The 66,609-nt window shown below is 46.8% G+C and overlaps 3 protein-coding genes across 4 annotated transcripts; 2 read left to right on the top strand and 1 right to left on the bottom strand.

Moving 5' to 3' along the window:
• Positions 1-7,754: 7,754 nt before the first annotated feature.
• On the bottom strand, positions 7,755-9,209 carry MC3R (melanocortin 3 receptor). Its single transcript, XM_063402211.1, has one exon. It carries the CDS (start codon positions 8,730-8,732, stop codon positions 7,755-7,757), a length of 978 nt encoding a protein of 325 aa, XP_063258281.1. The 5' UTR covers positions 8,733-9,209.
• Positions 9,210-33,929: 24,720 nt separating this feature from the next.
• LOC134552982 (uncharacterized) lies at positions 33,930-47,876 on the top strand. The gene is made up of 11 exons (XM_063402210.1): positions 33,930-34,019; positions 34,202-34,364; positions 36,616-36,727; positions 40,201-40,291; positions 40,840-40,926; positions 43,091-43,243; positions 43,770-43,899; positions 44,028-44,060; positions 45,355-45,458; positions 46,320-46,403; positions 47,123-47,876. Exons 4-11 carry the CDS (start codon positions 40,283-40,285, stop codon positions 47,225-47,227), a joined length of 705 nt encoding a protein of 234 aa, XP_063258280.1. The 5' UTR covers positions 33,930-34,019; positions 34,202-34,364; positions 36,616-36,727; positions 40,201-40,282; the 3' UTR covers positions 47,228-47,876.
• A 238-nt stretch (positions 47,877-48,114) lies between these two features.
• CBLN4 (cerebellin 4 precursor) lies at positions 48,115-61,146 on the top strand. Of its 2 annotated transcripts, XM_063402208.1 has the most exons (4): positions 48,115-49,687; positions 56,665-56,899; positions 58,408-58,524; positions 60,764-61,146. In XM_063402208.1, the coding sequence occupies exons 1-4, from the start codon at positions 49,647-49,649 to the stop codon at positions 60,959-60,961; spliced, it is 591 nt and encodes a 196-aa protein (XP_063258278.1). In that variant the 5' UTR covers positions 48,115-49,646; the 3' UTR covers positions 60,962-61,146. The 2 variants fall into 2 exon arrangements, with proteins under 2 accessions (XP_063258278.1, XP_063258279.1); XM_063402209.1 differs by lacking the exon at positions 48,115-49,687 and having other exon boundaries at positions 56,375-56,899.
• Positions 61,147-66,609: the final 5,463 nt, after the last annotated feature.

The following is a 66,609-nucleotide window of genomic DNA, read 5'->3' as shown; positions in this document are numbered from 1 at the left end:
ATGAATCAGTGATGGAAACAATGCCTGCACTGTTATTACACCCACAAATCCACTTGTACCTGTTCTCAGCTGGATGTAATTTCAGTTTCACCTTCTCTTGCTTAGTTAAAAACAAAACCCCTCTGGGTTTTGGGTTTTTTTTAATCTAAATGCAGGTAGCAGAAGAGAACAATTGCTCATTAGTGAAAGCTTTTCACCACTGAAATATGCAACTGTCCCTTTTTCTACAAATGCACACAACTCCTCATTTAACATTCTCAGTGCACATTTTTCTGCTGCTTTTCATTTTATTCAAAGGGAGCTTCTTTGATTTCACAAATTATCCTGTGTGGAGTTCTACTGGCTGACTGCATTTACCTGAGTTGATTTTAAATGTTTATTTTGGACTCCCCCAAGTGGATTTGCCAAGAGGAAGTTGCTCGGGCTCCTCCTGGGCACAAATCTGTGTTTTTTGGGAATAGGAATGACACCCCAGCAACTGGAGCCACACAGTTGTAAGTTTATTTATGGAATAAAATAAACAGGTTTGTGCCAAGTGTGCACACGGATTATTGATTTGGATTTTTTATTTTTTAGACTTCTTCCAGCATTAAGCAGGGAAGCACTGCCAAATTGTAATTAGGGAATGGGGGAATTATTTATCTGTTGAGTTTCATTTGAGTAACAACAGAGGGGGGCAGAGGAGAAGGGTGAGAGCTGAGGCTGCCCAAAGCTGGCAGGGGGCACAGAGGGGCAGCCAAGGAGCCAAAGCTGCATCTCCCAGCCCCTTGTGGTGGTGCTGCCTGCTGTTGTTCTGTCTCCAGAACAAACAAACCTGTCTGCTCTTAAACAAACCCAAGAGGAAAACTGATTTTACAGAACTTTAAAAAAAAGGATCTGTTTTAGCAGTGTTTTGGTGTTCACTGATGGGCGTTCTGTCCATTTTTGCTGTTCCCTTCCCCTGGAGCTGAATGTGCAGGTCACAGAGAATGCAGAATTCAGTATTGTCCCTCGATTTGTGCTTTTAAAGAGCCCCTGCTTTCCCTGAGGCAGTTGTCCTTCAGGAGAAATAGATGGCCTGTTACATAAACACCAAGGATAATGCAGGTCACTTCATGGAGACAGTGGTGAAGTGTTTGGTTTAATTTTTGTACATCATGTTGGATATGCAAACGCATTAATTACTTTCTGAAAGATAAATTTACTGCATGCCTCATGTTTGGCCCTGCCTCCTTTCTGATTTGTTTTGCCCAAAGTTTTGGATACCCCAAGCCCACCTCAGTTCCTTTCATGCAGAGAAATTTGAAAATGAATGACGACATTTATTTACTGTCCCTGTACCATTCCAAACCCTGAAATTACGAGTCCTTGATTTGGATTTAGACCTTTCCAAGTACACGCTGTACAATTTTAAGATCACTAAAGGCCAATCTCTTCACAAGTAGCACATAATTGACTGTACATGGAGGCAATAAAAGGCTGCAAGTACAAGGTCTGGTGGTTTGCCCGAGTGAAGAATGAGCTCAGACTCACTGTGAGAAACAAGTGTTTGTGAAGAGGTTCTTAGGTCTGGAAGGCTGAAGACAGGAGAAACGTGGAGGCTTTGTGAAATCAGACAGGAGCAAGGATGAAGTCTCTCCTAATTAGCTGCAGACTCTCATTTCCCACTTCTTGTCTCCTGATTGGCACCAGAGATATTCACCCTCAGACCTGGCCCTCACCCACATCTCAAAATCACCAGGCACACCCAGGGCTGCTCAGACCCTGCCTCCCATCCTGCCTTCTCCTGACTCTCTTTTTGTACCTGGGGTTCTCTCAGAGGCTCACCCTGGTGTGAGGAAAATCTGCATTGCCCTGGCAGAACGAGCTGCTGCTGTGACATTCCTTGCTGAGGCAGGGCTGTGGGGTCAGGGAGTGGTTTGGGTTGGGAGGGACCCTAAATCCCATCCAGTGTCACCCCCTTTTAAACTTTAACCGTCAGACCTGAGCAGAAGGGAACATCTGGGAGCTCTTCACAGAGATATTTATGGACGGGAATTTTTATCAGTCTTTGCAGTGCTCTTTCAAAGCGGTTTCTCTGCTCTGGGAGTGGATTGATGGGGGGCTCTGTGCTACAGCTGGGATTAAAACCTTGGGTTTGTGCCTGTGCTTGGAGCTGTTCTGAGCAGGGAACACCAGGGAGCCCTGTGGGACACAGTAACACCACGGGCAGTGGGATGTGGGGCTGATTTGGGGTTGTTCTCCCAAACTGGGGGAGCCCCTGCCCTGGATCCTGCAGCTGAGGGCTGTCCAAACCCTGTGCCTTCTTTAGCAGGGATAGAATGGAATGGTTTAGGTTGGAAGGAGTCTTAAAGATCATCTCATCCCACCCCTGCCATGGCAGGGACACCTCCCACTGCCCCAGGCTGCTCCAACCCTGTCCAGCCTGGCCTTGGCACTGCCAGGGATCCAGGGGCAGCCACAGCTGCTCTGGGCACCCTGTGCCAGGGCCTGCCCACCCTCCCAGGGAAGAATTCCTGATTCCCAAGATCCCATTTAACCCTCCTCTGTTTCAGTCTGAAGACTTGAATCATCCCATATGAGTGGAAATCAATCCCATACGAGTGGAAAACAATCCCATGTGAGTGGATTTTGCACTTGGATGGGGGCAGCAGTGGAGCAGTGCTGAGCCCTGCTGGGTCTCAGGTGCCCTGGTGTCCCTGGGGCTGTCCCAGGGCTGTGGAGCTGGGACTGGGCTGCAGACAGCAGAGGGATTTGCAGTGTCTCTGCCAATTCCTCTGTGGGTTCCTCCCAAATCACCCCAGTGGTTTTGGGGCAGCCACCAAACAGCAAATCCTGGTTCCTGTTGGAACTCTGGAGGCTGAAAGCTCCAAGCTCTCTGAATTGAAGGTGCCAGCCCTCAAATAAACACCTCCTTTGACCTGAGGCCTCCAAAATTGAGTGACAGCACAGTAGCAGTGGATGTGTAGTTTGGATAGTACTGTGTGATCTCACAGGGTGACAAACGTAGATTTGGGATTTTAGTGTATGGTGATGTATGGGAGCCAAGATGGAGAACTTTGGGTGTGGATTCGTTGTCTTTTTGCACCTTCTTCTTCACCAGTTAGGGTGGTTTTCTGTGAAAAACTCTTTTCCTTTTCACTGGGTTAAAGAGGGTTTTGGGTGACCACAATTGGATTAAAAGCATAAATAATATAGATGTCAACTGTTTAATGGATAATTGACACTTAAATAGCCTTGAGTAGACACCGTTTTAGCTCAGTTCCTCGACCTGTTAGAGAGAGCTCACATCTCGTGAGTTTGTAATACAGAAGGATAATAAATTTCAGAGTCAGACTTCAAAAACAACATCTGAGTTTTATTCACCCTGACCTCGGAGCAGGAAAGAGCCAGGAATTCCAACACCCACCTAGGCCTCAACAGCCAGGAACATCTTATTTCAGTGGGAATGGAATGAGGGTGTTTGTACTGATGGCCAGAATAATGATCTTGTTTGACTGCAGAGTTCTGTGCCTGGACTCCGTTGTTTGCCCATTAATACAAATGCTGTCAATTATAAAATATTTAGACATTTATTGATGGGAAAATTGCCTGCACAGTGGTGAATTTAATGTGAAAGAAACAGATCTGTCTGTAATTTGCAGAATGTGCTGTGTTGACTTAGCAGGATAACTCATGTTCCTGTGAATTCAAATATTTGTCTTAAATATATGAGGATTTCCTAACACATCTTTGAGCAAATGGTAATCCTACAGTGTCTGTGAACTTCTTGATTTTCCTGCAGAAAACCTGACTCAATAAATCCATAATAATGACACCATTAGGTGCAAAAGGTGTAATTTCAGCCTGCCATTTCTCAGAGCAGCTGGGAGATACTGCACACGTTTTGTTCAGCCCAGCGCTCTCCTCAGGGAAGAAACATTTCCTATTATGAGCGGATTATATGTTGGTTTACAAGTGACAGCCCTGAAAGTGGCAGCATTTCCCTGCAGTGAAATCGGGGGCAGATTCCCAGCTGGAAATGTTGCTGTGGTTGGCAGCAGGGGAGGGGGCTCTGCCCTGCCCCTGCCTTCCTTTCCCTTTCCTTCCCCTTCCTTTTCCCTTCTTTTCCTCTTCCTTTCCCTTTCCCTTTCCCTTTCCCTTTCCCTTTCCCTTTCCCTTTCCCTTTCCCTTTCCCTTTCCCTTTCCCTTTCCCTTTCCCTTTCCCTTTCCCTTTCCCTTTCCCTTTCCCTTTCCCTTTCCCTTTCCCTTTCCCTTTCCCTCCCCCTTCTCCTTCCCCTTCCCCTTCCCCTTTTCCCTTCCCCTTTTCCCTTTTCCCTTTTCCCTTTTCCCTTTTCCCTTCCCTTTCCCTTTCCCTTTTCCCTTTTCCCTTTTCCCTTTTCCCTTTTCCCTTTTCTTTTTCCCTTTCCCTTTTCCCTTTTCCCTTTTCCCTTTTCCCTTCCCTTTCCCTTTCCCTTTTCCCTTTTCCCTTTTCCCTTTTCCCTTTTCCCTTTTCTTTTTCCCTTTCCCTTTTCCCTTTTCCTTTTTCCTTTTCCCCTTTTCCCTTTTCCCTTTCCCCTTTTCCCTTTTCCCTTTTCCATTTTCCCTTTTCCCTTTTCCCTTTCCCTTCCCCCTGGCTCTGGAGCTGTCAGTATTCCCTCACTGTCTCCTGCTGTGGGCTCAGCCCCACGGATTCCCTCTCTCCCACCAGGGCCAGGCTCCCTGTGATCCTGCAGCCCTGGATCCGAGCACAGGATTCCAGAGCAGGGCTGGAGCTGGGAATGTGGCCCCGGGGCTGAACAAAGCCACCCCCACCCCCTGGACAACCTGCGGGGAGCCTGGTGTCAGAAGGGGTGGGAGATCGTGGGGGATTTCATGGATTCTGTCATGTTTGCACACAGGACTGAAAATCTGGCTTTCCCCCCTCCTTTTTTAGTGGAGCTCTGTGGGCAGAGTGTTGAATTCCAGGCAGGAACCCCCTGGGACAGAGGGAGGTGTCCCTGCCCGTGGCAGGGGTGGCACTGGCTGAGGAAGGTCCCTCCCAACCCAAACCATCCATCCCTCTCTGAATTTAGAGGCTTTTGCCCGTTGTTGGACTCTATTTCTAGTTCTGTGAGCCCCAGACTGGTTTGATGTGATGTGATTCACTGACAGAAGCAAACGTGATTCTGAGGGATCTCTCCAGATTTTATTCAGCAGAAAATGTTTTGCTTAAAGGCAAAGCACTGTATGAATCAGTCCTGTTGAAATTGCTTTTAAAAGGGATAAAAGTAGGACAGCAGAGAAACAAGTGGGACATCAGGTGCAACAAGAGCCAAACACAATAACCTGAGGCAGAAAATCGTGGCACACCATGCTCCAGAGTGCAGAGACACAGAACACTGGAAAAAAGCAGATTTTACACCAGGCAGGCACAGCTTTGCACAGCAGCAGAGTTCTGTGCTCCTGTGCTGACTCCATCTCCACACCAGCTCTGCAGGGTGTGACAGGCTGGGCAAACAGAGCACGGCTGGGGCTGCTGGGCTGGGGCTGGGGCACACAGAGAAGGCTGAAAGCGTTTGGGAAATCGGTGGGATTGTCTTTGGTCTCTTCTTGAAACAGGGAGAATTTTCATTTGTGCCTGTTCTGCTCCACAGCGACCTTGGCTTTGCTTTTTTTTTTTTTTTTTTTTTTTTTTTTTTTTTTTTTTTTTTTTTTTTTTTTGTAACTTTAGCCTTTCTACAATGGAGGATTAGGGAAGAGTTGGGACAGAGGGAGTGTTGGAAAGAGGGAAATCTGGAGGATGTGATTCTGGGGGGGAGTGAGGACTCAATTAGGGATTTTTGGGAGTGATGAGAGGGCAGGGAATGTGAGGTTGGTTTGTGGTGGGGCAGAGTGGGCTGGAGCACAGGGAGAGGTGGTTCTTACCCCCAGGAAAAAGACACAGCCCATAGGATTGGGAAATGGGGCTGTTCCCTGTGGGGTGGGGAGGATCAAACACGGGCTGGGTGTGCAGAGTGTGAAATGTGGAAACTCCCCAGAGGCAGCAGGGCTGGGAGTGGGGACACTGGCACTGAAACACCAGCGTGGGGCAGAGCTGGGCACAGGAGCTGGGGAAGCTCTGGGTGCATGAACATTTCTCACCTGGCACATGGGAGGGCCAGAAAAAACAACAATAATACCAACCCAGCAACTCCACCCAAAATAAAAGTGTGTGGGGAATAAAGGAGAGAGTTTAAAATCAAATGAGGTCTTTGAAAGCATCTGATGGTTTGGGGATCCTGCCCCCCCGAAAGCAAGGTAGCAGAAAGGTGCTCCAGAGCCTTTGGGGTGGCTCAGAGTGTCCCAGCTGGCACTGGAGGTGCCCCTGCCCCTGCCCGTGCCCGTGTCCTGCACACGCTGCAGCAGCCCCTGCTCAGGAGCTGTTTGGAGGCCGCCTGCAGGGCTGTTCCTGCAGAGAGCAGAGGCACAGACTGCACTGCTGCAGCTGCAGGGGCTGGCTTGGCACACCTGGCACACACGGGGATGGGACAGGGTGGCACACACAGGGATGGGACAGGGTGGCACACACGGGGCTGGGACAGGGTGGCACACACGGGGATGGGACAGGGTGGCACACACAGGGATGGGACAGGGTGGCACACACAGGATTGGGACAGGGTGGCACACACAGGGATGGGACAGGGTGGCACACATGGGGCTGGGACAGGGTGGCACACACGGGGTTGGGACAGGGTGGCACACAGGTCTGGGACAGGGTGGCACACACAGGGCTGGGACAGGGTGGCACCCAGCCCTGTGCCCTCCTGGAGCCAGCCCCTGCGGGCAGGGCAGGGCTGGAGGGAGGACACACTGCCCCAGCACATTTATTTCTCGATGGATAAACTCCTCTCTGCCACACACATCTGATTTCCTCCAGCTGCTGAATTTACAAGTGGATATTTCTAAGGACTGCCTGCAGCTTTTACACAAAGCTGAAGTCAAAGTGTTTTGCATTTTAGCTCTCTCTGACATTCAGATCCATGGATCTCACTAGTGAGGATTTATCAAAAGGAGACTTCTATGAGTTTTTACAAATATAGCAATTACTACATTGATCAGGGCATTCCAGCTTTAAAAAATAATTATAAATTCAAGGACATAATACTCTTATATCACAATGAATAATGTAAGAGCCTTCACATGAGTCAGTCCTCTCAGGCAGCTGTTGAAGCCACACTAACACTGATTCTGTAGTGATAAGTGATTTCAGTGCAAGAGAAATATTTGCTTTCACCCTGGGAAAATTGTACTCAGGCTGTTTTATGGAAAGCAGCAGAAATGTCAATCTATTCTTTCATTAAAAGGTGGAGGCATGGGTGTAGAACAATGCTGTTACCTGTTTGGAAAACAGCTTTCCACAGAGGTTACTAATGAAATCTTTTAGAAAACACCGACTTGTTGGCAGTGGCACAGAGACAAAGCAACAGGCACAAACGAATGCTAGAGGGAAAATTATCTCAGTCTCTAGAAGGCGGCATTCCCTGTCAGGATTCATTTTTCCCAGTAAGTTTCTGAAGCTGCTTTGTAAGCCACTCTGGATTTCCTTCCATTACAACCATTTAAAAAATTTCAAATAATTCAGTTGAAGCTGGTTTTCACTCTAAAAAGTAGGAAACAAGGCATCACGTAGGAGGCTTTTTGTCCTTCCTGCACCCTTCCTTCAGGCACTGCGTTTAAAGTGAGCTGCTCTGCATCTCAACATATACATAAATATATTTATATTTATTTATATTTACACCCCTATGGGGCGTTTTTTTCCACCCAAAGCCAGGTGTCTACAGCATGCACTGTCCCACACTCATGTCATAGCAGCAACACACGATTTCTTTGAAGGTCTTCCTCATCTCCAGGCTCCTGAAGGCGTAGATGAGCGGGTCGATGACCGAGTTGCACATGATCAGCACCAGGTAGGTGTTGAAGTGCGCGGTGTAGCAGACGCAGTAGGGGTTCATGGGGCAGGAGATGATGAGGATGAGGTGGAGGAAGAAAGGCGCCCAGCAGACGATGAAGACGCCCAGGAGGATGGTGATGGTGACGGCCCCCTTCATGCAGGTGCGCTGGGGGGGCACGCCCTCGACGGGCAGCGCCGCGATGCGTTTGACGTGCAGGCGGGCGAAGAGGAACATGTGCACGTACAGCGAGGCCATCAGCAGCAGCATGGTGAAGAACATGGCGATGAGGCACACGATGACGGTCTTGCTCTCCGAGTAGGCGATGAAGATGATGCCACAGATGATGCAAGCCACCCAGATGAGCACAATGAGGGTCAGGGCTTTCTTCACCGTCATGATGCTGTGGTAACGGAGGGCATAGAAAATAGTGATGTACCTGTCGATGGCTATGACCAAGAGGTTGCAGATGGAGGCTACCAGGGAGATGCAGATCATGGAGTCGAAAACGTTGTCCATGTGCTGGATGAAGTGGTCGTCGATGACCAGGTAGCCACTGCTGAGGATGGCGATCATGACGGTCTCCAGGGCGTTGGACATGCTCACCAGCATATCTGCCACGGCCAGGCTGCAGAGGAAGAAGTACATGGGCGAGTGCAGGTTCCCGTTCTTCAGCACTGCCAGGATGACCAGGATGTTCTCCAGCAGGCTGATGATCCCCAGGCTGAGGAAGACCTCGGCTTTGATGAAGACCTGCTCGCAGAATCCCTCGGCGCTCCTGTTGCTGGGGACGGAGTCGTTGAAGAGCTCGGTGGCGTTGAGCAGCACGGGCTGGAATGAGAGTGCAAAGCGTGTGGTGTTCATTGTCAGCAGAGGAGCTGAGTTCACCAGGGACTGTGGACCTGAGAGAGCACAGCTTAAAAAGAGGAAAAAATAAAAAAATAAGGAAAACGAGGAAAACAAGTCCTTCCAAGCTGATGCTGTGCATATGGGGTGGAACCAAGCAGGACTTTGGTCAGTTTTACAAGTGCAAGCATCAACCAATCTGCATTTACAGTGGATTTTATGCCAGGCTGATGTTTCCTTCAGAAGAAAAGCAGCTCCGAAGGCTGCGGGCAGCAGTTTTCTGTGCAGGGAGGGATCGGCAGCAGGACATGGCCAGCTCAGCCCTGCCGGTGCGAGCACGGAGCTCTCCCGGCTGCCGGGGCACACTCGGTGCCAGCACGCTGCAGCTCAGCCAAGCATCTGTTGCTATTCCAGTGGGAAGGAGGGAGACGAGAACGAAGGGATTTATACATGCAAGAAAGAAAAACCAACTCCTACTCCATGCTGCGAGCAGGGCATTGGCCACTGCAGAGCGGCACCTGTGTGAGTGACAGCCCGAGCACCTGGAGCGCGTCCCGGCGCATCCCAAACTGTCTGGCGCCCTCTGCAGATGCCGAGCAGGCTGGGTTTGGTGTAAAATTCCTCCGGAAAACGGGATTTTTCTCCCGGTGAAACTTTCTGCCTGCTCCGGGCAGCCCGGTCCTGCCCGTGGGAGGGTTTGGGGCGGGCGGGATGCTCGCACACCCCCCGCGCACCCTGGAGTAGCCACTAGGACTGGTTTTAACTGGGATTGCAGCCATTTAAACCTCCGCAGGACTGAGGAGATTTTCACTTATCACAGATAAGCAGACAATCATAAGGCAGATTTTCCTTGTGCTTCATTCCTTCTGTATTTCTGCGGTGCAATTTTCTTGGTTTGATTTTTTTAAAAGCACTTGCTGATGTCTAAACTCTTCCCACCTCGTGTTTTTGCAGAAATACTTTGGAATCAAGTGCTGTGTCCTTTGTATTAATGTTTGGGGCTTCTCTTGCAGGTTTGTTAGCTTAAAAAATTCACAAATCTCTCCCAGTTTCATTCTGAGCAGAATTCTTGTCTTGCACCCACAGTTCAGTACCAAGAGGCAACACTTCTCCAATTTAACCTCCAGGGGACAGTTTTACAAGGACAGATTTCAGTGCAGTAGTTTTAAGTGAATAAATAGCTGGAGATTTGCCCACCAAATTGCACAGGTAATGTTTTAAAGATCTCAGTCTCTCCCTAAATTTGCCGTGATTAATAAGAGCAGATACCTTAAACTGTCCCTCCCGTGCCTGTAATCCCATGGGGACAGACATTCCCTGCACCCTGTGGCAGCTCTGGATGCCAGCCTGGAGCAGCAGCCTCTGCTCTGTGCAGGAGCCCCAGGGCTCCTGACAGCCTTTGGGGGCCCGTGGAGGGGACCCAGGTGGGGATTTCTGGGCTGTTAACGCCCTTGGAAATGTTGTTTTTCCAGGTGAACAGGAGCCCATCCTGCAGGGCTCCCTGCCAGCTCTGCCCTCTCTTTTGGAGTGGCAGTGGAGCTGTGTCCCCCAGGGTGAGGACAGGACCCAAAGGCGCAGCTCACCCTGGGGAGCAGCACCCTGGGCTGGGCTCTGCGTTTCTGCTGCTGGAGGGGCAATTCTGTTTGGGGCACCCAAAATTGGGGCTGTCCCCAGGAGAGCTGGGCCCTGCAGGTGCCAGTCCTGCCGTGGGCACTCTCAGCAGTGCCAGGGTCATTCCTGGAATGCTGCCTCTGGAATGCTCCATCCCTCGTGCCACACTGCTTCCAAATCCTCTGCACCTTTCCCCAGCTCTCAGCTGGGACAGGAGCTCATTAATGTCCTGCACCGTGAGTTTCTGAACTCGTGTGGCAGCAGGACAGGCTGCCATTAGCACCGAGGTGCAATCTGGAGTGGAAATTGGATGTTGTACACCCAAGTGGATTAATGGCACCATCAGCTTTGCCATTAAGGGCTAAAAATAGGGGACTACAGCCTCCTGTGTGAGAGCAAACTCACCCCGGCTCTGAGGCTGTGCCGAGAGGGGAGGAAGCTGTGTCTGCACAGAAGACAGCAACATGGGAGCCCTTGTTTTCCAAAGGATTTCTCTGCTCAGCACTGGAAAACCTCCATGATCTGAAATGTCACAAAATATTTTGTATTCTCCTTGTTTTCCAAAGGATTTCTCTGCTCAGCACTGGAAAACCTCCGTGATCTGAAATGTCACAAAATATTTTGTATTCTCCTTGTTTTCCAAAGGATTTCTCTGCTCAGCACTGGAAAATAGAGAGAGAAGATGAGAGTCCCTGAGCACTCAGCTGGATTTGTCAGAGTTTTGCACTGCCAGATTTTCCTTCAGCTGCAGCCTCTGCTCCAGCCCTGCTCTCTCATCTCTGCTCACGCCAGGGCTGCCCTTCACTGTCTGAGGCTTCCAAACTTGAAATTATTATCTAGCCCAAGAATCCCTAATGAAAGTTTTGTGTGCTTCAATCACAGCAGATGGATCCTTTAAAGAATCTTGAGCAGCCCTTAAAAAAAAATGTCAGGACAACCCGTCCTGAGCCCACAAAGATGCAGTGGGTTAAATGTGGAAAATAGATTTATTGTGATGTCTCTTACATTACTTTCATTCATAGTCTTTCCTAAAATAACTCTTTTTCTAAGAAAAATAAGCTGTAAATAAGAGGATGTCAGCACAGTTAATGAAATATTGGCTGTGATGAAGACAGAGCAAAGCTTTGGCTGCTTTAGCTACCACCAGAAATGAAAAATTTTCCCAAGTAAAAACCTTTGCCATGTTTTACAAACCAGTTAAAGCAAGGCTGATTTATTTTTTTTTAATGCTGTTATTGCTCAGTTATTTCTTCACTGGTGAAGCTATTCAATCTTCAGAGAAAGGTAAAGAGAAAATAACATTTACTGCTAAATGTGGATCATGGAGTTTTCCAAGAGAATTCCCCTGTGATGTATCAGAAATCTTGTTTAACTCTCGACATGAGATCAGGCTGATAACGGCTGATAAATGTGCATCACTTTCCTTTATTTTCACTCTTTTTCAACAGTAGTTTCTGCCAGACAAAAGTGGCAATTGTAAAGGAAATTATGGGATAATGAGCAGATGGTTTCTCCCAAGCAGCAGGGAATTATTGTTGTCCTGAAGTTTCAAGCAGCCGAACCAGTGAGTGAAAAAACTCTTGAAGATTTTATCTCCGTGTTATTCTTTACAGAAAAAACACTTAAAAGTTGGAATCTTTTCTCTTAGCAAAGGAGGCTATGCTGGGTTTGAATTCTGTGCCCATTTCTGGAGCGTGCACTCGAGCTTTGGGAATATTTGCAAACAGGGGCTGGAATTCATCACCTGGAGGTTGCTCAGAGCCCTGCTGACCTGCAGAGCTGTTCAGAGCCCTGCCCCAGCAGAGTTGGAGTTTTTGGAAAGGGAATAATTCACAAAATACTTGACAAAATGGATGAAACTTCAGCTCTTATTCAGCACTTGTAGGACATGAGCTGCTCGATTACTGACTTAACTTAAATAAACCTCTTTACCAATTTTCACTGAAACATGGAGAGATCACTCGTTAGAATAAAGAGCAGAAACTCTTCGGGACATTTTCTGTGATTACATAAAATGATTATAAAATACATAAAATTATATAGAATTATTTCTAACTTGTGATTATAAAACTCAAAACTGCCTGGAATTAGGAGCCTCACAAGAACCTGGCATGTGAGGAAACCAAAGACGCAGGGGATAAAGTTCTGTCTACTGAAATGCTGTAATTTTCTTCAGTGTCTTGAGGTAACAGCTTTCCAAGAGCAATTTTTGTTCTGTCAGAGTCACAGGCTCCAGGATCTCTTGCAATATCAGGTATTAGATGTAATAATGGAAAGATTTCTGTGATCTTCTTCCAAGAAGTTTCGTTCCTACAGCTCCCAGCCGTGCCCATAGCTAATAATGTTATTTTCCAGTCTGAGGCAAGGATGGATCTGACATCAGCTGAGGTCGGGGAAGTTAAATTTGTCTGCAGCACTTTGCTGGCAGGGGTTTCAGAGTGGCAGAGTAAATCCTCACCTTTCCCAACAAACTGAATCCCTGCTGAAGCCAAGCACAGGAGTCTGCATCCTTCGGGATATTATCCACTGAATTTCCTTTCAGCCCTGGCTGGAGCACCATCACTGCACGGGGGAGGCAGCCTGCCAAACTGGGACCAGTGAGGAGAGGGAGCACAAAATCCTGATTGCAGTGAGAGGAGTTCTATAATTTCAGCCCGTTAAAAGGTTAATTTAAACAGACTCAACTTTGGGACATTTTGGGCAATTTCCCTTCTCATCCCTGGGTAAAAGGAGACAAAGCAGACCTGATTGCAAAACCCTCAGCAGCACCTGCAGGTGCTTTTCATGTTAAAGGGATTTTAAGTGCTTTAGACTAATAATGCTCAGTGTCAGCTTTGTTCTCTCATTCACGGAGTGAGCGACAAGCAGACGTGATTGAGCCAGCTGCGTTCTGCTCTTCAGCCTCATCAGCCCCCGATATCCCGGGAATATCTTCTTCATCTCCCTGGGAGCTCCATCAGTCTCATTTCCCGGTGGTGCTGGGGCTGAGGGAGGGGTGAGGTTGGGATTTTCAAACCTGGCTGCTGCTGCCTGACCCCATCCCTGGGGCAGAGAGAACTGCAGGAGTTTGGAGGCTGCCAAGGATTAAAGGTGATTTCACTGAGCTGTGGATGGATGGAGGGATGGATGGATGGAGGGATGGAAGGATGGATGGATGGATGGATGGATGGATGATGGAGGGATGGATGGAGGGATGGATGGATGGATGGATGATGGATGGATGGATGGATGGATGGATGGATGGAGGGATGGATGGATGGATGGATGGAGGGAGGGATGGATGGAGGGATGGAGGGATGGACGGATGGATGGATGGATGGAGGGATGGATGATGGATGGATGGATGGATGGATGGATGGATGGATGGATGGATGGATGATGGAGGGATGGATGGATGGATGGATGGATGGATGGATGGATGATGGATGGATGGATGGATGGATGGATGGATGGAGGGATGGATGGATGGATGGATGGAGGGAGGGATGGATGGAGGGATGGAGGGATGGACGGATGGATGGATGGATGGAGGGATGGATGATGGATGGATGGATGGATGGATGGATGGATGGATGGATGGATGGATGATGGATGGATGGATGGAGGGATGGATGGATGGATGGATGGATGGATGGATGGATGGATGGATGGATGATGGATGGATGGATGGAGGGATGGATGGATGGATGGATGGATGGATGGATGGATGATGGATGGATGGATGGATGGATGATGGATGGATGGATGGATGGATGGATGGATGGATGATGGATGGATGGATGGAGGGATGGATGGATGGATGGATGGATGGATGATGGATGGATGGATGGAGGGATGGATGATGGATGGATGGATGGATGGATGGAGGGATGGATGGATGGATACATGGATGGATAGATGGATGGATGGAGGGATGGATGGATGGATGGATGGAGGGATGGATGGATGGATGGATCCATGGATGGATGGATGGATGAATGGATGGATGGATGGATGGATGGAGGGATGGATGGATGGATACATGGATGGATGGATGGATGGATGGATGGATGGATGGATGGATGGATGGAGGGATGGATGATGGATGGATGGATGGATGGATGGATGGATGGATGGATGGATGGATGGAGGGATGGATGGATGGATGGATGGATGGATGGATGGATGGATGGATGGATGGATATTGGGACAAATTGTTCTGCTAATGCTCAAAGCTCCTCAGTGTTTCTTGCAGTCCAGTGTTGCTGCTTTCCAGACAAGGACAGAAAAAAGCCCCACAGCCAGACCCAGTCCTTGAATTTTATTTACCTGTTATTCCTATCTTCTGCCTTTCTAGTTCTGTCCAAGGGTTTCCTGCTCTGTTCTTTCTGTGTGTGGAAGATGGTGTCCTGTGGTTATAAAAATTCCAGCTTCAGTGCTTTTATCTGCTTTATTTTTCCAAATAACTTCTAGATCAGAGAGAGGCTGGATGTTTGTTATGCTTTGGGGATAACAAGGAATTTTCTGCCCTCCAAAATGTTGCTCGTCAACAATAAAATATCATTTAAATGCTCTTCAGGGTTAGAGAGGTCGCCTTTTCCAGCCTCTGCAGTTTGCAGAGTGAGCCAGGTGTTTTGAGCGATGTCAGACTGCAGAGTGTCAACACAGAACATTTTCTGTCAGAAACAGAACTGACTTGATTTAGGAAGCAAAATAGATTTGGAAAGCCAATATGATTCATGTAACCTTGTACGAATTTATTATGGAAAACAGAGGTGACAGTTGGTTATTCCAGTATTTCTTTTCAGCTTTTTCTTTTCAGTTGAAGTCTACAAGGTTATTTACTCATCTTGGAGTCTAATAATAATCTATAGGTAGGTGTTTCTGACTGGCACATTTCCCTGTTTGGCACAAAAGAAGGAGGTTTAAGGTTTAAGGTTTTGTTTGCCCTGAACATTGTCTTGGCGAAGAAAAGGGGTTGTCATGACAAGGTTACATCTGTTACTCATCCTGCACCGCTTCTGATGGCAGAAATAATGGAACTGCAGCCCATTTCACACTTTTGTGGCTGCGTGGAAAGTTCCCAAAATGTTCTGCAGCCTTGCTCTTCCAGGGCAGCACCCTGGGGATGGAGGTGCCAGAGCTCCAAGCAATCAAACCTGACCTGAGGAGCTCCCTGGTTCACAGAGGGTTTGGTGTCACAGCTCCAGAAATGATTGCAGAGGGGCAGAGTGAACCTTCAACCCCTCCCCAATCCCCTCTTTGAATCTGTGCTCCATTTCTTTTGTTGTTCTATTGTTTAATTTTTATTTGCTATTGTCTTCTATTATTAATGATTTTTAGATATGTATGCAGAATAGATGTGTCTAGATACAATATGTAGAGGTAATATCAGTTAGGATTTTCTTTATTTGAGCCATGCCAGAGACTCTGTGCTGGCAGGTGCCCAGAGATCTGTCCCTGCTGTGAATTCACCCCCTGTCCTGTGGGGTTTTGTCCCTTCCCTGGCTAATCAAGTGTCAAAATATAAACTAAACATAAAATAGACTAAACACAAAATACAGCTTTTGGCACTGTGCAGTGCAGAGCTGAGATTTGAAGCCAGGGTGCCTCATTCCTTTATCTTAACCACAAGATAACTTTCTTTTTCCTCCTCAGGGTCATCCTGGGGATTTTGGGAAGTGCTTGGGCTTTGTGTTTGCAACACTCCTGACTGTGGCCAGCCAGAGAATTCCCTGTGCAGGGCACAGATGGAAGACCTGGGACACTGTGGCTGTGTGGGGAACCCTTTGCTTTATTCTCATCTTGCTTTATTCTCATCCTGACTGCAAACAGAGTCAGGGACTGGAGCAGAGCTGTCCCAGCCTGTCAAGACCAGACAAACCAGGAGGAGGTGAGGAGGAAGCTGCAGTTTCCTGTCATCTTTTTAAAAAATGTTTTGTAATTTAAGAAAGTATTTTAATATTTGGTTTGCCAAGACCGGAATATCTGTTTTTAATGCTGAAAGGAATGAAGTTTCAGAAGGAGGCTGCAGGAGAAGGGGCATCCCTTGGCCACAGAGCTCCTTCCAGGAGGAAAAGCCACCCAGGACTGTGGGACACCTGACCCTGTGCTTGGAGGGTGCTGCTGTTTCCCAGCTCTCAGGGGATGATCCAGCTTCCCTCGGGACTGCTTTAGCTCCAGCTGTGACCCCACAGCCAATTCCCTGCTGTTCCAAACCCTCCAGCCCTGCTGTGCCCACCCCAGGATCCATTCCCTGGGCACTGGGGCGCCCCTGGGTGTCTGACTCCCCTCGTTTGAACCCACAAACCCCTCCGAGCTTTTCCTTGTGCTTCACCTTTTATCGCTGAAATTGAGGCAGTTTCTGGTGCCACCTTGTGTCGCAGAGGAGCAGATCTGTGTCGCTGTCACTCCTGTGGGCAGTGCAGAGATGTGGGTTCAACCTCTGGGCTTCAGCATCACAACCAGCAAGGTGACACCACCAGGGAGGCTCAGAGGGCGAGACCTCTGCATGAAATGAGTTTTGAGCAGCTGAAAAATGAATTAAATGATGAATTGGTGCTTTGGCTTTTCCTGGGATTGTTCAAGGCCACGTTGGACAGGGCTTGGAGCAACCTGGGGCAGTGGGAGGTGTCCCTGGGCAGGGGATGGAATGATTTAAATTTCTTTTTGTACCCGGGGGTTTCTGTGATTCCACGATTTCCTTTACTGCTTTTTTTTACATACAGTGAGAAGCTCGAAGGAAACTGCTCAGGGGGATGGAGAATTTTTATTTTTGGGAACAGTGGGCTGCCCCTTTCCTTGGTGCTGACCAGGAACCACTCCCAAAGAAAGCTGCTGGAAACATTTCTGTTCAAAATTCAGCAGCTGAGTCGTTCTTGCATTATCAATCAAGGGAATTACTAATAGCTCCATGGCTAATTACTGATTTGCTTTATTTATGTGTCAGGCTGGCACTGTGCTTTGCAGATTTATTGTACAAAAAAGTGAAGAATAAGAAAAAAAGCCAAAAAAAAGTCACTTCCATCAATCAGACCTCGTGTACCAACTTCTTCATTGTAATGAGCAGATGCCTTTTCTCTACATCCAAGTTCCTACCTGTATTTTTTTTCCTTTTATGAATTCTCTCATTATGAATTCAAAATACTGAATTAATTAAAAAATACCTAGTATTACCCGAAAAAATTTTAAACTGTCATTTTATGGGAAAGTATTTCTTTTATGGTGCATCTGGTGAAACGTGGTAAAAGTTTCAATTTTCTTCCTGAGTGAGGGTGGTGCTAAAAAGGACAGAATTTGTACTGGGCATCACTAGATGTCACCCTCGACCTGAATTTAGTTTCACAGAAGTTTTTAAATTTTAAATTACTCCTCACACTTCCCCCTTCTTTCCTCTCCCCTTGAATTTAATGCCTCTTCCAGTTCACTGTAGCACAAACTGTTAAGCATCGATATTTCCTTTGCTTAAAACCAGAATCAAAATTAAACCAATTGGAAATTGCTGGAATTTGCAATCAATTTCTGTGCTGGACCAGCACTGAGGGAACAGAAAAAGCAAATCCTGCTGGAGCAGGGTTCCTTTCTGATGTGTCTGGATTTTGTTCAGACCTTGCTGGAATCTCCGTGGTGTGAAATGAAGGGGAGTGCTCCACGAGGAGCTCTGGGTTCTTCCCTGTTCCAGCACCAATTCCACAGGAAAAAAAAAAAAAAAAAAAAAAAAAAAAAAAAAAAAAAAAAAAAAAAAAAAGAGAAAAGAAAGAGCCCTTTCATAAAACAGGTTTAGGCAGCAATTTTCAGGTGAGGCCAGTTTTTTGTTTTTCAGCTCTGAAATACTTTGTGAGAGCATTCCAGCCCTGCTGGGACATTCATGCCTGAATGAGAGGCAAAAATGCGTCTGTGAAGTTCATGCTGTATTTATTGGTTTATTTATTTAAAGAATGATTTCATTTAGCTTGCATTTCTTTAACCTGAAATAATTTATTTCATGTTCTTTACTTAGGTATGAAAAGGTTTCAGAAAATTCTTTAATGAAACAAAAAAGAGACTCCTGCCCATTAAACACATATTTGGATTGACTGAAAACACACTGATCGTAGGCTTAGGGTGGTTTTTTCTTTCTTTAACTTCCATAAAAAGCACAAAACAATGAATCCACACGTGGTTATCCACAAGATGATGTTGGAAAACCCTTTGGGGTTTGGAGTTTCAGAGAGCAGGGCAGGGCTCAGAGGGCTCCAGGGCACCTGCTCTGCCCCATCTCCCCAATTTCCTGCTTGTTTCTCTTCAAAAGCTGCTTTGAGAGCAGAGAGGAAGGAGAGCCGCCACCAACCCCAAACGTTTTCAATTCCTGTTGCCTCTCAAAAACTCTGCTTTGCATTGACGTTTCAGAGCTTTTGATTTTCTCATCTGCCTCTGCTGAGAGGAGAAGAAAATTCAAGATGTGAAGAGTTTTCCTCTCCTGCTGTGCCTGCTCAGGACTTTCAGCCTCCAGCCTGATTTTGGCACGGGGTTGTGACGTGCAGGAGTCACCAGGTAAAGCTGGGGAAGCCAAGGGCTGTTTTCTCAGCAATTGCTCGAAAATTGAACAATTTTTGTTGGATTTCAGGAATGCTTTGCTGGCAATTCCCTCTCCTATTCCCCAGCACAGACAGCAAAGAAGAAGTTTAAAATGCTCTTTATCTTTGGAGGAATCCTGTGCGTTCAGCTGGAGGTGCCTTGGTGCTCCCATCCAACGTGCAGATATCCATGCTGGGGTTTGGAGAGGTGTGAAAATTGCTGCTGTGCATAAAAACACCCCTGGGAGCACTGAGCACTGTGTTTGCAGCTCCTCAGGAAAACTTCCTTACATTTAACAAGGAATTTATTTGGGAATTAGCATATATTGTGTGTTCAGACAGATGCAATCTAATAAATCATAATAATCAGTCATAAAACAATAAGAAATAGTAATAAATAATAAATAGTAATAAATAGTAATAAATCAAACTTCCTTACATTTAACAAGGAATTTATTTGGGAATTAGCGTATATTTGTGTTCAAACAGTTGCAGTGTAATAATCATAATAAACAGTAATAAATAATAAATAGTAATGAATTATAATAAATAGTAATAAATAATAAGAAATAGTAATAAATCAAACTTCCTTATATTTAGCATGGAATTTATTTGGGAATTAGCGTATATTGTGTGTTCAGACAGATGCAATGTAATAATCATAATAAACAGTAAAAAATAATAATAAACAGTAAAAAATGATAATAAACAGTAAAAAATAACAATAAATAGTAATAGATCATAATAAATAGTATTAAATAATGATAAATAATAAATAGTAATAAATCATAATAAATATTAATAAATCATAATTTCAGTATTCAGGGCTCAGTGATTTCAGGAAGTCACAGGAACATAAATATCAGTCCAGGAAAAGCAAACAACTTCTACATTATTTTTTTTTGTCTTTCCACAGAGCTGCCATAAGGAAGCAAAGCATCGTTATTGTTTCTTTCAGCTCTCAGCATAAAAGGAAGTAACACTTAATAGAAGCCACTGGCTGCAAGATTTCATAAGAGAGAGAGGCAGAGAGAGGGAAGGAGCAGCTGTGCAGGTGTGACTGGTGAACAAACTGCTCTCTGCCCCCCTGGGACACTGATGAAATAAATAGAATTTCCCCAGCCATGGATAATCCCAGCACAGCAGACGCTTTTTCACAGGTAAAGACACAAAGTGTTACAGCTGGTGTGGGGCTGCTGCGTGTTGTGCTGGTTTATCAGAACCCGGGAAAGGATTTGTGTTTTATTGGGAGGAATTTGCAGCAGGGTTTGATGGAGTGGGCTGTGATGTGATGTGGGCTCAGCCTGGGCTCGTAGATCACAGGGGGTTTGCTGAAGGTGTGCAGGAGACAAGAATTTTCTGTGCTTTATTCTCGAGGAGGTTGAAACGTGTGAAGTTTTCCTGATACAAGGAGAGGAAATCTGTCTTCCTCTTGCCATGCTAGGGAGGATTTATTAACACTTTATATTATCTGTGCTAAAAATTTCCATAAGGTAATTGGAGGGGAGGAAAAGTGCTTTATATTACAGGCAAAAGCAGTCTTTTGATAATCCTGCTGGAATCTGAGGTGATTGATGTGCCAGGATTGAACATAGATCAGCTTGGGGGTTTGTCTGGGTGCCTGCCACACACAGGCTTGGGGATTTCTGCTTATTTCAGAATTTGGGAGTCTGGTACTGAGAAATGAGTGGTGGGGAGCCCCTCTCTGCCTGGGGCATTGGGAGAGGGAAAAGAGGAACCAGGAAAAAGAGGAATCAGGGAAAAAAGCAATCAGGGAAAAGAGCAGTCAGGGAAAAGGGACAGGAAAGGGAAAAGGATTTTGCTGTGTGCAGGGTCTGTGTTCTCCTCCTGGCAAAGGCTGAGGGCTGGGGAGGATCCAGCCCTGCTTGCTCTGCTCCCCTCACTCCTCAAGTGTGAGAGATTTGCCAGGGCAGGCTCTGGAACACCCCAGAGCCATCACACAAACGAGGAGGAAAACCCATTTCTTGCTCTTTCTTTGTCCCAGGGGCAGAAGGGCAGGGGCTGCCCAGGGTTACCTGCACACCCTTGGCCCGAGAAGGGCTTGGGGCAGGGCAGGGACAAGAACTGATCCAAGAACTGATCCAAGAACTGAACTCTTGAGCTTGCAGACATCAGTTGCTCCTCCTGAAGGGTAATAAAGTGCAGCTCCCATCTGGCAGTGCTGGAAGGGGATGCTGAGATCTCTCTGGAGGGGATGGAAAGGCACCAGCCCAGCCCTGGAAATGTTTTCTCTGTCCCTGCTGTCTGTGCTCGGGTGGTTCTGGCCGGGCACAGGTTCAAATCTAATTTAAAATCCTCAGGCCATGGGCTGTGGTGGTGCTGAGGGTGGCTCTGACACCAGCACGGGGTGTATCAGAGATTTCCAGGAAACATCTCTGCCTTGGAAATAAAGGCTCACAGGCTGGATGGAGTTCTGCAAGGTTTTCAAACCTCATCTTCCCTCCTGGGCTGCTGGGGAGGCCGGGGGCAGCACAGATGTGGAAACAGCCGCGGGTGTTTGGTACCAGAGAGGGAACCCCAAACAGGAACCACGGCCAGGTGGGGACACTCCTCACTGACTTTCACCCCCACAGCGAAACACAGAGCTCAGTGCCAGCACCAAACACCCACAAAGAGAAACTCTGAGAAAAACAGCTCTAAACTTCTCGTGAACTCCCTTTAAGAGCTGGATTTGTGTCTTCCCGAGGCTTTTCAGCTGAGAGCTGATCAGATCATGGTGCAGGATCAGACCTTTTGCTTTTCCACCCTGCTTTACTTTAATCAACTGCTTCAAAGTACTTTATCCCCAGGGATTTCCCCTACAATCTTCACTGGACTTTTTCTTAAAGGCCACTTCTCTTAGGTGATTGATTTTTTTCTCTACTTTTTTTTTTATTATTATTATTTCTCTGGTCTTTTCTAAGGTAGCTTAAAGTGGATTTTGGCTGTATACTCACCAAGGGATCAATTGTATTTCAATGAGGCCAAGTGATCCCATATTTTCTGATCTGTGTGCTCATGGAGGTGCCCCCAGCCCTGGCAGCAGCTCTGGGGCCGCAGGGACAGGGCTGAGGCACATCCTGAGGTGTGTCCTCCTCATCACCCCAAAAAAGCTGGGCCCCCCAGTTAAATTTCCTGCCCTTTGGAGCTCCACGTGTCCCTGTTTCATTCTCAGCATTGCCTGAATTCCTGAAACTGGGAGCACAATGAATATTCCCTGGTTTTTTTAAACAGGAATTCTTTTCTGACTTTAAGACTCAGCTTAAATGGATGTCCAGGTAGCTGATCCTGAGGAATGTGTCCTTTTGGAAAAGCTGGTGTATTTCTATGGGCAAGGATCCAGAACAGAACAAAACCATTTATACAGACAAGGATCACATCCTGCTAAATCTGTTGGAGTTTAGGAGGAGATGGACAAGGAGAAATTTACCTCAGAGTTTTGCTGGGATGATTTATTCACAACCCAGGATCCTGGGGAAAGGAAAACTCAGGTCAGAAATGATAATTCATCAGCAGATGGATGCTCGTTGGGTGTTTTTTTTTCTTTTTTTGCAAGCTCTCAGTCCATGTTTTGATTAGAACATAATGAAGGGTTTGTTCATTAAATGTTCCAGCTAATTAACGTGACACTCGTGGAGACCTGGCTCCTCGGTTAAATGTGCATGAAATCAGTGCTGCTCTCTCTCCATTGCACTTCATACCTTTTGCTTAGCAGGTGTTAATGTGATTTAATAAACCTCCAGCAGAATGAAATCTCTTGTTCAGCATTTAAGAGTTTGAGCAGCCCAGTTCTTGCTTGGAATGAATCTTTTTTTACAAGAGGGCACAAGGCTGTGAGCCTGTGAGCAGAAGGATGCATCTTTTTCTCCAAAATAATTAGATGTCACTGTTAAGCAGCCCAGCAATCTTTGTTTCTTCACAAAATTAAATTGCTTCTCACGTTAATAAGCAAATATGATAATCCTTGATACTTCTTATCACTGTGGATTATTTTAATTACCACTGCTAAAGGCACAGAATGTTGTTATTTCAGTTCCTTTTGTAGCAGAGCACTTAAACTGTACCTCAGCACCCCAAGAAAATGCTGGGTAAATTCACACTTAAGCACTCTTTGGAATCAAATCTAATTTAAAATCCTCAGGCCATGGACTGTGGTGATGTTGAGGGTGGCTCTGACACAGCAGCACGAGGTGCCTGGAGGAGATTTCCAGGAAATTCCAGGACATCTCTGCCTTGGAAATAAAAGCTGGATGGAGTTCTCCAAGGTTTTTAAACCTCATCAGCCCCTTTCCCCTGGAAAAGCAGTGGAACCTTCAGTTCTTTGCAGGCTTGGGCTGAATTAAAGTGCAAAACAAGGTTAGATATGGCCCAAAGCGTTTCTTTAATTCTTCTTCAGGATGTGGGAGACTCCATAATTTTCCCTTCATGGCTCAGTGTTATCCTCATATTTCCCAAACATCTCAGCAAATCCCTTTCTGCTGTAATTTCTCTCTGTTTCTCCTTACCCCACTCAGGGAGCCTCCTGCTCCTTCCCTTTTGGCAGCAGCTCCTGCAGCCTGTGCCTGCCCCAGGCTCGGAAATCCCAACCCTTGGAAATCCCATTTTTCCAAAGCTCTGATTGCTCCCGTTACCCCGAGCTGGACTCACCCAGCTCTTTCCTGGAGATGTGGAAATCTTCTCCCCCCACTCCAGCAGATTCCTCTGTCAGTGCTGAGCTCTCCCATTCCAGTGTTCTGCTGCTGTCAGGAGTCTCCCGAGGGAAATTCCCTTTTATTGCAGCAGCACCGTGCTGAGAGCTGCTGTCACTTCGCAAGCTGCTCAAACTTCTGGGCTTTTTCTGCAAAAACAAAAATGCTCTTCAGCCAATGCTGTGAACAGATTTTCCTGTTGTTCCTCTGCGTGCTGAATTATAGATTAGTGCTGCTCTCGTTTGTCGAGGTTGTTCAGAATTCGGATCTCCCCTCGCGGTTCTTTCTGTCAAAATCTGCAAATTTAATAAACAAAACCTGCAGTCCTTCAGCAGATCACTGAGCAGCACACAGCCACATCACTGTCCTGGGCAAGCAGCACCCCTCAGTTTATCCTGAATTTTCACACTGAATTTACTTTCCAAGTGCCATTTCCCAAGGAGTTCTCAGAGCTGACGGAGCTGGAGGATTCACGCTGGGGATTGAGGGAGAATCTGAAGTGTTTGCCTCATTTAGACCTATAAAATATCTTTTTTTATTATTATTTTTATTTTTTTCAGAGGGAATTTTAAGCAATTTTCAGGCTTTGAGAATCCTCAGTATGGTGATATTTTCAATATTGAAAATAGTTACAATTGTTGGTTTGTAACTGTGCTTTGGACACGTCACTGGGCACCAGTTTATATCTTCATACCCCTGAGAACTGTTCTTTGAGATTTTTATGTTGTTGTAATCAATCACTCCAGACCTTTATACCAGCAAGAAATAAATACACCTTACAATTTATAAAATTTAAAAAATATCTTAATATATATTTTGCAATAAAATATCTTTGGGTTCCTGCAGCTCCTTCTGGAAGTGGCAGAATTTCCAATGTTTTCAAGGAAATCAAGCTCCTGTTTGATGAATCCCTTCTTCTTTGAATAAATATTGACAGATACTGTTCAGCCAGATATGGATCTGCAAAAATAATGCAAAACATTATTCCAGATGGAGAATTTATCTGATGAATAGCAGCTCTGTTTGACAAATAATATTAGCCTGTCTCTAGGCCTGGCTACAAAAGATGGTATTGCTACATAAAAATGCCCCATCAGTCACCTGGCTGGAGATTTCATGCAAATTAAAACTGAAGGAATTTCAGATACCCCAGTCCAGGAGAAAACCCCCTGGAAGTGTCTGGGGGCACTCAGCGTGTTTGGGCTGAGTTCAGACCTGCTGAAAGTGAATAAATTAGGAAGGGGAAGTTGATAAGGCCAAGCTGGAGCTTTAAGACAATCCAGATTGTGTCTGTTGTATTTAAAATCACTTAAATGACACATTCAGCACGCAGGCAGGGCGGAGTCCAATCAGATTTCTGCCCCAAAATTAATGAATTTTAATTAATGAATTAATGAAAAGCCACAATTAGCCCCGAGCTGATCCTTCCCCCTTTTCCTTGGAGCCCAGGAGTGCCCGGAGGTGCTGCTGGGGAGGGCAGGGGGTTTGGAGGGAGCAGCCCCAGCTCCCCCTGCCCTGCCAGCAGCCTCCCCCTGCTCCCTGCAGGATGCTCAGAGCTGTCCCTGCTGCTCTGCCCTGCTCCAGCATCACCTGGAGGATGTGGCTTTAACCCCATTTTCCTCACCAGCTCTTGGAAGATCTGGATTACCCCAGGAATATTTCTGTGCTGTCTGGACTTCATGCAAAGCCTCTGGTGGGTCCTTGCAGGGGAATGGGGAGAGGCAGGAAGGGCCTGGGAGGGGTCATGAGCAGGGCAGCGTTGGCAGCTGCCCCAGAACCAGGCAGAAATCTCCTCTCTGCCCACTGAACACATTTTATACCAGGCCAGAAAAATATAAAACCCTCCCCTCTCCCTCCAGAGAATGTCTGGAGCCCCACGCTCTTCCTTCAATTGTGAGTTCTTTCAAATCACTTGGGTGGCTCTACTGAGTTTGGGCAGGGTGATCAAAATTTAATCTGTTTTTAACAAACTGCTTTAACCTGGCAGGTGAGTGCATTATTAACACAATCTCATGTACTTCCTTAATGTGCCTGCTTTATAATAGAAGAATTTAATTTTTTTTCTAAGTTTTGGTTCTCAGTCTTGTGTAAAACATTCAGTTTGCTTGCTCCAGTCACATTTTATCAGGCAATATAACACAGGCTGGCTTAGTGGCATGGTGGTGGATAATATGAGAAATTTTGTTTCTTTTTTAGAAAAAATATAACCAAAACAAACACATTGCAAAAATTGTGCCATGCTGAGAGAAAAGCCCCAGAGACACAAAATGATCAAGCCAGGGTCTGATATGGAGTTTGCAAGTAAAAATACCAAAAACATGATTTCCAACAACCCAAGTGAGCCAGACAGAATTCTGAAAAATAATTCTGACAGTTCTCATGAGCTGAAAAATGCCTTTTACACCTCTCGTGGCTTTGGAAATGTTCCCCTCCTGTTTCCAGATGTGCAGAGAGTTAAGAGAGGGGTGAAACAACAATGTGCTGTTAAAAATAACCTGCCCCTTCCCAATCCCTCTGGCCCCTTCCCAATCCCCCTGCCTTTCCCAAACCCTCCTGGCCCTTCCCAATCCCCCTGATCCCTTCCCAAACCCCCTGATCAATTCCCAATCCCCCTGATCCCTTTCCAATCCCCCTGCCCTTCCCAATCCCCCTGATCCCTTCCCAATCTCCCTGTCTTTCCCAAACCCTCCTGCCCTTCCCAATCCTCCTGCCCTTCCCAATCCCCCTGATCCCTTCCCAATCTCCCTGTCTTTCCCAAACCCTCCTGCCCTTCCCAATCCCCCCGATCCCTTCCCAATCCCCCTGATCAATTCCCAATCCCCCTGATCCCTTCCCAATCCCCCTGTCCTTCCCAATCCCCCCGATCCCTTCCCAATCCCCCTGATCAATTCCCAATCCCCCTGATCCCTTCCCAAACCCCCTGGCCCCTTCCCAATCCCCCCGATCCCTTCCCAATCCCCCTGATCCTTTCCAATCCCCCTGATCAATTCCCAATCCCCCTGATCAATTCCCAATCCCCCTGATCCCTTCCCAATCCCCCTGATCAATTTCCAATCCCCCTGATCCCTTCCCAATCCCTCTGTCCTTCCCAAACCCTCCTGTCCTTCCCAATCCCCCTGCCCTGCCCTTCCCAATCCCCCTGATCCCTTCCCAAACCCCCTGATCCCTTCCCAATCCCCCTGATCCCTTCCCAAACCCCCTGATCAATTCCCAATCCCCCTGATCCCTTCCCAAACCCCCTGATCAATTCCCAATCCCCCTGATCCCTTCCCAATCCCCCTGGCCCTTCCCAGCCCTCCTGCCCTTCCCTTGCTCCTGCACATCCTGTCCTGAGCTCTGCACCTGGGTTTCCACCTGGATTATTTGAAAATAACAATTGGGAATCCCTGGAGTCTCTCCTGGCCGTGCGCTCGTTCTCAGGGCACAGGGAATGTTGGATCTTGGAGTGTGGATAAGAAAACTCCGAGTTCCTGAGCTCTGCTGCTCCTTCCAAGCTGCCCTCCCAGCCGGGGGGTGCCTGTCACCCCCGGGGCTCTGTGCTCTGTCCCAAAGGGGTTTTGTTCATCCCTCTGCCAAGCCCTGCCCTGCAGAGGTGTGACAGCTCCAGCTCTGTCCCTGCCCAGCCCTTTTCCCTTTGCCTGGTTCCTCTTTGCCATCACAGCCGCACCTGCTGCGCTCAGCACCCACAGAAATTCGCTTTATTGGCAGCTCAAGCTCCACTTTTGGTGACAGAAAAAGGGGAAGTGCAACACTGGCTTTTCATGTGCACCACCAAGGCCCCGTGGCAGCTGCAGTTGCCCCCTCTCCACCCCAAGCATCTCAAATGCTCCTGATTTTTCTTTCATGTTGTCCCGTGTGCGGGGCTTTGCACTCAGGATGAGACAGGCTCCCATGCAAAATTGATGTTTTCACTTCTTGCCAGGGTTTCTAGCTCAAAAAGGTTTCCCCCTGGCAGTTCTGTCTCCAGATATCACCATAACATCTTCTAAAGTTGTAAAAGCCCCTGTATATTTGATATCTTGTGGACTATTGCCGGGTTTCAAAGGGAGATTATATTTGCTGGGCAGGTTGTCAGTAGAACAGAAAATATGAGTGAAATTGTATTTTTATGGCAGCTACCGTGGCTGTGTCACGAGCACTCTGTATCCCCCACAGCCAGCTGAAAAACCAATCTCTAAAAACATTTGATTGACTTTTTCTTTTTTTTTTTCCCTAGTTAAGCCAGGAAAAAATCCTCAAAATCATGAACATGGTGAAAAATAAAGAAGTGAGCATTGAAGGAGCTCTGCACTTGGCACAGAAGGAGGTGTATGCTGAAAAGGTGAGGCCAGGGCTTTGATGTATTTTGTAACACACCCAGGTGCTCTGGAGAGCCCTGCTGGGCTGAGGAGCGTGTCTGGATTGCTTTCAAGGATTTAATCCCAGTTTGGGGATCTCATCCAGCCCAGTTCCCGAGCACACAGGACGGGTACGCCTGGCTGGTGCTGCCCGTGCCCTGCATTCCATGGAAACGCTGCGCTGGTGGCATTGCCTGGATTAAGGAGCTCAGATCCATGCAAGGGTTGTTATTCCAAGGGTAGCAACAAGTCCTGGGTGAATAAATGTGGGGCAGAAGCACGGAACTGCAGAATCACAGAGTGGTTTGGGGTGGAAGGGACCTTAAAGCTCATCTTGTTCCACCTCCTGCACCTCCCACTGCCCCAGGCTGCTCCAAACCCCGTCCAGACTGGCCTGGAACATTTCCATGGATCCAGGGGCAGCCACAGCTTCCCCTCCCTCACAGGCAGGAATTTCTTCCCAATTTCTTCCCAATCTCCCATCTAAACCTCCTTATTTTCAGTGTGAAGCTGTTCCCTCCTGTCCTGTCCCTCCATCCTTTGGAAATCTCTCTCCCTCTTCCCTGCAGCTCCTCCGGGCACTGGAAGATTTTTTCTTACCACCCTCACAGCAAATAATTTCTCCCTCATATTTAATCCAACCTCTCTCTGTCAGTGTGAAGCCATCCCCCAGTCATTACTGTGAATAATCCCTCCCTCATCTTCATTAAGGTAATTAACAAAAGCCAGGAGGATGCTTCTATCTATCTCCATGTGGAGCTCTCCTGCAGGGCTCCAGTGTTGTCTCTGTTCACAGAGAGGGATTTCACCTGAGAACACCTGGATTTGGTGGCCAAAGTTATCCCAGTGTGGGCTGTGCTGCTGATTCCTGTTTTATTTTCCAGGATCCACAGGATTTGTTAACTGGCTCCCAGTTTAACTTCATTATCTACAAATACAAACACTACCGCTGGCAGAAACGGATTTTGCAGGTAGCTTTAAAAGTTCTCACTTTTGGTGCAGCGTATACAAATATATGAAAGCAAACTTCTGATGGTGATTTCCTGCTTTCATGAAATCAGAGACAAAGCTTTCATGATTTTTTCCTGGATTTCACTAAAACTTCTCATAGTTTGGACAAAATTTGACAATGAATGAGTCCAAACCATGCATGCTACAGGATGGTTTTTATTTACATCTTAACTGTACAAAAATATAATTTTTCCAGCATTTTCCACCATTTTTTTTGGAATGAAATGATTATTTGTTTAGGCATGAAGTGGAAGAATGGAGAGACGTGCGGTAGATGTGGAAGTTATCAGTCTGGGAATCTGGATTATCTTAATTTCAGTTCTCTAATTACCAAAAGCCTTCAGATAATCATGAGAAAGGTTCTGCTTTGGAGGTTTCCTGCCATAAACAGGACAGAGGGAGAGGCCACAGTGTGGGCATTTGGCGGTGTGGTCTGCACGTAAAAGTTTTTAACTTTTAACTCAGAACTGCTTTTCTAACCAGCTGCATCTCAGAGATCGGAGGAGTGAGGAACTGGATGGGTGGTTCTGCCTTTCTTTGTGCTGAGAGGAAGTTTCTGCACTGGGCTTTGCAGGACAAGGAAAATTTAAATAGAAATAATATTCCAGAGTGATAAATTGATGCATATTCATCTAAAGAGATGTGTGGAAACACAGTTTATAAGGAATATCTGGGAGTTTTTGTGACTAAAACAAACATTGGGCAATATCTTGGTGGAATTTTAAAATTATATTTATTCTGATCTTTTATCTAAACACCTTCATCGGGATGCTGCCTTTGCCTTTCAACAAAGACGGCCTCAAGTGATGCAGAATTTCCCATTTCAGCTTGACTTCAACACCAGGACCATCTTTAACATCGAGAAAGGGACCATAAAGAAGCAGTTCCCTTTCTCGCAGGTCAAGGGCTGCGAGGACGCCGAGAGGAGGCGCCTCAGCATCGCCTTCCACGGCAGGCAGGGCTACGAGCTGGAGGCGGTGACCCTCGAGGACAAGAGGAAGGTGACACTGAGAACCCCCCGAATCCCGGGATGGGGACACCCAGCAGGCACAGGAGGGGTGGGCTCATTCCTGGGAATGTGTCCAGGTTTGGAAAGACAGGCTGGAGCTTCCCTTGGGATGCAGAATGCAAACCCTCTCCCTCTAAATTATTGTAATTTTGCAATTAAGGGGCTTCCGGGAAAAGGTGTGGGAATAGGAATAACAGTTCTTTACTAGGACTATTTGTATTTTTACTATTAAAATTACAAATGTAGCAGTAAGAATTCTGCTGCCACTTATTGTTTAGATAATTTACCTGCTGAGCAGAGTGACACAGAGCAATTCCTGCAAGAGGCCAGTGGAGTCCTGCCCCGGGAGAGCTGCAGAATGGGATGTGATCCACGAAGGGCTGCTGGATTTGCAGCAGAACACTTCAACCTCCACTGAATGGGTGAAGTATGAACTCTGGGTTTTGTTATTTCATTTTTATTTTTTTAAGTGTAAAGGTATCTTCCATCTCTTGCCCAATCTGCAAGAGATGGAAGCAGTGCAAGGAGCTGTCAGGGCAGTAGTGGTACCCAAGAAACCAAAGCTGTGATCTGGAGCCTGCTGGGAGCACTGGCAGCACAAATCTGTGATGGGGATGGTGCTCAGAACGATTCTGGTGCTGGGACTTTGTTCCTCTCTTGACTTTTCCCTCCATTCTCAGTAATCCAGTGGTTTTCCATGGTTTGCTCTTCATTCTGCAAACAAACCACCCTTCCCTGAGAGAGCTCCCAAAATCCTGGAAATTTCTTAAACCATCAAAGGAGAGAAAGAGAGAGGAAAAAAATTCTGTCTAGCTAATGAAAAAAAAAATCACATTGTAATTATCTGCACGGGTCAATTATCTCAAAAGACTTCACAGTTCACAGAAAATTATTTTAATTGCTTTGAAAAGGCTACCACTGTACGTGCTGTAAAAACAATCCTGGGGTGTGCCCAGGATTTGTTACCTTGCAACACTGAACAGGTTTGTTAACAAACAAAAATTGATTTCTGCTTATCTTGTGAAGCAAAGCCCTTGTTGTTTTCTTCTTGGTGTTAATCCTCTCTCTTCCTCCTGTTTTATTTTAATTTTTGACAAAGTAAGTGATGGTGGAAGCATCAGGAGATCCGATTAATCCATGAGTCCCTGCCTGGAAGAAAGGGGAGATCAATAGCACTGCCAGCTCCATTAAACAATTCTTATCACTTTGACTGTTTGTGTGGGAATAGATGCAATTTATGGTTTATGCTTAATTTGTTCTGGAGTAGCTAAACTTATTTAAATTCTTCATAGAACACCTTAATCAACCAGCCACACCTTGAAGAGAGAGGGGAGGGAAAGAGAGTTTTGCTAGAACTGCCAGAATGGTAAAGAAAGGCAGAAACCCTCCAGAAAATGAGAAGGCAAAAGAATAAAAATTAAATAAGAATAAAACCCACAGTAAAACCCAAGAAGTTTTATTCTTATTTAATTATTGGGACCTTTGTTATAAAGGTCAGGGCAGAGTTCCAGAGGAGAGGCTGAAGCAGAGGATTCTGCTGGAGTGGAAGCTCTGAATGCTCAGGCAATTTCTTCTTTAATTATAATTTAAAGAGCTTTTCCCCAAATTTTGGCACTGCCACTTCTGCTGGAAGCCCTCAAGAGCGGAGCACTTTAACCCTTTCCTGCCCAGTGACTCCTGGGAATGAGGGGGTCCCGGAGGAGTTCCCCTTGGATTTCCAAGAGAGAGGGATATTGGACTGGATGATTGGGAGCTAAATTTGGTGATTTGTTTGTAACTCGGTGGAGAGAAACCTGGAAGACACAGAAACTCTGCAGCTTTGTCACATTGTGCACTGCTCAGTCACAGGGGGATTCCTTCAAAAGCTCAGAGTCCCAAAGATCCACCATCCCAAATAAATGAGGAATAAATGGAGAGGGAGGGACAGAGCATGGCTAAAAAATTATCACGACTTGGGTAATTTTTAATTGATACTCAGATTTAATTTTAGCTCTCACTGGGCATGGCAGGCTGTTCAGATTTTATGTCACCCTTTATTTAGGTTACAGACAAAACCAAGAAACTCTCAAATGAGAACATCTCAAATACTTTATGCTCTACTATTGATATTTTTGACTTTTCCACGGAGGACGCTGTAAAAACGTGGAGATTTATTGACATTTGGAGGCTGTGTAAATAAAGCCGGTGAGGAATGAGCTGTGTGTCCCTCCCTTGTCCTGCAGGTGCCTGGCACAGCTGCGGGAAGGAGAATTGGCTTTGTACAGCCTTGGGCTGGGGGACAGGAGCCCCACAGCCACGGTTCCCCTGTCCCCTGGGACCGTGGGGCTCAGCAGGGATGGCTGCAGCACCTTCTCCCTTCACACCAGAGATCACCATTACCTGTAAGTGCAGCCAGTAATTAATAACTCGTTAACGCAGAGTCGCAGAGGAGCTCAGTGGCCCAGGGTAAAGTGACAGCCCTGGAGAAATGAGGGCACCAAATGGCACAGCTCACCCCTGCCACTGCTCTGCAGAGCCTGGGGAGTGGGACAGTCCTGGCTGCTCTTCCTGCCAAGGTCGGGATTAATGGCACGAGAGATGAAGTTTGCATTTGGACTCTGTTTATTATTTATTGTCTATGTTACAGTCCCACAAGCCATGAGTTCTGGCTGGCAGGTTAGGGAATGAAGGTAAAATGGAGCACTTTTAACTCTTTTCAAGGTTATTTAAGTGCTAATCACCCAGTAATGAGATGACACCTATGTTATTTATGCTTTTGACCCAATAATGACCACCCAAGGTCCACAATGCAGACTTTTCTCACCCAATTAAAAAATCCACCTGAAACCAAGGAGAAGAAGGTGAAGAAGAAGGACTTAGACAATGCCCAAGATCCTTCATCTTGCCCCATATGTATTACCATATACTGAAATCTTAAATCTAAGTTTTTCACCCTGTGAGATCACACACTTCTATTCAAACTACACTCCACAGCCCCAGTGCTGTCACTGAATTTTGGAAGCCTGTTCCATGGCCTCAGATCAGATGCAGTGCCTGCCTGAGGGTCAGTGCCTTTTAGAACAGAAAGCCTGAAATCCTCAGCCTTCAGAATTCCAGCAGGTGAGGATTTTCAGGAGGAATCCAAGGCGGAGCTGAGCTGATGCCCTGAGCCCCTGGTGGGGCTGGGGAGGAGATGCCTCACGCAGCTCAGGGGAGCGGGTTCTGAGCTCCCCCCAGGCAGGTGGAGCACGCTGCTCCTTCCCCAGGGGGAGAGGAGGGACAATGAGCTCCTGGCCAGACCTCAGCTCTCCCACGCCAAACTCGAGAGCAGCTCACTCTGAAAAGGCCAGCTGGGCTCCTGTGCCAGGGCATCAGCTGAGCATGGCTGTGCTCGGAGCAGAGCCTGGCTGGGCAGCGTGCTGCCCACCCTCCAGGAGTTTCTGGATGCTCTTTTCCCTTGCAGGTTCCGGATTCCCCGCACGGTGCAGAGCAGCAGCCCGGAGGCTGCGGGCAGGCTGCAGGGGCAGTGGCTGTCCCTGCTGGAGGGGCACTGCCAGCCGGGCAGCGCTGCCCCCCTGCCCCACCGGGGACCCCCGGGACGCAGCTCCCCCGAGGCTGACTACGAGGAATTCACTGTGCCTGTGAACGAGCAGCAGGAGGAGGCTCCCAGCTTGGGTGGGAGTCCTGCCAGGGGCAGCCTGAGCAAGCCTGCAGCCCCCCTGGCAGGAGCTGCAGAGGGGGAGGCAGCCCCAGCCCCAGCTCCATCCCCATCCTCATCCCCAGCCCCAGCCCCATCCTCATCCTCATCCCCATTCCCAGCCCCAGCTCCATCCCCATCCTCATCCTCAACCCCAGCCCTGGCCCCAACCCCATCCCCGGCCCCAGCCCCATCCTCATCCCCATTCCCAGCCTCAGCTCCATCCCCATCCCCATCCTCATCCTCAACCCCAGCCCTGGCCCCAACCCCATCCCCGGCCCCATCCTCATCCTCATCCTCATCCCCATCCCCATTCCCATCCCCAGTCCCAGCCCCTCCAGCCCCTCCAGCCCCCCCTGCCCTCCCGCAGCCCTGCAGCCTCTCCCCAGCAGCAAAGAGAACCAAAGCCTTTCACTGGGACGTCGTTCCTTGTGACAAGGTGAGGATGAGCCTGTTAAAGGAAAAAAACAAAACCTAAATATTGCAGCCTGTGTGACAGGGACGGTTACAAGAACCCAGCTGTGCCACGGAATGGCCTGGATGCCCCTTTCTGTGTTTGCATGGAACAAAGGACCTCCGTTCTCCTTTTTTGTTTACCCTGTGTCCCTCCCGTATTTTTAGATTCAGAAATCTGTCTGGGGCTCGTGTGAGCCGTGCAGGAGGAAGATCGATGTGTGCAGGCTGTGCGAGCAGTTCCAGAGCCAGGACACGGCGGTGCTGCTGGACAGCGAGCCTCCGGTGAATCAGCACATCCTGCTGGACACGAAAGTTGCTCACAACTTCAGTGAGTGATGAGCAGGGGCTGCGTGCTGCTCCCTGGTGTTACAAATGAGACGCTTGACACGGCCGATAGATCAAGCAGCAATCCAATTTAATAATTAATTAATGAGCGTGGTAAAGTGTGAGCAAAGACAGCGCTGGGTACAGCGGAGCGATTTTCCCTTCCGACTGCACACCCATTGCTGGACCTGCTGGGATTTTATTTGCTATATTCATACATATTCAAACTTTCTCAGCAGTTTCCATTTCTAGTTTTAACGTCACAATTCAATACTCAACAGTCATAAATCCATAGTTTGTCCTGTATAATTCTATAGGCTATTGAGATCTATTTCGATATTTCAATATTCCAGGATGTACATCCAGGATATTTCTCCCAGATGTGGGGTTCAGTTTCCAGATGTGGGGCTCCATTTCTATTTTCCAGCTCCATCAATCTTCAATAGTGATTTTAGTTTCCCTCTTCAGGAGCCATCAATCAGTGAGCTGAAATCTTTTTTTGTGTCCAGGATGTTTTCCCACCTTCTGTGAAAGGCCTGGGCACCCTTCTTACTTCCCTCTTCTGTCTAAAAGGCTTTTTACATTCCAAAACTACAGTTAAAAATTCTTTAATACAAAGCGAGCTTCTAAAGTTATAATTAAATACACTTATTACAGAATAGCTTGAGACTTATAATAGGTAATTGCAAGCAAAAGATTTATTCAAAAACTTCCTTCCATGCTTTCTTCAGTTGTTTATTAGAACTCATCTTTATAACTGTCCCATGGCCGTGTTCCACAGCTACAATTACACAGATTTTCTTCATTTCTCTGACACAAAACACAACTTTGTGTTTCATTTTGGGAGCCCGGGCTGGGCTCTGCCTGCACTGGCTGTTTGCTCCTTCTGCATTCCACAGGCAGTGATCAGGGTTGTGTAAATCACTTTTTAATTCAGGACCTCTCTCGTGGTAAAAAAGGGACCCCATGGCTCAGTTGTTCCAAATGTGGCCCTTGATGCTGCAGAGATTGTACTGGTTTGAAAGCAAAACCAGTGAGACTCCAAGTCAGAAATAAAATTTAATAGAGAGAGAAGAAACAAACAACAACAAAAGGATAAAAATAAAATCAAATAAGACAAGTGGAATAGTACAAAGGAGCACTGAATGCAAACCTGACACCCTGCTGGTCAGGGTGTTGGAAGCAATCTGAAATAATTCCCCATGCAGTGACAGATGTGGCTCTGTTGGAGCAGAGATGATCCTCAAGAAAAGGTCGAATTTTCCTCTGGGAATCCAGTGGAAATGGCTCCCTTGGTGTTTGGGATTGCTGTTTTATCCTGGTGGAAAGGCTTTAGATGGTTACATGTGTAAAGAATTTGGGGCCGTCAATTCTGAAGTTTTAATGATTTCATCTTGATGAATATGAATAAGAAAAAATGTGTTTTGGAGAGTGTGTAGAGTTTTAATTGGGAAATGTAAATGGAGATAACTCGGGATTGTTGCATCCCTTGACTGACAATTGGAAGGGTTAAAAGGAAGAGCGATGGGAAAGTGCTGTTGCAGATAAAAGAATCTTGTAACAGCACTTTTATCTGGTAAATTATTGCAGTTTCTTTGAGGAAATGTCTTTCTTTTGCTCTAAAAAGGCACCATTCCTCCTTTTGATCCTGTTCCTCTCACAGTGTTTTTCTCTGGGATGTTCCACATCCCTTTCTTAATCTTATCCTCATCACTGAGAGTTTTGGCATATCCTGATTATAATGGACATTACTCAGATCAAAAGTTAATTTGATCCTGAGAACTCTGATTAATCTTCCTGCAAGTGCTGCAAACCACAGTCCTTTAATTAATGAATAAAAAGATGAAGCTCCAAAATGCCAGTGGGTTAAAAATTCTGGAGATTTTTGAGTGGAGTTGTGAACACCAGAGGAAAATGAGAGCTCTGAGAGAGCTCCACACTAAAGTCAAGGCCAGTGGAGGGGAAAATACAAATAAAATCCAAGTTCTCTAATGGATTCTTGTTGAAAAAAGAAATTTCTGCCACACAGGGAGCAGGTATCAGTAAGAGACAAGAAAATCATCCTCAGATTTGGTTTTCCTTGACGACTGCTATGTAAATTTAAAGGAAATATGAAGACTGAGTTTTTGCCTTATGACAGCAGCTGCTAAATATTTTTTATTCTGTCTTTTTTTTAAATTCTGCTAAGTACTTTTGTGATTTTCCTTCCCTCGAGCATTTCCTTCCCGAGTAACCCAAGAATCCTTTTTCCCCAGATATTTTCCTTAAAAGTTTCCACATCAAACCAGGCGAGCTGAAGGACAAACTGTTCATCATCCACGAGGAGAGCGGCGGGCTCACAGACGAGCAGATCACAGCCCTGAGAAGGTGATTTTGGGGGGAATTGTTTGGGTTTTGGGCCCTCTTGGAGAAGGCAGAATTTGGAGAGGAGGAAGGCAGGCAGGAGTTAAAGGAGGTTTAGGGGATATTGGGATTTTTTGTATATTTGTAAGAGATCTGGGGGTTTAAAGCAGAGTGGAGATTTCTGTAGCTTTTACCAAAATGGGCAGATTTCAGGGGTGTAAGCAAACTATCAGCATGAGAAATTCACAGGAGCTGGATTTGATCTTTTTGAATAATTTGAGATGTAGAAACAAAGGAAAGAAGTGGGACCTGTGCCACATCCCTGTCCCCCTGTGATACTTGGGCCATTTAAATCAACATTTTTACATGCAAAAGCTTGATGTGAAACTGATTCTTGCTTCCAAACAAGACAAATAATGAGTGTTCTGCTAAAGAAAACCGGGAAAAAGGAGACATTGGCAGAGAAAGTGTGGAAGTAAATAATTGATGTTTCTGCTTCTTGTGGAATCAGTTTAATTTTGGCCCTGAAACCCTGCTCTGAGACGGGAATTTGGAATTGTGCAGGATCCTGTGTGTGCTGGGGAGGGGATGTGAGGAAGGCCAGACCTGGAACATGGAATTCCTTTTATTTTATGTGATGGGCTTTGAAGCATGAGGGGACATGGGTGGGACAGGGGGTATTTCAATGTTTTTTTCAGTTCTGGGAGGTGTTTCCTTGCTGTCCCAGAGCTCTCCCAGTTAAACTGGTGCACACAAACTGGGATCTGCTGCGTGGCCCCCTGAGGGGACTGCTGAAAATCTGAGCCCAGAGGCTCAATGAGGACAGAAATATTTTATTGCAGGGCTGGAAATGGGCAGGAAACAACTGCAGGGAACAGCCCTGGATGTGGAGGTGCCCTGCAGTGCCTCGGGGCTGTTTCTGGAGAGGCAAAAAGGGAAAGGAGATTTCTGCAGCCCCAATTCCCTGCTCCCACCTCCGAGGGAAGCTCTGACCCCACTCTGCTGCTCAGGGTTCAGTCCTGGCTCTGCAGGCTCAGTCCAGGATCTCTCTCCAGGCTGCTGAAATTGCTGTGGCATCCCTGATTTAAGACCTCTGGGCTCTTTGCCATCAGACAATAATAATAATAATAATGATGGCAATGAAGCTTGGAATGTCATATTTTTTCCTTGAAGTCTTTCTTTGATGGCAGCAGTGCAGAGGGAATATTCCCAGCACTGGGCTGTGGCAGGGATATTGATTCCTGCATCGCTCTGTGTTTATAATTCCAAGGATTCAACGATGCTCTCTGGCTTCAAGCACCCTGTCCCTGGGATTATTATTTACTGCCAAAATCGATCAATCCCTGTGCAAATCTTGCACTGAAAGAAAGCTGCAAGTTTTTTTTTCCACCCTGAGAGTTTTGAGTGTAAGTGAAGCAGTTGAGATTGGTCTCCAAATGAAGGCTGGGATTCCCAAGGCTCTGGAAAACTGAAGGAGCAGACAGGAATTCTCATGGGGCATCAGCACTCCCCGTGCTCTGTGCTGGGCTTGGCACCACACAAGGAGGGCACTCTGCACTTCTGAAAAGCTCCATTTAATACTTAAACTAAATGTGAATGAATTTTGGCAAAAGAATCTTAAATTGTATCAACTTAACAAAACCTACATGTAAAACCTTTCAATTAATAGGATATAAATCTATTATCGCTTAAACTTGATAAAACTTAAATTTAGCAAAACTCAAAAGTAACCCAAACTTAACAGGGCCCCAAATTTAGGTGTCCCAGTGGGCAATGTCACCTTTGGGAGCTGTGAGCTCCAGTTAATGAGAACCCGTGGGCAGGACAGGAGCCCAGACAGGTCCAGGGCTGGGAAATCCCCCCAGAGCAAATTGTGCCTGCCAGAGAGTCTGAGCCAGGGAACAGCAGCAAAATCCTGCTGTTAGAGAGTGAAAAATACTTCAGGTGAAAGCCAAAATTCCATTTTCAACCTGTGACCAGGGAGCAGAGTGTCCTGAGGAGGTGGTGGGATAACACTGGAAATTCAAGGATGGATTTGGTACAGAAACCTCTCCACCCCTGAATGATTCTTTATCCTCCTGTCTCAACAGCAAAGCCCTCCACATCTCTCCAAACCTCATTTTTCTTTCAGAGAAATGGGGATCTTTTTCATTGTGCAAATTCCATTAGGGCTGCATTCATGTAAAAAGATATTTATGGAAGGCATTCACGTGTTTTTGTGCCTCCCTTCTCATGGCTCCCATTGTTTACTGCTCTAAGCTTTAAACCTTCCAGATAATCTGTTAGTTCCATTTTCTATGCATAATGCAGCTAAAGATTTTTATGGGGTATCAGATTTCTGATTAAATGAAGATGTTTGCTGTCACCTTTTAAAATGCATTCTATGAATTTGCATAAAAGCTCAAACAATTTTTAATGATGAATAAACACCGTTTCTTTTGCCAACAGCTAACTTATTTTTAAATGAAAATTCATTTTTTTTCCTTGATGGTAAAGTGGGCTGAAAGGATTACATTTTAATCTGCTTCAATATAGAGTTAATTCAAACACCAGCAATTTTACAATGGAAATGTCATATTAATTATTGACAACAGTCAAATAAATCTTAGCGTTTGTCCTGTGTTTAACATGCTAAAATATTTGCTTTTCTCCACCTTTGAGCAAATCCCCTGACTCCTACTGGAAATGTATAGCTCTGCCCATGAATGTTTAATCACTCTTGCTGCAAATTTAGAAGTTTAAGGCATGAATATTTATTTCAGCTCCTTTCCATGCTCACCTGTGCGCTCTGCCATCAATTCCCTTTTTCTGGGAGTGCCCCCAGTGACTGCTCAGGCAGGGGGGTCTCCAGGGGAAGGCAGCTCTGCTGCTGTGTTTGTTTCTCCAAGTGGAGGCACATTTTTTCAGGAGATTTTCACCAATCCTCTGAAAATCCGTGGCACTGGGGGATGTTCTGTGACCTCGTGCAGAAGGGAGGAAGCTGTGGGTCTGGGGGTTGTGCTGTCACTGTTTAAGCAAGTTAAAAACCATGCAAAAATCAGGATAAAGAGAGAAATCCCCTCAGGCTGGGGTTGTTGGGGGGTCTGTGCAGGGCCAGGATGGACAGGAGGATCCTGGGGTCCCTCCCAGCTCAGGATATTCTGTGATTTTGTGTTAACAGAGGTGAGAAAGGATCCAAACTCTTTGGAAAGCAGGGCCTGAACTCCCCTGTCCCACGTTTTTACCTTTTCTGAACCATTCTGCCATTCTAAATTCTCTGCACACCTCCAGCTGGACATTCTGGCTCTTTTCTACACAGAGGCATTTCCAGATGTCCGGGGGTGTCTGCAGGGCCCTTCCCACCTCACGGCTGGTTCAAACACCCACACAGGATAAGCGATAAATATCAAACACATAAACCACAGAAAATGTGGGAAATTCCAGGGCAGGGAATGGAATCATTGTTTTATCAGAGTAAAGAGGAAGAGGACACCCAATTTTAATTTTTCTCTTTGCAGGTACTTGCCCACGCCCAAAGATGCAGAAAGGTACCTGTCCTTCAAGGGCTCCTGCTCAGAGCTGCACGTGGTGGATCAGTTTATGCTGGAGGTGAGGAGTTTCAGTATTTATTAAAGACACCACATCCTACTTTTAGGACATTCTCCAAGCCAAAACCACCACAGGAAGCTGTTGTTCAGAACTTAAATTTACAGTCTCTCCCAAAATCAGTATAAAAGGATAATTCTGATGAAGAGTTGAGACAAACAAAAAGAGAACTGTGGGTCCCTTTGTGTCTCCAAGTCACACTCCTGCTCCCTACAGAGCAGGAACTGATTTATCCTGACCTCAATCTAGATTCCCCAAATCGAGAAGCCATCATCTATAAAATTATATTTATCCAACCAGTTTTGCTCCCAGGAAGGGATTGGTTTTAGCAATGATTTTAGCAGTTGATTTTAGCAATGTGTGCCCCAGTGGATTTGCAGGGATGTGCCAGGGCTCACCCACAGGATCAAAGCCCAGAACAAAATGAAGGAATGAGCACAGAAATGATGCAAACCATGGCACAGCTGGACTGCTCCATAAATCATGAAGGGTACATGCAGGTTTTGGTGTAACTGAGAGTTTTTATTCCTGTCCTGCTCGATCCTGTGCAGATGTGCAAGATCCCCCAGCTGGGGCAGCGCCTGGATCTCCTGCTCAGAGCCCGGGAGCTCCCCCAGAGCATCCGAGACCTGCAGCCCGTGAGTACCACAGGGGCTGAGGGCACTTCCACACCCAGACGGTCCCAAAGAAGGATCAAGTTCCAATTTCACCCCAAAAGGTTCCAATTTCACCCCCTTTATGGAGAAGCACCAGAACTTTCCCTGTTTCTCTCACCGTGGTTGGGCCAGTGCCAGCACAGGGCCACTGGCTGGGCTTTGGAAATGTTTCCCAAAATCTGTGTCTGTTTCTATTGGCAGCAAGACATATATTATATTTTAATTTAAATATATTTATTTATAAATTTATATATTAATTATACAATTGATCATTGTATATTTAATCAGGAGCACAGAGGTGCTCAGTGCATTTTTGGGGTGTCTTAGCCACGTGTCTGAGCCTTCTCTGGCACCTGAGCATGGCTTTGTTCTTTTGTTTCTGTATTGTTTGTTATTTTCTCATTTATTAAACCCTTTGCTTCACAAAGCACACCTGAAGAGCCATCTCAGAATTATTTCCAGCCGTTCTGAAAAGTGCTGGGCACCCTCAGAGTGCACTGAACCCTCGTAGAGCTAAAAACCTCTGGATGAGAATTTCAATAAGGAGCGCTCGTGGTGTGTTTGTGACCAGCATCTGTGGCTTTGATAAGAGAGCCCCAAATCTCCTCAGTGCACATTTCAAAGCTGTGTACTTTGGCAGGATTCTTTTTGGTTTTTGTTTTTTTTTTTCCATTTGTGTGTTTAATCTCGTCCTTACTCCACCAAAGCTCAAGATAATGGGCGTGGCAGTAGAAGAGACTTCCACAAAAGAGGCAGAAAAGAATGGGAAAAGATGTTCAAAATTTCATTTGGAGTCCTTAAATTTTCCTCCTTCTTTGGCCAGTGATAAGACAGAAGTGAATTTCACCATTAGAATTCAATTCCCTCTGTGGGGAGGTTCTGGCCCCATGAGCTGAAAGAATCAGTCTAAGACAAGGAGAAAGTTTATTTGACAAATCTCAAAGAGATTTATTATTTCCTGAAGGCTGAGGGAGCTGTTCCCCCTAAGGATTACAGCTCTGGACTGAAATTTTTGGGAACCTCAGGTCCCTCTCTGCCTTTTTCCAGGGTGACCTGAGGGTGGGGGGACTCAACCAGAGCCAGACCCGTGACTGGATCCGGGCCTCACCCGCCAGGTTCTGTCCATGCTCTGATTCAAAACAAGAATTTCCACACCCTGAAAACATTTCAGAGGTTTTGCCCTCATTCTGCATGGGAATGAAAATAAAATGTGAAAGTTCTGCCAGAGCAGGTCTTTACCCTGTGATCAAAACCCCTGTGAGGGGAGGTCAGAGCAGGAGCAGATGGAAAGCACAGGGGAGGTGCAGAGATCCTGACCCTGCCTGGTGCAGCTGCACCTTTGCTGTCCTCCACTGAAGCCAAATGTTGAATATTGGAAAGTTATTCCACGCACTGTTTGCTTTGATGGATATTTAATGCTCACTGAAGAGCTAATTAGTGTCTAAGTGTGTTCTTATGCATGCTAACACCTATTTTTAAACCACCTAAAATCCTAAGGGACGGTGTGAATCTTGGCTTTCAGCTCTCCCTGGCCCTGAGCTGTGCTATAAATGCTTTAACAACAGCTTTCATGTGCTTCATCCTCTCCCTGCTTTTAAATTTCTATGTTGGTGACTGATGAAAGGAGGTGTGGTGCTAAAGAAATACAAATGTTTTAACTGGGAACAAAATCACCTCCTGTGCCTGTGGCCCTAGAAGGGAGGTGGCATTCCTGGGAAAACTGAATTTCTGAGTTTGAGTACAGGAAATTATTCTTCTTCCTTGTGGGGAAACGGTGCTGAGAATTTTGATAACAGCGTTGAGCTGGTGTGGATGGAAGGGAGGGAGGTGAAGGATGGAGCTCCAGGCTCTGCTTCCCCTGATCCCTGAAATTTGGGCAATCAAACAGCAAAGCACAGTTTGTGCACGGGAGGCCGGGGTGGTTTTGGCAGGACTGAAAGGTTGTGACTCCTTTTGGGGTGGCTGTGCCAACACAGCTTTGTCTTGGGGAGTTTGGGCTGGCTGAAAATCCTGAGGGCTTGGACAGGGAGATGTCCCTGGGCAAGGGAGGGACTTCAGGTGGGGACACGGAGGGTGGCACAGGGAGGGCACGGACACCAGGGATTTATCCACATTTCCAGTCTGAGGGAAGGCCTGTGTGTTCCAGCTGATAATCCAGAATATCCAAGCCAGCAAGCAGCTGCAGTCCAGCCCAAAGTTTGTGGCTGTCCTGGAGTACATTTTGGCCATGGGGAACCACCTGAATGAAAAAGCTGGGAAGGAGGCGGCCAGAGGATTCCGGCTGTCATCTCTGGCCAAAGTGAGTAAACATTCTCCTGTAATTAATAAGTAATTAATTCATCCTGTTCTGAGTTTGTTAGCTGTGCATCTGAGCTCTCCCTGGGTGTGGAGAGGCAATAATTCCTAATGAGGAGCTCACATTTTCCCACCCTCCCTGGGTTACACGAGAACAGAACCCCGTTTAACCCTGAATTCTCTCCTGCCTGTGATCACAGGCTGTGCTCCCCCACTCCAGGCAGCAGCACTGGCTTTGTGCTGCTGAATTGTGTCTCTGACGAGGCAGAACACCAAAACTCTGCCTGCCCTGATATTAAAATCTTTAATATCTGCCCTGATATTAAAATCCCTTGGCATGAGGAATGGTGTGAGCTGGTTGGGGGCCAGCTGTGAACCAGGAGCGAGTGTGAAACAGCAAAACGAGAAGGAGGAGTTGAATTCTGTTGTTTTGCCTGGGATCCCTGAGCCCCTGTGCTGCTCCTTTCGGGTGTTTTGTGTTGTTTGAGGGTCACAGCTCCGTGTGTCAGCGTGGCTGTGCTCTGTTGCAGCTGCCCCTGCTGAGGGGCAGGCACAGGACGTTCACCCTCCTGCACGCCCTGGTGGAGCAGATCCTCCTGCACCAGCCCGAGCTGGCCTCCTTCCCCCAGGAGCTGACGGAGTTTGAAGCTGTCCCTGATGGTGAGAGGAGGGAAGGGGGGGAAATAATCAACAAATCAAAAATGAAGTCCTTGTGCTTCTGTGCTAATCCCGTTCTCACTGTGTAAATGATATTTATTGTGATTTTTCTCCTCTCTCTGCCTGTCCAGCGTCCATGAAGGGGCTCAGTGCTGAAGTTGATGGTATGTAAATGTGGTTTCTACACTCCGAGGCAGATTTGCATGCACTGTGCAGTCATTTGGAACAGGTTTTCACTGCACTTCTGTGGTTTGTAAAGAGAGTTAAAGGTTCAAAACATTGGGGTGAAGTGTTGCCATGGAGATGCTTAACCTGCTGTGTTACTGTGAAGAATTAAAAAAAAAGAGAAATATTGAGGAGTGTCCAGGTGGTTTAGAAATGTAAAAAAATGTACTGACCATGGTAAATAGAGTTTATCATAAAATACAAAAGTTAAGTGGTGCAAGAGCTCCATCACTGTGATGGCTGGGAGAGTCTCTGGGAGATGGGAGTGGGAATGCAGCAGGAGAAAACTTCCTGGAGTTCAAGAACCTTCTGGAAACAAACTGGTTTCCTTCTCTGGAAAGGGCTCCAGCACCAGTGAAGTCGACAGGAGGGACAGAACCAGGTTATTCAAATGGAGGATGGGTTTTGGGGAGATGGGTTTGGGAAGATGGGTTTTGTAAGCTGGATTTTGGGAAGACACCGGGTTTTGTAAACTGGATTTTGGGAAGATGGGTTTGGGAAAATGGATTTTGGGAAGATGAATTTTGTAAACTGGGTTTTGTAGGCTGGATTTTGTAAGCTGGATTTTGGGAAGCTGGAATTTGTAAACTGGATTTTGGGAAGATGGGTTTTGTAAACTGGGTTTTGTAAGCTGGATTTTGGGAAGATGGGTTTTGTAAGCTGGATTTTGTAAGCTGCATTTTGGGAAGATGGAATTTGTAAACTGGATTTTGGGAAGATGGGTTTTGTAAGCTGGATTTTGGGAAGATGGGTTTTGTAAATTGGATTTTGTAAGCTGGGTTTTGTAAACTGGATTTCCAGCTCCCCATGGAACAGTCCCATGAGCTCCGTGGGTTTTACACTGAACCCTTTGAGAGCTGACAGCAGAGTGCCAGTGGGTGGAAATGACATTTATCACAGACCCTCCTGCACACCCCGTGGGTTTGAAGGGCGATATTTCCGTGGCTGATCCCAGTGCTCAGGCCAGGCAAGCTCAGATTTGTGGCTGCTGCATTTACCACGCTCTCCCCTCTTCATTATCCTGCACTTGCTGGGATGTGAGCACATTTTTTTCCCTGAGAAAATGCCTCTTTCAGGAGCTCTGCCTCACAGCAGGAAGTTAATACTCCTGGATAAATGTGTTGTGCATCCACACTCTGCTGTGTTTTCCTAGTGCCCTAAATTAGACAATTGCAGCCCTTTGGACACCTCTTCATGCCGGTGAAATTCTTCATTTTCCTTCCCTTCTGTTAGTTTTAAAAAAAGAATTGGAGAACCTCATCCAGTGCAGGAGGCTGATTAAACCCAAAGCAAGCAAGGCAACAGCGCAGGAGTCCCAGTTCTGCAAGGAGCTGAAGGTAAATCAGCCACAGCCTTCCTGTGGGCTGGAGTAAGGGAGGAGTAACCTGGGAGTTAGTGCTGGGACCGGGGCAGTTTGAGGGAAAATGGTTTTTTATTCCCTGCTGAGGGAGTCTCAGGTTGGGGAGGGTTTCCAGGGTTTCTGCATCTCCTGTTTTTGCATCCCAGGACGAGGAGCAGGCGGCCCCGTGGCTGCACTTGGGGATAACAGGAATTTTAGAGTGAATTTGTGACAATTTCTTCTGCCCTCGGACGAAGGGGGTTTAGGGAGGGTGGAAGAATCATGGAATGGTTTGGAAGGGATTCTCAAGGCCATCCAGTTCCACCCCTGTGACGGGACACAGAATGACAATATCCTGATTATCCACAGACCATTCCCAGTCCCCAGGCTGGAGCAGCCCGTGCGGAGCAGGGAGTTGTTTTCAAGTTGTTGCAGGCTGTTGAAAACGTGTCTTTCACAAATGAGCCAAAATGAAGAAATTTTATTTCCAGGCTTGTTTCTACAGCCCTGTTCCTGCCCTTTGAGAACCTGAAACTGTCAGGGTGTGCTGCACAGGCAAAAAGGCCAAAATGCTGCAAATCAGGACCTTGTGATGCTTCTCTGCCTCTGCCACTTTTAATGGATTTAGATTTTGTCATTTTATACTGCAGCTAAAATTCTCTAACATCAACGTTCCTTTTTTTTTTTTTTCTTTTTTTTTCTTTGATGCCTTAATACTTGCAAAGGGATGTGTGTGTGTGCTGCTCTTTTGTGAAATGTGAAATTTTTATGACATGGAAATTTTGCCTTGAATGATTTTGTTTTCACTGCTTTAATCGTGTGCTCCTGCAGCAAATTAAGAGGTTTTATTTTATTACAGGATTTAATTCAGAAATATGAAGGGGATCTCTCCCAGCTGTCAAAAAGATGTGAGGAAATGAAGAAGCTTTATAGCAACGTGCTGGTACATATCATATGAAAATGCAATGAAAATAAACCCACATTTCTTTTTTAAAAGGGAAGAAAGGAGGGGAAAGGAGTGCTAGAAATTCCCACTTGCTTTATATTTATACTGGTTAGAGAAAAAGAAAGAAAATCCCATATTTAACAGTGGCCAGAGGTCTTAAGGAAAGGGACAGAAATGCAGTGATATCCTGTGAAAGTGAAAAAACATCCTGGTCCTGGGATTAGGACATTTTTATACATATTTTCTTTAATTAATGGATTCATCTGCTGAGCTGCAGAGCCAGGAAACTTCGGGATTTCCTGATTTTTCTCCTCTTCAGCTGAGATTTGTAGTCCAGCCAGAGAGACTGACCCAGGTCACTGAGGCAGTTCAATGACAACTCCTTGGATCACTTTTATTTGGGATATTTTGGATCTCAATTCCCTGGAGATTTCAGACAGCTCAAAGTTTGCTTCTTCCTCCTCTTCCCCTTCTTCTTTTTCCTCTTATTCCTCTTCTTCTTTATATTAATATTAACAATAATGGAGTTATTTAACTTTTCTCTGCTCTTTGAATCTCATTAAGCTCCTGGACATGGTTTAGATCACTCAGATATACTAAATATTAAGTATTCTGTAATAAATATTAAGTATTCTATAATAAATATTAAGTATTCTATAATAAATATTAAGTATTCTATAATAAATATTAACTATTCTGTCATTTCCAATTTCCAGGTGAAGTTTGGGGAGCCACCAGACCTGGACTCCCAGGAGCTCTTTGGGTGGATTTCCTCGTTCATCAGCGAGTTTAGGAAGGCGTGTGCTGAGCTCACACCATGAGAACACAAATCTTGTGGGGAGGTGAGGGAAAGAGCAGCCCAGGAAACAATTTTTAATTGGTTTTTTCTTTACTGATGAGCAGCGCCTTGCCAATCTCACCTGAGCAGCAGAGCACCTTGATTTTGAGAGAAATTCAATTTACAAGGTGTCATTTTAAGTGGTATTTAACCTGTAATATCCCAGATCACTTATGAGCCCCTCAGTTCTGTGCTTTTGTACCTTGAGATTCCCATACACTGAGAAAAAAACACTTTTGACCTTTTGTAATTTCTCTCTTCCATCTTTTCCTTTGAATGTTCCAGCTTCTGACCCAGTTTTAATTATTATTTTCAGTTAGTAACTTTCTGAAGGGTGATCTAATTTCTAAAGAATGCTTCACACATTTTATAATGAAGTGGGGAGCTGTTACCCACAGAGAATATTTAAACAAATTCTTGTTTATTTTGCTATTAAAACATTGCAACCTAAGTATGTAATGCAAAAAGTACCTGGCTGAGTGTTTTATTTTGCCTTGTCCCCACTAGGTAGGACAATAAAATAGTGCTTTTTATGCCTAATGTCATGTATTTGCCATAAATACCATAGAAATTAATCAATATACAAGATTTGCATTGGCAGGAGGAGAAAAATGTCAGAGCAGCAAAATAAAAAAGTGTCAGGAAGGATCTAAGGAGTGGGTGTGGGAGGGAATTATCCATGGTTTTCAGGAGAGAAAATATTTCTGTTGTGTTTGTTGGCTTTTACATGTTTTTAATTGGAGTAATTATCTGGAGCTCAGTGTATGGGAGGAAAAGACCTAGAAATGCAAAATGGGAGTGTTTAACATCAAAAGAAGAGAACTGTTGTGAAAAGTTTGATAAAACTTCTGATAAAAAGTGGATAAAATCTGGCATTTTCCCTCTGAGATTTGCCAGCAGTGTGGGCCGAGAGAAGAGCGAATCTGATTTATTTTAGAGAAGTTTCCTGATTTATTTTGGCTCTTTCTGCCCAGTGTTTGGGCTGTGATGGAAATGCTGAAGGCTGTCCCTGGCTTGAGCACTGGGAGGAGCTGGGACTGACCCCTCTGAGGGGCTGGGATGGATTCACAGCCCAGAATTCCATCATGAGCTGATATTTAAAATCTCTCCACACCCAGCACCTCCTCTGTGCTCCAGGTGTGCCCTGGAGCTCAGGGAATGCTGCTGAACAGAGAATTTCAGTGCTGGCCCAGCCAAGGAGCCTCCCCAGCAGTGCAGGGACACCTGGACACCGCCTGGAAGGTGGGGCTGGAAGGGTTTTCCCATGTCTGAAGCAGAAAAATCTGTTTTTTGGGCTTCCCAGCAGTCTGTTAGGGCTGTGCTCCCAGTTCACCTCCTCGGAGGCAAAAGGAATCAAACAGAACCGAGATCAGCACCCCTGCGACTCCTTTTACATAAAAACATTTGCAGGAGCAATTCGAGAATGTAATTTTACACAAAACTGGCTGTGTTTGCCTCGAGTCAGCATCAGAGCAGTGATACCGACAGGACCCACAGCTTCCATCCTCCTTTCTGCCTGCAGCAGGAAAATCCAATTCCTTTTTGATTCCTTGCAGCCCTGTCCCACAGCGCCCTGCCCTGTGCGTGTTCCTGCCCTGTGAACACCCCTGGCAGCCTTTGGGGTGTGACTGCAGCTCCAGACCCTGAATTCCCCTCATTTCCATGGGGATCCTGTCAGGAAATCCTGGACACCAGTGCCATTTCCATGGTATCAGGATCCCTGAGCAGCCTTCGTGGTGCTCATCATAATTTCATGGATTTTTTAGCTCCAAAACCCTGCTAGGTCTCTTTTAACTAAAGATTTTTTTTCCCTTTTCTTTTTTTTTTTTTAATTTTAACTTGTTACTTTCTTTTTTCCCCAGGTCTTTCTTCTCCATGATTCCATTTAACAGCTTGTGCTTGTTTTATAGCTCAGCTGGCAGGGCCTCTCCCAATTAAAAAATGTATCCTGCCCAGTGGTCGATATCTGTGCCTTTGTGGGAACATCCTGGAGCATTAATTAAAGAAATTAATGCCCAGGTACCTCCTTGGCATGAAGTTCTGTCCCCTTCAGAGAGCACAAAGCTTTCCTATGGAGTGGGAGATGTTTCCACTTTCCCAAATCAGCTCTTCTTTCAGTGCCTGGGAGCTTGAGACATCCTGATTTATGTGTAAAAATAACTAGACCCTTCTTCCTACCTCATTCTTTATTTCTGAGCCTGTTTAGCATAAGGCTGGGGCTTTTTCAAGTCTCTTAAATTGTGTAGTTGTGTTTTAGGGGTATAAAGAATAATGTTTTTACACCTCAGTGTTTATTTGGGATTGTAGGGGTGAGCTCCAAGTCTCCCTGTGGATAATGTGCCTGGAATCCCTCCTTGGCAGGGGATGGTTTTATCCTGCAAAAGTCATAAAAACATTGAGGAATGCTTCTTTTCATGGAAATGTTACTGTTAGGAGCAGCCTGACCTGCAAGGACTGCAGTGTTTTTACATCTGGGGTATTTTTTCCCCGCAGAGCTGATCTTTGGCATATTCTGGAATATGAAATATTCGTGAAGGCGTTATGAATAGTTCTGGGCAGTGAAATCAGTCCCAACATTTGGCTGTGTGGAGCTGTGGGGCAGATCTGCCCTGAGGTTCCTCTGCTGGCAGCTCAGCAGAGTCAGGACCACGGGCCCCAGGAGCAAAAGGAGATTTATTTCCCTAAAATGCACATTTCTGGCAGGGTGAGCAGGACCAGGGAAGAATTTGGGGTGTGGACACTCACAGGTTCAGGATCCCTGCAGGAATGGCTCCATCCGGCTGCCAAAATGCTCAGCTCCTGAGTTTTCTCCCCAAATTCAACGTAAATATTCATTTTTTTTCACTGTTTAAAAGTACTGAAAGCTGAACCAGCTGCTTTATTCCCAGAGTAACAAAGAACAGGGGAGCCTTTGAAAGCTCCAGCTAATTCAGGTATGAACACTTGGTGAAAATGAGATTTTCTTTGGCACTGGCTTGAATCCTCCACCTCACAGCACGGTGTGTGTGTCTGAGCAGCACTGAGGCTTTTTGGGTGTGCACTGAAATGACTGCAGGCACTGCTAAATGAGCTTTAAACCTCCCCACATCCCTGCCTATTTACCCAGGGATGAATTTTGCCCACTGGGGACATTTTACACCACAGCAGTCAGGAGTAATTAAAGAGGAGAAAGCCACAAAGTAGCTAAATATTGCTTTAAGCTCATTTGACAAATGAGACATTTGAAACAAAAGGTTTCAGATGCAGATTTGGAGTCCCTGGATGCAATTTAGAAGTGCTGCAATGTGTTTAGAAACATAAATCACTGGCACTTTGCATAAGGGTGAATAACTGATGATCTCTGCCACGGTGATGTCTTTGCTCATAAGCACTGACCTAGAAAAACCCCAAAGGTTATTGTCCATAAAGATCAAGCACTGATAAGCAGATTTATACCAAAATTCTTCTCGTGGCTCCTGGAAATTTTCCTGAGCAAGCTCTGCAGGACTTGGCCCGAAATGTTGCAATTATAAATAGAAATTTGCTCAGCTCAGTTCCAATCCAGGAACTTTCCTCAGCCAGTAAATAACTCCAGATAACATCCCCAGTCACTGTCATTAATGCTGACGTTGAAGCTCTCTCCTTGGCCTCCTGCCACCCCAGACAATCCGAGCTCTGTCAGCAATTAAGCTGATTAGGAAAATCAAACCCCATCCCGACCCCTCAGAGGGTGGAATTGCTGCCCTTGCCCTGCTGTGGTGGCTCTGCTCTCCAAGGGGGCAGCAGCTCCCCTGTTCCTCTGCCCAAAATTCACAAAACTTTGTGTTTTAGGTGTGTAAATCCATTTTCCTGTCCTTGTCTCTCCCTTTCTTCAGGCGGGAATTCCAAAAGAGGAATTCATGCAAGAAATAACTGAAATACAATAGTAAACCAAGAATTAAATTTTGCTGTATGACAAGTTTTGAATGCAGATACCTGCTTTAAAAAGCAATTAATGTTTGTACTTGATTTCATGGTCTTAATCCACCTAGCCTCTGTTTTTACAGGAGGGTTAAACAGGTAAATATTTCCTGGAAATATTTTGAATAAATATAAATGGAAGAAATATCAAGCTGTTTGTGGATGGTTTAGGGAAGGTTAAAGGTGACATTTGCTGGCCCATTGATGCTGCCCACAACTGGCTCCCACCTGGGGTCTCAGAAGGAGCCAGAAGAATTTCCAGGATCTCATTTTGCTCTCACTTTTACACTGATGTAAACCCAGCCCAAGCCTTAGGCTCAGAGCAGCAGAAAACCTGGAATATTCCCAACCATCCATTGAGGAATGAGCGCTGCTGGAAAGGACTGGCAGCACCTGCCTGGGACAATTCCAAACCCCAAATTCCACCTGGTGCCGGGGCTGGAGCTCAGCTCTGCTCAGAGGGGAGCTCTGGCTGCTCCAGAAATGCTGAATAAAGACCTCGAGTGCCAGAGCCGTCAGCAGAATTGAGCAGTGCTGACTCATTTTCTAATCACCTCGAACATTCACAGGGAGTTTGGAAATTCTCCTTCCCGAGGAGGCCATCAAAACACGGATTTATCACAGCAGAGTGTCAGGGAAAATAAAGCAGCACAGCAAATATGGGTAGGAAATTGTGTTTCATTGTTCTCTCTGTTCTGCTGCTGCAGAAAGTTTAAACAGTTCTTGAAGATGGGATGGACTGAGGTGCATTAAAAACCAGAAAAAGCTTGGCTTAAAAAAAACAAGGAAAATTGGATTTTGCATTAAAATAAAGCAAGGAAAAGCTAGGCTTGAGTCTGCATCAGTGTGAATTAAAACCCCAAACCTTCTATTCACTGTAGTCACGTGTACAAGCTGAAGATTTCATTACACTCGTACAGGATCTGTTTACATTTTATGGTCCCGTAAATGGAGTGAAATTTACTTTATAAAACATTTCCAGGTTGTTTCAAAGAACAGTTTCCAGGCTGTTTTAAAGAACCGTTTCCAGGCTGTTTTCAGGCTCATTAGCCAGAATTTGTCTCAGGTTTGGCCAACACTCTGTGTGAGCAGCAGGGAGCCTGGGCCAGCTCAAACTGCAGCCCTGGAGGGATGCAGGAGCAGGGAAAGGCCTGACCACAGCACGGGGCAGGAAAATGGGAAATGTAGGGAATTGTAGGGAATCCCCCAGGCCTGGCAGAGGCTCAGCCAGCCCCGTGTGCAAACCCTGAGATGAAATGTGCTGGGCTGGAGAGGCCGTGGGTGGGACAGACACTGCTGAGAGAGAGAAACGGGGCTGGAGACAAGATCCAAAGGAGGGCCTGAAACAGGCTGGGGACTGGAGAAACAGAACTGTGAAAAATGGATATATGGGACATGTAAATATGAAAATAGAACTACGAAAGATGAATATATGGAACATGTAAATATGAAAACAGAACTGTGAAAGATGAAAATGTGGAACATGTAAATATGAGAATAGAGCTATGAAACGTGAAAATATGGAACATGTAAATATGAAAACAGAACTGTGAAAGGTGAATATATGGAACATGTAAAAATAAAAACAGAACCATGAAAGATGCATTGTAGCAGGACCCACGAGGGCTATTTTAATAGGTCTTAATGCTGGCTTAGAAGCGTTGGCAGCGTGGTGTGGCAAAAGCTGATAGGCCAAGAAACACTTACAATGGATTGTAATTAGGAAATAGTTTGGTTTCTGATTGTGATGGTGTGAATTGTAACATCTGTGCTGTCCCACCCTTCTCGTGAGACTGGAAATGGAATAAAATCTTTTCAAACACCCCTCAGTTGCCCCATCCCTGGGTCACAAAAAGGAATAACCCACCAGGGATTGCCATCAGTGTTCTGGGGTGGAACCCCCTGCTCACCCCACATCTCCTGGTTGGGTGGGAGGTCCTGGAAGGGCTGGGGGTGCTCAGCTCCCTGCAGAGACCTCTCCACCCTCAGCAAACACAAAGCTCAGCCTGGCAGAAGGGAAATACAATGAGGCTGAAGAAGAAAGGCGAGGAGAGGAAGGAGAGCTCTGTTGCCCAGGGGTAGAAAAATTCCAGAGGGCTCCAAGCACGAAGCTCAAAAAACGTGAGAGGAAGTCTGAGGCAGATTATTCCTCCCTTTTGTGAGGCAAAAGACTAATTAAACAAAGCAAGATGTTCTGTTTCCGAAGCAATCTGGGAGGTATCATGCAATATTGATACAGAAATTGTACTTAAAGTAGGTTTACAAGGCGAGAGGTGAAAGGAAATGTAAATGCAAACGTGGTGTTTCATCGTGATTCTCCCTGAGGCTCTTCCCTCTGTCAGAAAGCTGCCTCAGTGCTGGAAGTCTCCTGTGAAACAACGAAATTCTTCCAAATGGAGGCAGTTTTAGGCTTTCACAGTGTGTGTCCAGAAAGGGAAAGAAGCTGTGAGCTTAATCTAACTGAATTTCCATTGTTGTGTGCTGTTGTTATTTATTTTGCTCATTTTTACTTCAAAGGGAGAAACACAAAATCCCTGTTAGAGGGAGCTGGATCAATACTGAGAATTTCTTTGTCAGATAAAATAAGAACAGTCATTAACCTTGTTGCTTACAAATTAAATGCAAACTCCACTTTTCAGCTCGCCTCTCCCACAGCATCCCCTGCAACCTTCCCTGGTTTTGCTCAGCACTTCAAGCCCAGCTCAGCCACCCACGGGAGGATTGTTACACATAACCCTGGAGCTCTCCTCCTTCTGTTTGGGGGGGAAACAAGGAGGAGGAGTTTCCACATCAGGTATTTTGGTGATAGGGGCTCTCCAGGGTGCTTCCTTAGGTGTGGATTTGTGGACTGTGGATGTTATTTGTAGCCCTGGGGTCTCTTGGAGCAGCAGGTGGAGAAGGAAGGTTGCAGAGCCCCAGCTCTGCTCTGGTCCAGGTGTGGGGGCACCTGGCCAAATTCCAGTGAAATTCCATTTATTCCAGTGAAAATCATCCAGCTCAGGGTTCCCAGCACGGGGAGGAGCTGGAGCTGCTGGAGAGAGCCCAGAGGAGGCTCCAGGATGGGCAGAGGGACGGAGCAGCTCTGCTGGGAGACCTGAGATTGTTCACCTGCACAGGAGAAGATTTGGGGGGAGCTCAGTGTGGCCTTGCAGGGCCTGAAGGAGCTGCAGGAAGGGTAAAGGAAAAGGAAAAGCTTTGGACAGGGATGGAGGGACAGGACACAGCGAATGGCTTCAAACTGCCAGAGCTCAGATTTGGATGGGATATTGGGAATAATATCTAGAGACAGTCCACGTCATTGTCCACAGCAAAACAAACTCAAAACCAAGCTTCTAAAATTATTGTCAAGTTTTTAATTTCTGACAAATGACCCCTCAAAATCGTTGTCAGTCTCAAGTTCCAATTGAAATTTGTGTGCACATGGAATTATATTTGCTGTTCCTTGTGCAGTGTTCAAAGGCTCCTCAGCAGCTTTAGGGGCAGAAGAGGTTTGGAGCAGGAGATGTTGAAATAGTGTGGAAATACTTGTATAACACATTTGTATTTATTTACAGAATATTTTCCCCTGAGCTTTGTTTTGCAGGAGTCCTCCAACAAATGTTCCTGTGCACAGGAGTGAATCTTTTAATCTGCAGATTCAAGTTCTCTGAGAGGTGCAAAGCTGTGCTGCAAGTGTCTGTTTGATTTCTTGGTTCCTCTCCTTACAGGAGATGCTGCTTCCCAGCTGGGCCCTTCCATCTTTGTTGTGCCACTGAGCAGGAGGATATTGATGCATTCCTAGAAAACAGAAATATTTTTGCCTCTTGCCTGATCAGTGGGATTCCTTAAAATTTGAGCCTGGCCCCCTGAATTTTAGGGAGTTTGATGCTTGCTGAGAAGAATTTTGGCTGCTTTATGGCTTCTCAAAGACTTGGCTGAGTTCTGCAGAATTAGTGCTTCACCCTCAGTTCTCCACCTCAGCTCAAAACCAGTCCCAGCTCACATTTCCCTGCAGAAAGCTTTGGTGTGGGAGTGGATTTTGGTGCTTTTTATTCCTCTTAGTTTCCTGTTGCTTCTTTAATTTCTTCTGTCTGCACCTAGAGGTGCCTTGGCCGAGCAGGGAAGGGAGGCTGCTGCTGGTTGATGTTTGACCCGGGATATATCCATGGCAAATCTCTTACGGGCATAAAAATAATGCTGTACTGAAAGGCATCAATCCAAAAATCATTTACTCAGTTTCTTACAAACCACTGGCACTTTTTTGGTTTGGGTGGAAATCTGTGCAGCCAATTCTGCTTGTGGGAGCACCGTGCCCTTTCTGGAGTCCCTGGAGTGAGTTTGGGTTTCACCACGGGATTATTTCAAACCAGGTGGGGCAGGAAAGGTCTTGTCTGGAAGCCACCAGCAGCACCAAGCCACTCATGTTTTTAATAATCTCGAAATTTGTGGGAGAGCTGAGCTGAGGGACCTGCTCAACCTCACAGTCCTTGCAACACCCCCCACGAAAACAAATTCATCACAGGCAGAGGAGTTAAATCACACCACAAGCACCGTGAGTGGCACTGGCCGTGTTAATCCTGGAAGATCCTGCAGGACAGTCCCGCGGGAGCTCGGGTGTGACCCGAGGGAAGCTTTCCCTGCTGCGGGCTCGGGGGTCAGCCCCGATCCCAGCGCAGACCCTGCCCTGAGCTCCGTGCCGGGGAGGCTCCGGCAGGTTCAGGCGCTGCCTTCCAGGGGCTGCAGCTCTTCCCCACCCTCCTCCTCCTCCTCCTGAATTCAGGGGTGCTCTCCCAGGGCTTTGCAGCCGCTCCGGGAGCTGCCGGGGGCTGGGGGTGTGAGCGGGGCCGCTCCCAGGGGAGGGGTCCTGGGGATGGAGCCGGGCTGAGCGCGCCAGGTGAGGGCTGGGCAGGTTGGCTGTGACACGGCTGCTGCGAGGGGATCTGAGCGGGGGAAGAGACACAGAGAGAGAGGGAGGGAGGGAGGGGAGTGAGCAGCTCCCGCCGCTGCTGTCGCAGAAAGCACCTGGCAGCTCTGGGCAGCTCTGCCTCCGAGCATCCCGCTCCGAGCATCCCGCAGCCATGGCAGCGCCGAACGGGTTCGTGTCTCCTCCACCTCTCGTTCCTCTCTCTCAGCAATAATTCACCGGAGGTGAATTTTCCCCACACCTCCCTTCCTCACGCTCTTTTTTGGTGTGGAGGGAGCGGAGGAAAGGGCGATCTGCACAGCGCGGGTTTCGCCGGGCAGCTTTTGCGGCGTGGTTTGAGGAGCTCGCCAGAGGAGCCGGGGACAGGAGGAGAGCAGCAACAGAGAAAGAAAGGAAAGAAAAAAAAGAAGAAGAAGAAGAAGACGGCACAAAGTGGTGGCGCTGGGAGGAGGAGGCGAGCAGAGCAGAGCTCGGGCAGCGGGCGGAGGGTGCGCGGAGCTCCCGCGGTGGCCGGAGCGGGGCGCGGGGCGGCCGCGGGTGCGGACCATGGGCTGGCGGCTGCTGCTGCTGGCCCTGGCGCTGGGCGGCCGCGTCGCCGCCGCGCAGAACGACACCGAGCCCATCGTGCTGGAGGGCAAGTGCCTGGTGGTGTGCGACTCCAACCCGGCCCCCGACGCCAAGGGCTCGTCTTCGTCGCCGCTGGGCATCTCCGTGAGGGCGGCCAACTCCAAGGTGGCCTTCTCGGCCGTGCGGAGCACCAACCACGAGCCCTCCGAGATGAGCAACAAGACGCGCATCATCTACTTCGACCAGGTGAGCGCCGCGCCCGGGGCGCCGCGGGGCCGGTGCCCATCCCCGCGTATCCCCCGCTCATCCTCCGCATCTTCCGCTCGTCCCCGCTCATCCCCGCTCATCCCCGCTCATCCCCGCGCATCCCCCGCTCATCCCTGCTCATCCCCGCTCATCCCCCGCTCATCCCTGGTCATCCCCGCTCATCCCCGCGCATCCCCGCTCATCCCCACGCATCCCCGCGCATCCCTCGCGCATCCTCGCGCATCCATCAACAGGTGCCCTCGGCCCCTTCCCTGCATCCCGGCGGGAAGTTGGGGATCCTCCCCGAGGCGGAGGGGCAGGGCAGGGCCAGCCGGGGCTGGGGGGCTGCAGATTCTCTCCCTTTGCCCCCCGGGCGCGGCCCCGGCCCCTCCGCACCGGCGGCCCCGGGGAGGAGCGGGGAGCACACCCTGGAGGAGCCGGGGCAGCAGCGCCCGGGGGCACCAGAGGGGTGACACCGCCCCGAGGGGCTTGGGGACAGGGGATCTCAGCCTGTGTGGGGTTTAGAAGGCTTGTGCAGAGAGGGGAAGAAGAGAGGATTCTAAGGGAAAAGCCCTGAACTTTCCCGGCTCAGTTCACGGTCCAGCCGCGCTCAGCTCAGCACCGGTATCACCGTGCAGACACCAGCCCCGGCTCTGACCCCAGCTCCCGTCCTGGGGACTGTCCAGAGCCCTTGAGACCGAGGGCTCTCCTTGTTCCCACACCCTGCTGCTGCCAGCAGTCACTTGTGGTGCCCGCTGGAGCCAGAGGTGCCACACGGCTCAGGGCTGGCACTGGAAATGACCCTGAAACTCCTGGAGGCTTCCCAGGGCTGTGCCTGGCACAGAGGAGCCTGGAAATCTCAATCAGGAATAAATCACAATTAGATGGACAGAGGGCAAAATGCAGTCATTACAGAGGATGTGAAGCACACGGGTGAGGCACTCAGCTCACACGTTCCCCTCTGTCTTCTCTCTGTTTAATTAAACCCAAATTAATATTAATGCTCATAAAAGCAGCTGAGGGCTCCCAGTTTTTGCTGGGATGTGCCAGGGGCTCCGGGAGCTCAGCCTGGCTGTGGACTGGGAGCGACAGGTGCTGTTCCTGTGTCCTTGCTCACACCTGGCTCTTTGGGAAGGCAGCGGTGCCTTGGCCACTGCTTTCCTGCCAAAACCCGGGGGCCACCCCCAGAATTGGTGTTTTCCTCTCATTTTGGGGGAATGTTGAACAAAAATGCCTTCTGAAAAACATGTATGGAAGGAAGGACCTGAGGGTCTGGTATAGTAGCAAATATAGAAATAATTCCCATCTTGGTTCATCTGTAGTAAAGTTGTCCTACAAATACAACTAAATACCCATTTTATGAGTTATTTGAGAGAAAATTAATAAACCAGCTCAGGTGTAGATTAAAATTTTCCCATGGGTGAATGGTTTCTAAAGTCATTAATCTGTATTTTTCTTTAGCACTCCCTACCTGTACTAATCCCCATGCCATATGTTTCTGTTTGTAGATCCTTGTAAATGTGGGCAATTTTTTCACGTTGGAGTCTGTCTTTGTAGCACCACGGAAAGGAATTTACAGTTTCAATTTTCACGTAATTAAAGTCTACCAGAGCCAAACAATTCAGGTATGTTGATGTGTATCGATTGCAAAATCTTTATTTAAATTGTTCATTTAGGATAGAGTATTGACAGGAGCACTCAATGTGATTTTAAGGAAAAATAGCCTCGTTTACAGCAACCTGTGCTGTTGGCTTCCTACAGTAGAGTCCATTAATTTCAAATGATCAGAAATAAGGCAGGATCCTCACCTCAGATAAATCACCACAACTTCACCTCCACGCCGTGAATATCTGGGGTGACACAAAGCATTCAGTGGAATGAATGACCCAAGGGGAAAGGAGAGCTCTGAATTTCACCAAAATGCTGCTGAGGAGTCGTGTTGTGCTCCAGGTTAAACTCCCAGTGTGGAACACAGGAGTTCTGGGTGCCAGATTTGAGTATTTTTGGAACAATTTGTGCCCTGGCATCTGGTGCCAGGTCCCTGCTCACACCCTCAGTGTGCTGAGGACCAAGGTTGGTTCTATCCCTGCAGCCATGTCTAAATCACAGCAATTTAAACTTCTTTTTTTCATCATATAATGTGTGAAAGGTGTGTGATGTATTAGATAAAAGGGGGAATTCTGCACTTCCTCCTGTAGCTCAGGAGCAACAGAGCTGTCTAATTAAATACAAGAAGGGAAAAAAACCCTTTCAATTCCTGAACATCCCCTTGCTGAGCCACCAGCAAATTCCTTGATGGAATTCCTCCATCTCCCTGCCAGGTCAGGCAGCTCCTGGTTTTCCAGAGCTGCAGAACATCTGTGGCTTCCCTCCCTTCCACCCACGAGCCCTCCAGGCTCGCTGCAGTGTCTGATGCTTGTCCCTGCTCTCTCCTGCTCCTGGCTGTGGTTTTGAGCCTGCCAGGCTGGGCTGGGCTGGGTTCCTGCAGGAGGAGTGATCAGACATTCCCCTGTGCCTGCTCTGGGAAGCTCCTGGAGAGGTGGAGGTGGCAGGGAGCTGGTGACAGCCACGCTCCCACCTCTGAAATCCCCCTTCAGTGTACAGTGGAAAATCCTAATCCCAACCAGGTCAGTGACAAAGCCTTAAATGAAACACTGGCCTCACAAAAATCTCTGTAATGAGATTATAATCTGTTTAATGTGCTCAGAAAATGTTCTTTTCACTCTCTGAATGACTGTATGCCAGCCACTTCGGTGGGTTTAAAATGCCCATTGCCGAGAAAGATGCCAAGCCTGGGGTTCTGGAAGTCCAGCTCAGGCTGTGACTGAAAACATTTCACAAGCCAGGAGCTCAGACCTGGGAGTTTGAGGCTGTGGCAGGGAATGTTCCAGCCTGTGGCACGGCCTGAAATCTCTAAAGGACAGGAGATCCTGAGGTGATGGATGGGTTTGCCTGGCTCTGCTTTGGAAGGGGCAGTGTGAGATCATCCCAGCCGGGATTAAATTCCTGTCAAATAATTCCAGGGGAACCTGGTGGATCAGAAAGAGTGAGAAACCCAAGCAAGCAATGAGCAAAGCCTTGATGCCTTTTTCTGTGAGGTGAATGGGGAGGAGGAGCAGGAACCACTGGAATGGATCAAACTGGTTTGAGCCTCAGCCACATCCAGCCCCACGAAATCACCTGCAGGCTTCCCACACAAGTGATGTTCCTCTGCCCCCACAGCATCTGTTAGAGCCATTAAATGTCATTAAACTGCCACTGGTTCCCTGGAGAGCCCTGATCAAGTGGATTTCCCAGATAGGTGAATCTCAAATAAAGGCCAGCCTCTGCTGCCCCGACTTCTGCTGAGCACAGATTTATTCTGTGGGGGCTCCCATGGAAATTAATGGGACTGTATGCAAGGCCAGCACGGTGGAAGGCTGTGCTGGCTTGCAGAAGTGTTTTATAGAAAAAACTGAGTCCATTTATAAAGCTAAAATCTGTTCTAGACTTCAGAACTAAGCTGCCATCAGCACTGAGAGGGACACATGTTTATTCCCAGTCAGGGTAAGCTCCCAGCCCACTGTGGTGCTTCTGACACCTCGTGTAACATCTCTAGGTGCCCCAATTTCTTGAAAATACCTTTTATTTTTTCTCCTGTTTGACTAAATAACCCTTGAGATTAGCAAAGTGATACCAACTGAGGTGATGCCTCACTCAGCAGCAGGTCCAGCTCACGAACATCCACATGCTAAATAAATGTCATTATTATCTTAAACCAACCCAAAAAGCACTGCAGACTGGGCCCTTGCTCTGTGGTTATTATTCAGGGGTGGTTACTGATGTTTTACAGTTAATTAGAGCGTCTCAGGGGCTCTCTTGCAGGTGAATTTGATGCTGAATGGGAAGCCAGTGATCTCTGCTTTCGCTGGGGACAAGGACGTCACCCGCGAGGCCGCCACCAACGGGGTCCTGCTGTACCTGGACAAGGAGGACAAGGTCTACCTGAAGCTGGAGAAGGGAAATCTGGTGGGGGGATGGCAGTACTCCACGTTCTCTGGCTTCCTGGTCTTCCCCCTGTAAAGTCCAATTTTCCTGTGCCGTCCATCCCGGCGTGGACTCCTCCCTGCCTCTGTCACACCAAGATCATTCTGTCACCACGGGAGTGATGGGTTTTGTTTCCTCTCTACTCAAAACCAAGCTGTGTTAACCCATGACATGGTTCTTTATTGCTTTCCCATGGGTGATTTTTTGGATTCTCTCCACGGATTTTGGCCCCATCTGAACTACTCAGAAGTTCCACAGGATTTTGTGTGCTCAAATACGAAATCTTTGGACTGAGACTAAAGCAGGCAATAAATATCAATGCTCGGGGTTACACTCTGAAGCTGCCTGCAAGATTTATTCCGATTTCATTCCCTGGACTTACCAGACTCGTGGAAGAAGTGGATTTTCTTTAACTGTGAAAAGACTGGCACCAAATCTTTCATGTAGGAGAGTTTGAGTTCAGACTTCAAGCAAGAGTTATTGTGTTGCTGCCAAAGAGCTGTGTATTGATGTGTTGGTCACGTTTCTGTCCCGGCCTGCCGTGCTCTATTCCACTGTCCTAGGGGGTAACTCCTCCTGCTGGGGCTGCCTCGAGTTCTCCTCTGCTGCTGTGTGTTGGATGGTTCTCCCAAATATCCAGGCTCAGTCACAGTCAGGTCCAGCCTCTGTTGGTGTGAGGGGTTCTGGATGTGTTTTGGTGGGATATGGAAGGGGTTCCTCTTTTCCACCTGCTGATTCCTAGAAGGAAAAGCAGATTAGAACCATTCAGGGTTAGCTGTTGCCATTCACACCTTTGCCCTGCAGGACACCTAACACTTGTTCTTCAGTTTTAATTAACCTGATTGACAATTACTGCTTTATTCAGCCCCAGAGGGATTCCTTCCTTAGACACAACCATCTCGTCAGCTGGAGCTGAGATCCCCCTTGTTTGTATTTCTGTGTGTTTTCCAACCCTTCTCTTGTGTTAAAGGTCTTGTCTGATTTTGCCTTAACTCCACAGGTGTATAAAACTTTAGATCATTTGTTTAACAAGTATGAAATCCAAACAACTGGTACCCAACTTGGTACAAAAGCTTCCCAGCTTTTTGTACAGGTCATGTGAATTCATAAATTTATTTATTATCTCATTGTTCCGTAATAAAGATTTACATATGTTAGCTGAATTTTTGACCGTTGGATTTCGGGAGTCACTTCATGCTATTTTTTTATTGGATATAATTATTATATGCAAAATGTGAGCTTTTGGGATTCCCAGAAAATATCCTGGGAGGCAGAAAAGCTGCCATGAGTTAGTCTGGAGGTAATCAGAGTGATCCAGAAATAACCTATGCATTTTATTTAAAAGCAAAATTTAGGCAGAAATCCTGGCCTCGCTGAGGTTGGTGTTAAGAATCACATTGATTCCAAAGGATTTTGGATGAAACCTCTGCTTTGGGTTCTGCCGTCAGATTGAACCTTCACTAAAATGATTTTCACATGAGCTGCTAACGAAACCTTCATCCCTCGTGCCCCAAACACTCTGAACTGGTGGATCTCTGTGCCTTGCATTTCGTGAAGGATGTGGTTCTAAATTAAAAATCTCTGTGCACTCGAAAATATTTGTGGGTGGAAGCGTCTGCAGCAACCTGGGGGCTCCCCAAGGCCCCTTTGGGCTGGGATTTGCTGCTTTGGGGATCTGGCCAAGGGCAGAGTGTCCTGTTGGTATTTCCCTGGTTGGAAATCTGATTCATGCCTGGTGGGTGCTCCTGATGAAAATATCAGGGGCTTGGTGGCACAGCTTTGTGCCCAAATTCTTGATTTTTTTCCTCACCTGCCACACCCCGGGTTTTGGGGCTGTTTCAGGAGGATTGGTGGATTATTCTGCCCTCCTGGGAGTCAGCCAGGAGGGGATTTTTCACTCACAGTTTTGTTCCTGCCCTGACCACTGCAGCTGGGGAAGGAGTGGAAGGGCCTGGCAGGAAGGTGAAGGATTCACATTGCTGAAAAATCCTACAAAGTTATGATGTCCAATGAAAATGTGTTACTGCTGTACCCCCAAATGTGTGTGTATAAATATATGTATATCTACACTGCCTGGAACTGCAGATCATAGTTTGCATGACGTTATAAAGAGGTTACTTGTCCTAAGAGTTTATTTCAGGTGGGGGCATTGGTATTTTGTATAAAATTGGTAAAATCTGCCATCTCCCCTTGCCCATGGATATATCTGTAATGTAAAAGAAATGTTGCTACTGAGACAGAAGAAAAATGGCATTAAAGGTGTCAGTATAATTTCCAAATGGTCAAATGGATCCAACTTCTTTAATTTGTGAATTTGTGATCTTTAAAGGCTGCTCCAGCACCCACCTCCCCTCCCCTCCCCGGATTTTCAGACAACCACAAATATTTAAAATCAATACTGAAATATCGATAAACATTCAGCAGTTATTGGTACAAATGAAACAACTCAGCTCAGTTACCCACCACTATGAAATGTGGGCAATTTTTGGACTTTTCATTCTTTATTTTTATTAATGAATCTCCCTAGGCACTGAAGGAAGGCACTGAAAAGCCCTTCAATGGGAAAATGGAAAAGATTTTTTCCAGGAAAATGGAAAAGGTTCCAGGGAGCAGCTGCAGGAAAGGGAGTCCAGGAAAGGTGGAAATTCTCAGTCAGCCCAGATTTGCATGCAGAACAGGAGAAAACCTGCAGATCTCTCCAGGGACCCCCCATTCCTCATTTCCTTGAGAGAAACCAACTCTGGCTCATTTCTAGAAAGCCAAAATAATGAAAACATTTGAAGAGTGCAAACCTAAAGCACAGGAATGCCAAGGAACATCAGGTGTAAGAAATGAATTCACCAGCAGCATCGAGTGTTTTACTTTTTGTGGAGTGTTTAAATGGATTTCTACAAAAAATAATAAAGGTTTCTGGAGGAGATAACTCCAAGCCCATCTATCTTTGTTGCCTCGGATTCAGCAGTGGTTAAGTGAGATAGTCTGGGCTGATTCAGTGGGCAGGATTCAGCTGCCAGCTCCTCTTTGTACAGGAATTATTTCCCACTCTGATCACACAGCAGTGCCAGAAACAGGAGATGTGCTCAGTTTAAAAGCCTGGCTTGCAGCTGCAGCCCAAACCCCCGGGTTTTCAGCAGCTGGAGTGAAAATTCTGCAATATTCCCAATATCTGGAGGGAAAGGAAAGACTTTTGTGTGCTTGGAGGTGTCACCCTGGCTCAGACACGGGGGTGACCTAAATGAGGTTTGCAGTAGTGACAGCAGCCCAAGATAACAACTGTGAGCACCTCCAAACTCTGATTATTCACCAGGAACTCACCCTGAGATCAGAAATCTCCCTGATCTGAGGGTTTACAGGGAAAGGCTGCTCAGCAGAGCAGCAAACACATTTTATGGAGAAAAAAGGTGACGGCTCACAATATTTAATTTTCTTTTAGATGCAGGAACAAAGAGCAAAACCTGACGTGCAACAGCACCTGCAAAACTTGGGAAAATAAAATTCAAAAAGTCACAACAGGAGAGGAGCACGTGGTTTAAACAGGAAATAAATCAATGACTCTTTATGCTCTGCAGGCTTCAGGGGCAAGCCAGGGGTGCCCCGGAGCTGAGTTTTGTCCTCTGTGGAAAATCTGAATTTAAGGTCCTCAAAAGGGCATTGTTGGGCTGTTTTGTGATTTTTTTTTTTTCTGGAAAGCTCAGCTAAGGAATTTGCTTTTCATGATGCCCCGAAGGGTCTCCACAAAGTAATAAGTCAGCATCATTTTCTAGCTGCAGCTGATAACATTTATTGCTAATTCTTTAAACCCTTCTTTAAAAGAAAACAAGTCTGCAACCTGCATTGCACCCACAGGAATAATCTTTCTTTTCCTCAGTTTGGTAATTCAATTGTGACTTGTAAACTTGTGCAGCTGTAGCAAGAAAAAAAGTCTGCAGTCAACTCTAATCTATCTTGAGGAGAGTAAAAAGTGCTTACCAGCACTGGGCTAGTAAATTCTGGCTGCTTTATTAAATAAATGTAGAATTTCACTCAGAAGCCTTGAGGAAGAAGAGTTTTAAAACATCTGAACAATTTAGCACGTTATGAAGCTGAATAAAGACTGATTGAATTTCAGAGTGAGATATAAACTGATGACAAACCAAATCCCACTGAAATGAACTTGAAAAATGTGGCCATTGTTGATGTCTTCTGAATGGGGAGGGAGGCCAGGAGAAAGGCCTGAGGATCACAATCCCTGGGAAAAGCAGACTCCAACCAGAGCCCCAGAGCTGTTTGTGAGTGTGAGCCACACCTGGAGGGGTCTTTGCACAACCAGCACACAGGAAAGCAGGACAGGATCCAGCAGTGTGGAACACACCCAGAGCTAAAATCTGAAACCAAACCCTTCCCTTCCCTTCCCTTCCCTTCCCTTCCCTTCCCTTCCCTTCCCTTCCCTTCCCTTCCCTTCCCTTCCCTTCCCTTCCCTTCCCTTCCCTTCCCTTCCCTTCCCTTCCCTTCCCTTCCCTTCCCTTCCCTTCCCTTCCCTTCCCTTCCCTTCCCTTCCCTTCCCTTCCCTTCCCTTCCCTTCCCTTCCCTTCCCTTCCCTTCCCTTCCCTTCCCTTCCCTTCCCTTCCCTTCCCTTCCCTTCCCTTCCCTTCCCTTCCCTTCCCTTCCCTTCCCTTCCCTTCCCTTCCCTTCCCTTCCCTTCCCTTCCCTTCCAAACCTTCCCAAACCTTCCCTTCCCAAACCTTCCCAAACCTTCCCAAACCTTCCCAAACCTTCCCAAACCTTCCCAAACCTTCCCTTCCCAAACCTTCCCTTCCCAAACCTTCCCTTCCAAACCTTCCCTTCCCTTCCCAAACCTTCCCTTCCCAAACCTTCCCAAACCTTCCCAAACCTTCCCTTCCCTTCTGGAGCCCCTCTGGGGCTCGGGGAGGATGTGCCAGCCCCAGGGAGGGACCTGCAGCACCACCCGAGCCAGGGGCTGCTCTGCAGAGGTTGCTGCTCCATCAAACACAATAAATTGGGTTCTTTTAGCCCAAACTGAAACAGGGAACAGAACCCTGAATGCCTGATCCGTGCTGGGGTGAGAACAGGAGAGGACAGGAGGGGATTCAGCGTTATCTGAACAAAGGGCTTGCAGAGGGCTCTGATCTCCAGCCTCCCTGCCCTGGTGCTTGTCAGTACTGAAGGGTTTTTATTTTTAAGGGCTGAAGATCCTGAGCAATCTGGATTCACCCGAGGCTCTTAGAGGAACAACCCCGAGCTGCTTCTGATGGAGGCTCTGAGTGCCTTACCCTGAAATGTTTTTGTTCTCCTTTCAGTCCTGTGTTTGGAGCTGTTTTGATCTGGGTGCAGGCAGAGGGTGACCCAAGGCTGGGATTTCTGTCAGCAGTGGGATATTCCTCCCAATATTCCTCCCAAAATTCCTCCAAACCTCACGGCAGCCCTGGCTTCTCCTGTCACACGAGGTCTCCCTCTGCTCACAGCCACTTTTAATCCCCCTCAGACAAGAAGAGATCTCTTCCCATTGGATCAGTGGAGGGAAGGAAAAAGGAAAAAGGAAAAAGGAAAAGAGGAAAAAAAAGAGGAAAAAAAAAGAGAAAAAAAAAGAGGGGAGGGAAGGGAAGGGAAGGGAAGGGAAGGGAAGGGAAGGGAAGGGAAGGGAAGGGAAGGGAAGGGAAGGGAAGGGAAGGGAAGGGAAGGGAAGG

Source organism: Prinia subflava, chromosome 8 (assembly GCF_021018805.1).
Source record: "Prinia subflava isolate CZ2003 ecotype Zambia chromosome 8, Cam_Psub_1.2, whole genome shotgun sequence".
In the NCBI taxonomy this organism is placed as follows: Eukaryota; Metazoa; Chordata; class Aves; order Passeriformes; family Cisticolidae; genus Prinia; species Prinia subflava.
The sequence above is the reverse complement of the archived record's forward strand: the minus strand, read 5'-3'. Positions and strand labels throughout refer to the sequence as shown.

Excerpts from the sequence above, each read along its gene's own strand:
- CBLN4 (XM_063402208.1), top strand. The coding sequence starts at position 49,647 with ATGCTTCTTTTCATGGAAATGTTACTGTTAGGAGCAGCCTG. Across the intron at positions 56,900-58,407 it reads GCATCATCTACTTCGACCAG|ATCCTTGTAAATGTGGGCAA; the intron begins GTGAGCGCCGCG and ends TTCTGTTTGTAG. Across the intron at positions 58,525-60,763 it reads ACCAGAGCCAAACAATTCAG|GTGAATTTGATGCTGAATGG; the intron begins GTATGTTGATGT and ends GCTCTCTTGCAG.
- MC3R (XM_063402211.1), bottom strand. The coding sequence starts at position 8,732 with ATGAACACCACACGCTTTGCACTCTCATTCCAGCCCGTGCTGCTCAAC.
- LOC134552982 (XM_063402210.1), top strand. Across the intron at positions 40,927-43,090 it reads GCATCCGAGACCTGCAGCCC|CTGATAATCCAGAATATCCA; the intron begins GTGAGTACCACA and ends TGTGTGTTCCAG. Across the intron at positions 43,900-44,027 it reads GTTTGAAGCTGTCCCTGATG|CGTCCATGAAGGGGCTCAGT; the intron begins GTGAGAGGAGGG and ends CTGCCTGTCCAG.